The sequence below is a fragment of the Tachypleus tridentatus genome, chromosome 10 (assembly GCF_004210375.1).
Source record: "Tachypleus tridentatus isolate NWPU-2018 chromosome 10, ASM421037v1, whole genome shotgun sequence".
Classification (NCBI taxonomy): domain Eukaryota; kingdom Metazoa; phylum Arthropoda; class Merostomata; order Xiphosura; family Limulidae; genus Tachypleus; species Tachypleus tridentatus.
The window spans coordinates 35,086,130-35,158,218 of record NC_134834.1 but is presented as its reverse complement, the minus strand read 5'-3'; the positions used below and the strand labels follow the sequence as shown (position 1 = coordinate 35,158,218).

General features: G+C 33.5%; 2 protein-coding genes across 15 annotated transcripts; both read left to right on the top strand.

Moving 5' to 3' along the window:
- Positions 1-24,942: 24,942 nt before the first annotated feature.
- Positions 24,943-48,767, top strand: LOC143229045 (sodium- and chloride-dependent GABA transporter 1-like). 14 transcript variants are annotated; one of them, XM_076460750.1, is made up of 15 exons: positions 24,943-25,016; positions 25,660-25,711; positions 33,178-33,408; positions 33,515-33,646; positions 33,770-33,995; positions 34,727-34,859; positions 35,135-35,269; positions 37,753-37,856; positions 38,058-38,188; positions 38,474-38,586; positions 40,749-40,880; positions 45,755-45,857; positions 46,415-46,515; positions 46,845-47,015; positions 47,320-48,767. In XM_076460750.1, exons 3-15 carry the CDS (start codon positions 33,180-33,182, stop codon positions 47,470-47,472), a joined length of 1,863 nt encoding a protein of 620 aa, XP_076316865.1. In that variant the 5' UTR covers positions 24,943-25,016; positions 25,660-25,711; positions 33,178-33,179; the 3' UTR covers positions 47,473-48,767. The 14 variants fall into 14 exon arrangements, with proteins under 14 accessions (XP_076316865.1, XP_076316864.1, XP_076316861.1 ...); XM_076460749.1 differs by having other exon boundaries at positions 24,955-25,016; positions 25,663-25,711; XM_076460746.1 differs by having other exon boundaries at positions 24,975-25,315.
- A 130-nt stretch (positions 48,768-48,897) lies between these two features.
- On the top strand, positions 48,898-59,631 carry LOC143229046 (sodium- and chloride-dependent GABA transporter 1-like). Its single transcript, XM_076460751.1, has 7 exons — positions 48,898-53,482; positions 53,589-53,720; positions 53,844-54,069; positions 55,110-55,240; positions 55,526-55,638; positions 58,656-58,786; positions 59,542-59,631. Exons 1-6 carry the CDS (start codon positions 53,239-53,241, stop codon positions 58,737-58,739), a joined length of 930 nt encoding a protein of 309 aa, XP_076316866.1. The 5' UTR covers positions 48,898-53,238; the 3' UTR covers positions 58,740-58,786; positions 59,542-59,631.
- Positions 59,632-72,089: the final 12,458 nt, after the last annotated feature.

Genomic DNA, 72,089 nt, shown 5'->3' with positions numbered 1-72,089 from the left:
TATACCCTACCATAATATGTGTGTGTGATTTTTTATCATTATCCATGACAGCTGACTGGATTAACATCACTGTTTGGATTTTGACTGATAGATGGGATATCCCATAGGCATTATCCATTATGACAATAAGTTGGTAACATGGACCAATAAAATCAATGTGATACTGATATATATAAATAAATTTTGGAATTAACCGAAATTACATAGTAAAGCACATACATACGGAAATAGAAGTTGTACAAAAACAAACAAAACCAATATGTAAGTGGTACGCAAACACTAACCATGCTCTTACTAACACCATGTTAAACATAATAATGGATATTTTAATTCTTTTTATGTATATGTGGAGACATTATTAAATCCTGCTTAACTCCAATGTAAAAAGGTAACACACTGGCTATGTCGGTACATTTGATATAGTAGAGACATATTCACCACTAGTTGTAAATTTTTCAATTTTTTATTTATATGTGGGGACATTATTAAATCCTGGGTGACTCCACTGTAAGAGGTAAAATTTAACACTGGTCGTTGTTCCAGCAGAGTAGGTATATTTGATACAGTAAAGACATGGTCACCACTATCTGTATATATTTACAATTTTTTCACAAGCTTCTTCATAATTTTTCTAATTATTTGAAAAATCAAAAGAATAAGTTTTTATGTGCTTTTTCTCAACATACCATAAAGGAATAAAAACGTTTCATACTTTAAATTACACGTCAGAAATATATTTCCATACATTAGCATGAAAATTACGTGACTATATGTTTATACTTTTATATCATCAGAGAACCAGTTTTATGCTTATAATTTAATGTGCTGTAGTATTTACTTACAGTCCAATTATGTTTTAATCATAATATATATATGTAATTATCATCATAGTTTGAACTTTCTTTGTTAATTTGTATAAAAACAAATAACATTATTTATGGCATTGTCAGATCATCACTAGATTGATTTATAACGTCTACAAACCAAAAGGTAAAAGAATGTATCTATTATTCGCTCTGCTCCCAGACGGTACAGAGGCGAGCTTACAGATTTACAACGCTAAAATCACAGGTTTGATTCCACTTGGTGGACAGTGTCGATCGCCTGATGCGGCTTTGCTATAAGAAAATACATTACTATTCACTTACAAAATCTTTTTCAATTGTATAGATAGCTTTTCTCCAGAATTACACTATTCACTTCCAATATTCACAAATCTTGTTGAAACAATAAATTTCTTAATCCTACAAAATTTGGTTAAAAGAATAGATAAGCAAACAACTAACTGCAAGCATAAAAATGGCTTTATTCATGGTGGAACATATTACATGTTTCAAGAATACATTGGTCTATCTTATTAAAAAACAGAAAACATATGTTCACCATTTATTACCATCAGTAAAACACTTCTTTAGGTTTATAAATCATTGTTTGTCTACTTACTGTTATAATTACATGATGTTCTTCACAATTAATGTATTTAGTTAAAATGTTATTGATCAACTTAAGGTATTATTCAATATTTTCTACCAGTAGTCATATCCAGTTACAGTTTTAACGTCTTTACTTAAACCTAGTGTTTATTAAGTTTTTGTTCCACATTTTCAAGTCTTTCTCTTCATCAATCACAGTATACCGTTGTTGTACATTTAACTTTTCAAACAGCACTCGAACTACAAGTGTAGAAGTTTTATCTCTTTTTTTCCTTTCCTTAAGTTTCTGATAAAACATGTAAATAAGTTAAAAATGTATTATATCGTAATAAAAATAAATGAATTAATGGGGGGACTGTAAAATATTTTAAATGGAGATTTCATTATATCATACCTTTGCTATTGAAGTTAAATACTTCTAAGTTTATATTATAAATTCATAATAATATAAACATTTAAAATTAAAAAAATATAAGCAGGTAAGAGTAATAATCAGAGACTCAAAACTTGTAAAACTATTCACAAACCAAAAGAAGGAACTGTGTCGATAGAAATGTTTATCAGATTAGGATAAACTTCAATTTTGTTCTTTATTCATTGTCTTCATCAGATTTAGTAGTTTTGGTTTCTTCAAACACTAGAACATTTTTCCAGAGACTCTGTGCACCCAATGTAGCTAGGTAATTACCTTGTGGTACAAGAACTATTTTGATTATAGCTCTTTTAGATCTTCAAGAAACTGATCAGTTCTTTTCCTGTGGTCAGAGATGTATGATGGGAGGTGACTGGTTGCTTTTATTGTTCATCCATTGTCACCAAGAATAAAAATTGACAATTTGGTAAAATGTACACTTTTATCGATTGGTGTAGCAAGAGCGACTCTTTAGAGGGGTCACATAAAGATATTCTATGTTGGATGAGAAGCTTTAGAAGTATTGCGTTGTTTGTGAGAAACATCTTTGTTATAACTTCTAACTGATAAGTTTCAGACATTTTCACATTGTAATTATAGACAGTGGTTGAGATACTAACTCGTCAACAATGGAAGATGAACCACGAGTGCGTCAATCTTAATTTTTACTTGCTTTCAGCGACCCTTTCTTATTGGTGAAATATAGATAGTTTATACTGTCTCGTACACTCAGGCGATAGTTCAACAGAAGTGGCCGACATGTTGAGGAACTAGTTTCAAAGCTGCATCAAGTTATGTATGGAGAGAGTCGATAACTGGTGTGTCCCTTTAGCAGAAATTGGCATCAGCTTGGAGTATTGTAGTTGTCTGTTGATGTGTGCTTCCCAGTGTGCATGTCGCAGCAGAAATTTAGATTCTTCAGACCAAGAGACATTTTTCAAATCTTCAGCCATCCAGTTTTGGTGATTCCTTGCCCACTGTAGCTTCATCTTTCTGTTCTTAGCTAACAGGAGTGAAATCCAGTGTGGTTTCTGCTGATGTAGCCCAATATGCTTCTGCACATTATTGCTGTAAAGAGTGGTTATTGTGTATTTGTGGTCTTCCTGTCAGCTTGAACGAGTCTGGCCACAAAGTGTTTTTTCCACAAAACTCACTCACTGGATTTTTTTTATCACAATTCCCTGTAAACTCTGGAGACTGTAATGAGTTAAAATCCCATACTTTTTCATATGAAATTAAAATCAACGCTCTGAAACAATAATACACATAGTATAAACCAAAAACATTACAATATTATTGAAATTCAAAAACATGCCTCTACTACCATTCCTTATTGTCGTCCTTTGGAATGGTAGTGGAGGGTGTTCTTGAAGTTTATATAGATCTCGCTTTTTTTTCCTTCTTATATGTACACTACATTGGCAATAGAATGGGTCATAGTTACTTTCAACGTGGCGCTGTTATAGGACGCCACCTTTTCAACAAGTCAGTTCGTCAAATTTCTACCCTGCTTGAGCTGCCCTTGTCAACTGTAAGTGCTGTTATTGTGAAGTGGAAACGTCTAGGAGCAACAACAGCTCAGCCACGAAGCAGTAGGCCACACAAGCTCACAGAACGGGACCGCCGGGTGTTGAAGTGCGTAGCGCGTAAAATCATCTGTCCGCAGTTGCAACACTCACTACCGAGTTCCAAACTGCCTCTGGAAGCAACGTCAGCACAAAAACTGTTCGTTGGGAGCTTAATAAAATGGGTTTCCATGGCTGAGCAGCCACACGCAAATCTAATATCGCCATGCACAATGCCAAGTGTTGGCTGGAGTGGTATAAAGCATACCATTGGACTCTGAAGAAGTGGAAAAGCGTTCTTTGGAGAGATGAATCATACCTCTCTATCTGGCAGTCTGACGAACGAATCTGGGTTTGGCGGATGCCAGGAGAACGCTACCTTCCTGAATGCATAGTGCCAACTGTAAAGTTTTACGAAGGAGGAGTCTGGTAACACTACTTATTAACTGTCGTTTTGTCAGCAATTCAGATAATTTAAAAATGTATTTGAATTTCTGAAGAAAAAAATTGTAACCAGTTATTTAATTTGTTAATTGGTTGATCCATTAACGTTTTTAATAAAACTTTGATGTTTCAGATGACTTTATTACAACATAAACTAATTTTAATTCGGTGATTTGTTGTACGCCTACATTATATTGTGAATAAACTGTTAGGGCCATCTGATCAATGCTTTGAGTATTACTTAGAAACACAATTTGATTTGCTGCATATGTCCAAACTTTTATATATATAAGTATGACAGAGAGATGAATTTATTGGTAATAGTAAATTTGAAAAATATTTTCACAAAAGTGGCTTTTGTATTTTGAAATAAACTTAATATTAAAGGAAAAATATTTATTAATATTAAGTCTTAGCATATACTAGGGCCGGGCATGGCCAGTTGGTTAAGGCGCTCGACTCGTAAACATGCCTCTCTTTCAGCCGTGGGGGCGTTATTATATGATAGTTACTCACTCTAGTTACTCACCAAGGAGATGGCGGTGGGTGGTAATGACTAGTTGCCTTCCCTGTAGCCTTACACTGCTAAATTAAGTACGGCTAACGCAGATAGCCCTTTTGTAGTTTTGCTCGAAAATCCAAAAAACAAACAAACCATATATTAGAGATTAAAATATTGTGTAAGTTTTAAGTCACACTATTACTACTTCTTGTAAGAATTATTTTTATTAAACTTGTATAGTTTATATGGCATTTGAATTATTATTGTCAATAACAACTCGGTGAAAATGAATTGAACTAACTATTTATGATAAATATGTAAAAGGCCCCCATTGGCACAGCGGTATGTCTGCAGACGTATATTGCTAAAAACCGTGTTTCGATAGTCGTGATGGGTAGAGCACAAATATCCCTTTGTTTTCTTCCCCCACCAGTGCGGCGGTAAGTCTATGGATTCACAATGCCAAAATCAGGGGTTCGATTCCCCTCGGTGGGCTCAACAGATAGCCAGATGTGGCTTTACTATAAAAAACACACACACTTTTTGTTCCAGCATGGCCAAGTGTGTTAAGGCATTCGACTCGTAATCCGAGGGTCGCGGATTCGAATCCCAGTCGTACCAAACACACTCGCCCTTTCAACTGTGGAAGCATTATAATGTGACGGTCAATCCCACTATTCGTTAGTAAAAGAGTAGCCCAAAAGTTGGCGGTGGGTGGTGATGACTAGCTACCTTCCCTCTTGTCTTACACTACTAAATTAGGGACGACTAGCGCAGACAGCCTTCGCATAGCTTTGCGCGAGATTCAAAACAAACAAACAAAATTCCTTTATTTCATCCGTGTAGTTTAAATTGCACGTGTCACGACGTTTGGAGCGTTATTTTCAAATTTTATGAACTGATATTTTTAACCACTTACGTCAATGAGATTAGCATCAAAACGTAGTTCATAATCTAAATTTTAAAATTATATATGTTTTAATTTCCTAATTTATTGGAAATGTAAAGAAAAAAGTTAAGTATCTGTTATTGTATGTCACATAATACGTCCAGCTGTCTTGTTACTCAGTTTCTATTTCAACACGCCCGCTATTTAAAATGTACAAATACTTAAAGAATTAGAAACTCAAATTTGAGATATAGACATGGTAAATATAAAATAAGAACCTCTCTCTTCTATGATTTGTCGAGATAACAATACATTTAGCAAATCAACATGAGTAACTTCGCCCTTCAAACCAATCATTTGAAAGTTCTTAAGTAGTACCATCGACTACTATGATCAATAGAAAGAGTATTTTACCGGGTACGTAATTCTGACAATTATTTGTAAATATGTGATCAATAAGACGTTGCTCTGGAAAGGTTTGTTTTTGTTTGTTTTGGAATTTCGCATAAAGCTACTCGAGGGCTATCTGTGCTAGCCGTCCCTAATTTAGCAGTGTAATACTAGAGGGAAGGAGCTCTTGAGATACTCTTTTACCGACGAATAGTGGGATTGACAGTAACATTATAACGCCCCCACGGCTGGGAGGGCGAGCATGTTTGGCGCGACTAAGGCGCGAACCCGCGACCCTCAGATTGCGAAGCGCACGCCTTAACGCGCTCGGCCATGCCGGGCCTCCTGGAAAGGAATGGGATTTGTTCAACCCACATATATTTCATGATTGATCATGTTAAAATGGTTTCAAAATACAGACGAAGTTTCTACTTCTGCTACCATTACGAACAAAAATAAATAAGATCATAGATGTTTTTTAAGAACGACTCCACTGACACAATTTCATGAACATATAATTTTGTGTATGTTTTCCTTCTATCTATTGCAAAGTCGATTTTCGCCTATAAGTGATATTGAGGTGTACCGTAAGAATTCCATTACTATTTGACTTTCCTTCAAGCCTTCTTTTGGGTCATGTCTGATTCTTTTATATATTATTAATAATTTCATCTGTGATTCTAAAAAAAACTATAGTAACAATTATTTTGTGCTTTTTTAAAAGCAAAATTATCTTATAATCCATTACACAGATATTTGTGTGTTCAACTTGTTTTATACGTTTTTACAGCAGTTTCGTAACTTCACATATGTGATTAAGATGCAAAAAACAAAAGGATTTGTACAGTTTTCCATGTTGATGATAGCCTCCAGCAGGGAAACTGTTGGTGTGACTTCTAAAATTAACAAATTTTTTCAGTTTAAAAATAACTGTTTGGTTATCCTACACGTTTTTAAGGTGCTTTTGTTTCTATTTCTTCTTTGTGTGGGCCTGGCATGGCCTAGCGCGTTAAGGCGTGCGCTTCGTAATCTGAGGGTCGCGCGTTCGCGCCCGAGTCGCGCAAAATATGCTCGCCCTCCCAGCCGTGGGAGCGTTATAATGTGACGATCAATCCCACTATTAGTTGGTAAAAGAGTAGCCCAAGAGTTGGCGGTGGGTGGTGATGACTAGCTGCCTTCCCTCTAGTCTTACACTGCTAAATTAGGGACGGCTAGCACAGATAGCCCTCGAGTAGCTTTGTGCGAAATTCCAAAACAAACAAACAAACAATTCTTCTTTGTGAATATACACTATACTTAAAGCAAACACGCATCTATACAATTTGAATATAAGTATCTTCCAAGTAATGTTAAAAAATCTAGTATTCTTCAGTCATCTGAGAGACTTGAACCACAAGAATGAAAGGACCAGCGCAAAATAAAACACCAGTTTTTACAAATCAAATTATAATTAAAAGTTTTAATTCAAAACTCTTTCTACCACTAAAGTTCTTTTGCCGCATTTAGTCCAATTCAGACATTAAACCTTAGGGCGTGTTAAACCATTTTGAAAGGAATATGGCCAAAGAATATCTTCGCTTGAAGTAATTCTTCAAATTTTTTGTTAGCCGAAAAGCTTTTTGCTTCACCATCTCAATCATTTAATTCCCATGTTATAAATATATTTTACGATGCATAAAGTAAAATGTATTTTCCGTTTTTATAGTCATGCTTCACTTAAACTTGAAGATAACGTAGACCTGAAACAAATTTTTGCACACCAGTTGCCAAAGATCGACCTAAAGTGGGCTGTATAAGTAAAATATCCTGTACATTTACGTTTACAAATTTTTAGCGAAAACTTTGGATTTCTGAGGTTGATCCGTCAGAGAATATCTTGTGTAATTTTAACCTTGTTAACAGTTAAACCTTATAACAGAAAAGCCAGTAATTCCATAACACTAACTGACGGATGCACATTAGTTTAGACACAAATATCGCAAACATATGGTTAAATTGATAAAATATTTGTTATCAAATTTTTGACGGCAGTAAAAGTATATTTCAAATACTTTTCAAACAATAAATAACACGTAATTTCTCTTCTTTTTTCTTTGTATGTACGTCTGGCTTGGTTGTTTGTAAAAGTTTAAAGTTATAAGTGTTACTATTGTTATCATATTCATAATCTTACGTATACATAGGCGATATAAATTATTATTTAATCAACACATACGGTGGGTGAAATATCAAAGTCAAAAGAAAACTGAATGGCTGTAATACATTTAAAAGAGAGATGGGTGATTTCGATTTAGGTGGTCTTGCTGAAAATTAATATAGTGTAATAAATGAAAATAAGGCCTAAAATCAAAAACTTTGAAATAATCTGTAATATCACGTTTGTAATGGTCTTCACTATATCTACATTTTTATATTCCTGCGTCTTCCAATTGTACGTCAGTCAACACTAACTCGCTGCTATCTAGAAAAACTAAGATGCAAACAACAGAAAAGACATAAACATGACAAACCGTTGACTAACCTCATAATTAACAGATCCGACCGACAATTAAACACAGACGAGATACATCTACTTAACAAAGGACTCAACTTCGCAACAGCACCGAGGTACATTCCAACCTTAGAAATCAAAACATGTTTAGAAGATCTAGCCAGGAGACTTGTGATACTTTCCACAGAAAACAACAAAAGCAACCAACAGAAAGAAGACAACTTCGACAATTTTATTGACATCCAACAGCCAAACGTTCCAGGTAAAATTAAAAATTTATATTTTCCTTCTACACCTAAAAACAACATCTTAAACGACTTTTTCAAAGAATTTTCTCATAAAACCATCAACATAATTTCACAAAACAGAAAGTTAAAAAAATAATCTTGCAAAAAGAGATATTAATTCCATTAAAAACCTAAAACAAGACAAAAACATTAAAATTCTAAAAGCAGATAAAGGAAACGCTATAGTCATAATGAATATGAATGAATACATCCAAAAAATGAAGAATATCCTATCAGACACTAAAAAATTTAAACCAATACACAAAAATCTAACAAAGGCACACGAAACGCAACTAAACAAAATACTACTAAAAATGAAAAAAGCCAACACAATTTCACAAACACTTTATTCTTACCTACGTAAAACCGACTCACGCACACCACAAATGTACGGCATTCCCAAACCTCACAAACCAGATTGTCCATTACGACCAATAATGTCCACATATGAATCGTTTAATTACAATCTTGGTAAATACATAGCATGGGCATTCTCCAAATATCTAACATCAGCCAGCTCATTCATCAAAGACTCTTTTACTTTCAAGTCTAATCTTAATCCACTTAATCATAAAGCCTTAATGGCCAGTTTCGATGTTATATCCCTCTTTACAGAAGTTCCAACCGCTGAAGCCTGCAAGATAGCCTTAGAACTCTATATCCGAGACCCTAACCCATTTATAGACATTCCCAGTAACCAACCCTCATAGAATTCACCACGATGAAGACAAACTTCATGTTCAACAACCACAACTATATACAAACAAATGACCTAAGCATGGGCAATCCAGTACCACCAGTTCTAGCCAATATTTTTATGGCACAAGTTGAAACACAAGCAATTAACACAGCATTACATCCACCACTATACTGGTACAGATATGTAGATGACACGATTGCGGGATTCACATCTACAGAATACACACTTAATTTTTTCAATCACATTAACGCTATACATCCCAACATCAACTTCACATGTGAACAAGAAGGAAGCAATCAAATATCATTTCTTAACCTCAAAATTACAAGAACCGATACACAATTTAAAACAGAAATCCACCGAAAAATCACCCATACTGGACTATACATTCCTTGGGACTCAGCACATGAAACGAAACAAAAACTCAACATACTAAGAAACCAAATAAACACAGCCATAAAACTATGCTCACCAGATAAAATTAACGATGAATTAGACAAAATAAAACAATACTTCATCAACATAAATAAGTTTCCTCTATAAACCGTAGAAAACATTATACGCACACACCTAGACATAAAGCAAAATCAACCAACAAAAGTAAATATATCTAACGAATCAAAAAATCACGAAACCATATACTGCTGCATACCATATATTCCCGACATCAGCAGAAAAATAACCAACATTTGGCAAGAACTAGTAACAAAATATGACACTCCAGTTAATACCAAATTTATTCAAAAACAGGCATAAAACTGAGGTCTATACTATGTAAAAACTACACTGACAAATATCACACCACATTATTTATAAAATACAATGTGATAACTGCCACGACTTCTATATTGGAGAAACAGGTAGAAAAATGGAAACCAGATTCAAAGAACATAAAAAGTCACCTTCACACGTTTTCGAACACTGCAAGTCAAAGAAACACAACATAACCATAGAAAACACTCAAATACTAAATAAAGAAACAAACATAAACAAACGCAAAATTAAAGAAGCCTTACTTATACAACAACTTAATCCCAATAAACCAATACAAAGGAACACCTTTATATCTATATTAAAAAATAATATAATAAATAATAATAATAAAATAAATTATATAAAATTATATATTCAAACATCTAAGCCCGCCCTCTACATTCCGACACTCAGTTACACAACCTCTTTCAAACATGTGGTCAGCTTCCGGTCAGTTACCTCTCTCTTTCTTTGTGAACCTGACGATAACCGAGGAAGGTCGAAACATTGTTCACTTCTCTATGTAAAATATTTTCCCAGCCCAAACGAGCCGTTTTTACATATATATTTCTCTACAAGTGGGTTTTCTCGACATCACTGATATCTTTCCTTCGTATTCTATCGCTACTAGTCACTACTTCATTGAGAGGCGTGTATTAAGTAATTGGTTTTTCTCCTTCAGTAGTACGGGCTTCTTTTGTACAAACTAATAAGAGTGGAACCACGTTCAATTTCGTGGACTACTTTAGAACCTGCAGCAATCAGTAAACTAACGTAAATATAGGTTAATTGACTTGAACTAGCCATAGATAATTATTTCTCTCTGCTCTGTACGCTTTATATGTAGCTTTGTTTTCTGTTTCTGAGTGAAATAACACTGTTACTATGGGCACAAAGTATACTTATCTGAGTGATGTCATGAACTGATGTAACATTGTTTGGTGAAAAAGCTTTCTGTAAGAATAGTGATATTGAATGTAATTGTTTTCTCAGTGTGTAAGATGCCTGAACTGGGAAATTATAACGATTTTATATTAAGCAATACCAAATCAAGTAAATTAGCCGTAATAAACAACTAAGAAAACTTACTTAAGATTTAGCGTGAAATTTAGGTACAATCAAATATAATATATTCGAAGTTTCTCTTTGCAATTTCTTTCTTAAATCTGTCTTATTAGGTAATGTATGATATTAAACAAAATAAGACCGATAATAAACATATTATAATACACTAGTATTTGCGATGAAGAAGCCGTATAGTTCATGCGTGCCATATTTCCGCTGAAACGCGGATTTCCGCGGTTTTCAAACGGCCAACGATCACCCACGAGATTCGTGTAAATTCGAGGAGAAAATATGAGCGATTTGGGGGCCGGGTAGGTGGTTTTTGAGGAGAAATCGTATTTTTTCAATATTTATTGCAGAAAAAAAAAATCTGACCGCCATCTTGAAGGCAGTCTCGTTTCGTCTCGTTGCAGGTCTCGTGGTTTGGTATCGTGTACATACCAGACGATAAAATATTCTCTACGCTCCAAAGAAACAACAGCGATTGAAATGTTTAAAAGGAAAGATGTTCATTTTGATCCTGTAGACAAGAGAATGTGTAAGGACATTAGATCAGCAGCTACAAAGTATACCTCAAAGCTGAGGGAGAATCAGAAGAAAAGGGCAGAAAGGCTTGAGGCCTATGGTTCTGTGAAATCTGGCCCAGCCACCTTGGCTAAAAAAAAAAGTCCAGAAAGCCGCAGAGGCACAGAGAGCTGCCCATTCAGAGAAGGAGAGAAAAAAAGCTCGAAAGAGAGCACTGGAAACCCTTGTCTCGAAAAAGAGGAAAGTAGCCAAGATTTATTAAAGGAAATTAAGTGATTTGAAATTTGACTGTAATTTATGCAGCAGAGCAGAAGTTGATATCAGTGACTGAAAAACATTTTATTATTATCTGCAGCATACAGTGTCAGTGGTTTATTTTAAAGCATATCATTAATTTTATTTTGAAGCAATGTCAAAGCTTTCCTTGATTTGCTGTTTCAGTTTGTATTGTGAAAGAATGAAAATATACTAATATTGAGGTTCCAGTAATTTACTGACAAGATTGTATAGATGAACAAGTTTTACTGTAGGTAGTCATGCAGAGTAATTTTAAGTAATTTGAAATTTTAATGGAATACATGCAGCAGAGCAGTAGTTGTTGATGTCAGTGACTGTACAAAATTTAATTTCTGAGGCATATCACTGATATCAGTAGTTTAATATTCAACCATATCAGTAGTTGAATTTTTAAGCAATGTCATAGCTTTCCTTCATATGCTGTTTTAGTTTGTATTGTCAATTTGTGAAAGAATGGAAAATTCACTGACATTAAGGTACCAGTAGTATAATGACAAGATTGCATAGATGAACAATTTGAACTGTAGGTAGTCATGATTAGTCAAAAGAGTAATTTTATGTGATTTGAAAATTGTGTGGAATATATGCAGCAGAGAAGTAGTTATTGGCAATGACTGTAAAACATTTAATTGGCAGCATACCAGTAGTTGTTGATGATGATGTTATTGATGACAAAAAGGATAACAATGAAATGATTTGTATTTGAAATATTTACTGAGTTATTTTGGCTTTATTAACTCATATTACTAATATATTTTGATTTAGAAAAAAATTAAACTGAATAAATAGCAAAGAAACAATCTTAAATTTCATTTATTTACTTTTTATTTTATTTGTTAATTTTAGATATTTTGATATATCTTCTAAAAAATGAATGCAAATTAAAAGAATAAATCAATCTGCTAAAAACTGTAAATGAAAGTTATAGTTTTATTAGTTTGATTTACTCTTTTAATTTCCTTTGTTATTTTATATGATATATATTGTGTACTTTTCCAACATTGCAATGTCAAAAAACATAAAGAAATTATGTCCCAGATTGCACCAAATCACGCCAAATAGCATCCATTTTTTTTTAATTTCCCGGGGGGGGGGCATGGCCCCGCGCTGTGGCGCCAGGCTATATACCTTTTCCTCTTTTTTTCATAAATGTCATTGGCATTCCATATAGATACGGATACGTTTATTCTTCGCATTTCATAAGCCATAATCTTATTTTTTATTTGCGTGTGTGGGGTATTTCTCCCAGTGTTCCAGGGCCTTAAATATACGCCACATGTTATATTATATACGTAAATACATATATATATATAGTGGTACCTCGGTCCTCGAACGACTCCCTTCTCGAACAATTCAGTTTTCAAACATTGTTTGAGAAAAAATGTCTCAGTTGTCGAACATAAATTAGGTTCCCGAACCAAGCTTGGCGTGGGCCGAAAACGGTCGAAGGGTCGTTCGGGTCATCAGACGGGTTATTTCGGGGGTTCGGGCTAAAATCTGCTGTCAACGTTCTCGTTTTTCTTTTTGTTTTGTTTTTACAAATATTCTGATTAAATAAGCCATCATGGGGTCAAAGAAGGATAATGAAAGCAGTAAACCAAAAAGAAAAGTTAGAGGCACAACAGAGGTGAAAAAGATCTCATAGCGAAGTATGAGAGTGGTGTTCATGTGTTTAACCTTGCTACACAGTTTGGTATGGCAAAGTCTACAGTCTGCACCATACTGAAAAATAAAGAGGTCATTAAAGGAGCTGATATTGCAAAAGGAGTGACAGTGCTTACGAAACATAGATCACAAACAATGGAAGAGGGAGAAAAACTGTTGTTGATTTGGGTAAACGAAATTCAGTAAGCTGGTGATAGCATTTCTGAGACCATCATTTGTGAGAGTATAAAGCAGTTGCATGCTGATCTCCTGAAAAACATCCCTGGAACGAGTGCTAATACAAGTGATGCCTTTAAGGCTAGTAGGGTGTGGTTTGAAAAATTTAGGAAGAGAAGTGGCATACATAGTGCGATGAGACATGGGGAAGATGCCAGGCAGAAACAAACCTCATTAGACAAGTTTTTAATGAGAAATAGGTCCAGTGAGTCTCAAGCAGGTTGTAGCGGTGCAAAGAGACAGAAAAGAGAAAGAACCCCAGAAGGAGAGTTACCTGGCGTTTTTATGGAAGGTGACTCCCCTTCCAAACAATAACCCTTCTACTCTCCACGTTCCTCACCACCTTTCACTTACGCCATCAGCTTTCCTCAGCACAGGTAAAGTGCAGTTAAATATTCATTTATTGTTTTTTATTGTGTTTATACTTTTCGTGGTTGACTTTATGCATGTAAGTATTATTATACAGGTATAAATAAGCAATATTTTTACTTAAAATGCTTCATAATGCGTAATTTTTGGAGGTCTGTAACGGATTAATTTACTTTCCAGTATTTCTTACGGGAGGCCCGGCATGGCCAAGCGTGTTAAGGCGTGCGCCTCGTAATCTGAGGGTCGCGGCCCTGCGTCGCGCCAAACATCCTTACCCTCCCAGCGGAGGGGGCGTTATAATGTGACGGTCAATCCCACTATTCGTTGGTAAAAGAGTAGCCCAAGAGTTGGCGGTGGGTGGTGATGACTAGCTGCCTTCCCTCTAGTCTTACACTGCAAAATTAGGGACAGCTAGCGCAGAGAGCCCTCGAATAGCTTTGTGCGAAATTCAAAAACATACAAACAAACAAAATGGCAGAAAGCTTTTGGAGCTTTGTTGTAAATATATATTCCCTAATGCATTTTACGCGAAAATTCTGCAATGGGTAAATCACGATTGTATTCATGCGAGCAAAAATACGCTAAATCCAATATTATAACTCATTACTGATTAATTATTTTGCATAACTTATGTAATTTGTATTAAGTAATGTTAAGCGTTTAATTTATTAAATTAAATATAACATAACGTAACTCTACTACAAATACCTAACACACTATTCAAGTAACAAAAGTTCATTTTTCAATCTACAATTACTTGCTAATCCTGTTAAAGACGTGTTTCAAACTTAAAAGTAATTATTTTTTATCGCTTAAACAAAAATGTGCACATGAACTCACGACTAATAACGGTGTTTACATTAACTTCTATAAAATATTGTGTTTAATATATAGATACGTAATACTGATATCGTGCCCGGCATGGTCGAGCGCGTTAGGCGTGCGACTCGTAATCCGAGGGTCGAAGCTTCGCATCCCAGTCGCGCTAAACATGCTCGCCCTTTCAGCCGTGGGGGGCGTTATAATGTGACGATCAATCCCACTATTCGTTGGCAAAAGAGTAGCCCAAGAGTTGACGGTGGGTGGTAATGACTAGCTGCCTTCCCCCTAGTCTCACACTGCAAAATTAGGGACGGCTCAGGTTTCTCCTCCTGGTTGGGGGTTGTGCAACAGGCTAACAATTTACTCACTTAAAAAACCATCTTGTTAATGAATCCGCAAGCGATTGCGGCCCTATGTTCTTTCATGGAATCGAGAGGCATAATAATAATAATAATGCTGATATCGCGTTTTGAATTTTATAAGCCAACGATATTCTGATTTTTAAACATAACTAAATCTTTCTGGCACATACTAGAAGAGCAGTCAAGTTTCAATTAAACTGAAACTGTTTCTGTCGAAACTAGTTTTAATAGCTTGATGAAACCTTTAACTTTAGGATTAATTTGTTAATTAATTCCATGTTGTGTTCATCACAACATATATAATATAAGGAATATATAAGGGAGTGAAAAATAGAAAAACGTCATTTCTTATTGCTCCGGTTCTTGTGTTTCACTCTTCAGCCTCATGGTCGTAGCTAAAATCAGTTAAAAAACTGAATTCCGATGTTCATTTGTTTGTTTTACAGAAAAACCACATTGGGCTATTTAATGTGTCCACCACTGGGTATCAAACCCCGGATTTTAGCGTTGAAAGTCCATAAACTTACCGCCATCATACATGAGGGATAAATTCTAACGTAGATGAGATAGACAACCCCAAATATTAAACACTATGTTATAATATATATGCTGTACCAAAGATCCTCAAAGAATCTAAAGGCCCAGATGAGATATAGAGAGTGAAAACATTAAGGCCTAGTTTTAATATCATTGCTAAAGTTGTACATTTCAAATATTACATTAAAAAGCACATGATTCAGTAAAGAATATAATTTTAAAACTTACTACGGCAAAAACAGTTAAAAAACGTGTATATATGCCTGTGTTTTCTTATAGCAAGGCCACGTCTAGCGAGCCCATCGCGGGAAATCGAACGCCTAATTTTAACGTTATAAATGGGTAGATTTACCGCTGTACAAGTGGGGGTCATACGTATGTACATAGAACTGTAAAATAATTTAACAAGCTGATAGAAACAATAGAAACTGTACATACAGAACTGTAAAATATATGAATGTACCCGATTTTAAAATAATATTAAAACCTACACATACGATACTGTAAAGCTAAAAAAGACCTGTAAATAACGTCAGTGTTGGACTTTAAAGTAATAAATTATGCACATCACAAAAAATAAATTCACTCATCAAGCTTTCGAAATTCACTTCATTTATTCTTTCATGCGAATATTTATAAAGCTAAAAAAGTTGTCAATTTTGTCTCTTTCTCGTATTAGTTGAATCTTTAATATCGGATTAATATTTTTACGTATTATTCTTTTATCCCGTAATGAAAAGAGATAGTATTTCTCCCAGTATGGGAGAAAGGCACTATTTGAGAGCATAGAAAAAAGAACTATATCAGCACGATGGGACGCTTCTTATACAACATGTTTGATAGCGGAAATTATCATTAGACTGAAAAAATGTAAAGTAATACTTCACATGTTAAATGTGTGTTATAGTGAACGTATAAATATTGGTCACAAACTCACAGGTTCGGTAGTGACGTAAATAAAATCGATAATAATTACAATTCACTCACTTAATCTAATTCTCTCGATAGCAGTCGTTGTTCTTGAAATGCAATGATAAAAAAAAAATAAAAGCTTTCAGACTACTACTACATCTCTCGTTGGCCTGATAATATGTTTGTTTGTAGTTAAACACAAAGTTACACAAAGAGCTCTGCCCACCACGAGGTTTCACTCTACTTTCTTTAAATTTTCAAGAAATTCCCACAGTAAATACAAAACTATAGTTAGAAATAGTAACCTTAACGTCAATTAGTAGTTTACTTACTGTGATAATAATTTGTAAGGGTAAATATCGAGATTCAAAGGATGGAAAAGACTATACAAATCATCAAACAAACTCGAAAGTTAATAAGTAAATGCATTTATATTGCTTCTTGGCTTCTATTTTTCAAAGTCCTTGAATAGTAGGCTGGTACCAGAGGATTGGAAGTCACCTAATGTAACTCCTCTTTTCTAGGGAAAGGATAAACTTTGTCAGTGTAATTATAAGCCCATTCATTAATCTTAACGTCAGTTGTGGGAAACGTTTTGGAAAGTCTGATGGGAAATGATTTACGAAGTGTAAAATGTTATTCGATAGTTAGTTATTGTTTCACTAGGTAAAAATATTACTTTACAAATCTTACGACACTCTTTGAAGAGGTTAATGCTTATGTGGAAAAGGAAACAGGTGTGGATTTGATGAATTTAGATTTTAAGATTTTTAAAAAGCCTTTGACATGGTGCCAAATAAAAATCTTTCTTGTACAAATTATTTCTGTGTGTGTTGGAGGAAATATATTGTGTCACTAGGTAGAAAACTGGTTAGATGGTAGAAAGCAGAGGTGTAATAAATTAATTCAGTCAAACTGGGTTAATGTTACAAGCTCGGTGATGGGTCTTTTCCTATTTTGATTTACATCAATGGCGTAGCTACTAGACGACCCTGTTAAAAGGGCATTCATTGTGACATTCTTTAAATTCTGACATCCACACACACATACAAATTAAACAGTATCGCATTTGGATAACGTGTGTCTGTACCTGTACTCATTTCTCAGCAATATTATCCATGGATAATTTGAGTGAAATAAGATATACATTCCTTCTTTCTGTTGTACTAGTTATTTTAGATCGCGCAGTTAATGTGTTGGGCTGCATATTGGTAGGTGCAAGGTTACACTTATAACTCGACCAAACAATACGCTCCTTATTTTCAGTTGTGATCAGTTATAAGAGTACCAGTTTGTTAGATATATGCCACTGTGTCGTTTTAAGTTTAACTTGAAAATGTTATTTAATTTACATTGTGTGAACGTTAAAGTAAGCAATAGTTATGGCAAGTTTGATTAAGTAATGGTTTATTAGTCATTTGTCGTGTAGCTCAATTGTTGTGAACTGAGATCAGGTTACTCAAATATTCTGAATTCTTCTCATTAATGTAATCGATTATTGATGAACCATATATTATCTGGTTGAGTGTTAAAGGTTCTAGGCCTCACTTGGCCTATTGATAAGTATGTGTACAAAATGTGATAAGAAGTTAATAAAAAACAAAGGTAGATATTGATGGTGAGTTCAGCCAGAAAGTGTGTATAGTGGTGACTTTTAAAGTGTAATAACCGCAGGTTCTATTGTAATAACTACTATTTTAAAACAAATGTACCGTGCGTTGTATATTTATTATTAAACATTTACGACCAACAAGTCACAGTCATCTGTCACAAAAACTCCTGTCCACATATATATCCGCCTACACATCTTACTTGCTCTTAGGAGACTCTAGTAGCTTTGGCTATCCTTGCTTTGTTGTTGTTGCTAGAAAAAAATATAAGACCAAAACTATAACTTAACGTAGCAATTTTGTTTCAGATAATAGTCAAGTACTAATTCAGAGCGTTTTCTCACGCATTTTTTACGCGCAATATTTACATGGAGTAGACTTTGACTTCATGGCTTTTAACATAAGGATAAAATATGTAATACATCAGAATTAATCTCACAGAAACAAATAAACTAACAAAGAAAAAGACTGGATGGTATAAAACACAGTTTCTAATTGTCTGTCAAGAAGTTTAGGTAATTTAGTAAAGCAACTGGAAAGTATATCTCACATAGTCACCAAGCGGGGTAATAGTCGAAGGAATATTTCACATATAAACACAACAATACACATCCTATTCAGTAGAGTCACCACGTGGGGTAATAGTCGAAGGAATATTTCACAAGTAAACACAACAATACAGAACCTATTCGGTAGTCATGAGGGGGATAATAGTTAAAGCAGTATTACACATAAACAAACACGTACAATCAAAGAGGAAACACTGGTCATTGAAGATAATCTTGTAGTTTAAGGATAAATCCCTCTTTAATCTCCTTTCTTCAACTCTCAGTACAGCTTTTCTTTTGATAGTAGTTATCAAACACTGTTCGTTGTCAAGTGTAGATAAGTATTTTTAAGTGTTCTGACGTCTGTTCGTTTACAATAACGTAACAGAAGAAAAATGTGCGTCAAACTGGCCGTCATGTCTTTAGATATCTTCTAAAAGATATTTAAAACTCAAGGTTAGCTTTCTACAGATTAAAACAAACGCTTGGGGGTCTCATGCTACCCTGAAGGTAACCTAAGAAGTTGAAACGTTGTTCTGGACTTTAATTTATACCTATATTAATTAATAACAGAACATCTAACTACAACGCCCCTACAGTCTAGTACCCGTTTACACTCTCGTCCCTAAGACATGTGCCCAATAACGGTCAGTTGCAAACTCTCATTATTAGCCTGAAGATAACCTAAGAAAGTCGAAACGTTGTTCTGTACTTTATTTATATTAAAGTTTTAATACCCATACCAACCGTCTTTAGGTTACATAGAACGTTGTATAAGCAAAAATATATACATAGTAGCCTCTGGTATAGGCAAATATGTATATATATAGTAAAATTAAATAATTTATTTATAAATGAAGTTAAATGAATAAACAGATCATGAGAAAGGACTGCGTTAAAAACAGCACGCCCCAGCTTCCGATTAATTTATATGATAACCATAAAATATTCAAGCCATAAACCAAAACGCATTAACATGAAAGTATCCTAAGGTAGGCCCGGCATGGCCAAGCGCGTTAAGGCGTGCGACTCGTAATCCGAGGGTCGCGGGTTCGCATTCCCGTCGTGCCAGACATGCTCGCCCTTTCAGCCGTGGGGGCGTTATAATGTGACGGTCAATCCCACTATTCGTTGGTAAAAGAGTAGCCCAAGAGTTGGCGGTGGGTGGTGATGACTAGCTGCCTTTCCTCTAGTCTTACACTGCAAAATTAGGGACGGCTAGCACAGATAGCCCTCGAGTAGCTTTGTGCGAAATTCAAAAACAAACAAACAAACAAACAATCCTAAGGTATGGTTTTTCAAACTATGCTCCACGGAGCCCTTGGGCACCGCCATAGTTATCTGATGTTTCGCGAGGAAATTTTATAATGTTAAAATTTGTTCCTAAAACTATAAAATTGAATCAGAATACGTTGTACAAAAAAGTAAACTATTTCTTTAATACAACACGTGTATCGCGTATTGGGCCTTTTAATATCTTATTTTGCCTAACGCCAGACAATTTTATTTAGCTTAAGGGAAGTTCTCGAGGTGAAAGTGTTAATACAATTTCAATTAACTTCGAAATATTGGTTGCTAGTGGATGTGGCACCATCTCAAAATCGCATGCGTCATTGAAGATGCAAGATAGTCTAGTAATTTTCGTATGAAACATCGGTCAGCCCTGAGGAGTGATGCCAACTGTCTTTTAAAAGCCAGATCTGGATTAGCGGCTAAATGTCGAACAAAGTGAAACATGATGTCATAGCTGAAACTTGTCCAAATTTGAAACATTGTGGTACAATTAGATGCAATATCAATTGTTTCAATTTCAAAGTATATTTGTATGAAGTATAATTATATTTATGACAATTATAATTGGTATTTATTAGGTTAGGTTAGATTCGTTGTTGTTTAATTAGACAAACTTGGTACCAATAAGCTCCATTATGTCATACGTACGCATGACGTCATGTTTTGTTTTGTTTAATTTCGTTCTGGCTTAATAATTTGTTATTTGGTTTAAAAACGTCTGTTAAAAATTGTAAAAATAATAGGTTATACTTTTCCTTCAGAAAAATATATTATTCTAGTGGCCTAGCCTTTTTCCACAAATCTTTATTTCTGACTTCGTTATGGCAGCACCGATCCTAGGTCAGCATGTCATTGTATGATGATGAAACATAAGTGCTTGAACGAGTTTTCATTAAGAAGCCATTTAATGTTTGTGAAAATACGTTTGTTTGAAGTGCCAAATATATAAGATATAATTAATGATTAGTTGTCACCCTTATAATGGATATGTGGCTCAATATCAGTAATAAATCTTATACTAGTAAAAATCTTTCTAGGTTTAGGCCTAATAATAATTCATCGGCGTTATAGTCGTGTGCATGCATTTCAATACAGGACGATGCATGAAGTACTGAAACAAGAAAGAAATGAAAGTATGGTGAAAGTTTTGTTCAATATGGTTTTACATGAACAGGTAATGAAGATGGACCTAATGGGTTGTGTGTTGAATATGGAACAGTGTTGAGTAACAGTAGTTTGCATCCAGCTAAGTTAAAACGGCATCTAGAAACCAAACACTTCCAATTAAAAAATTCAACTTCCTAGTATTTCAAAAGAAAGTGTTTGCAATTAAATACAAGTAAAGCTACATTTCGTTCGTTTGTCCATCAGGACAACAGAGTTGCTCTTATTGCTTCATATCTTGTTAGTAACCGTATTGAAAAAGTAAATGAAACTCATACAATTGCAGAAGATTCGATAAAATCATGTGCAAAAGATTTGGTAGAGTGTACGATTAATGAGAAATTTATTAAAACATTCTTCTGACAACTCGTTTTCTCGAAAAATCAAAGATATGTCAGCAAATTACTTAACGGAGTTAATAAGCCGAGTAAAAGCGAGACCAGCTTTTTCGCTTCAGATGGATGAATCAACAAATGTCGCAGGTTATGCGATGTTGCTTGTGTTTGTTCGATATATTCACAAAGCTAATTTTGAAAAAAAAACATGCTAATTTGCAAACCTTTGCCTACTCAAACAACAGGCGAAGAAATATTTAAACTGATCGATCTATTTATGGAAGAACATGATATCCAATGGCAGCTCTGATCAAGTATTTGCACTAATGGGGCTGCAGCTATGATTGGAAATTTTTCATGCACAGTGGCACACATAAAAAAGAAAAACGCTGACATCCAGAGTATCCATTGCTGTCTTCATCGTCATGTACTTGCAACGAAACGAATGCCAGAAGACTTAAAAGAGGTATTGGAGATGTCCTAAAAATAGTTAATTTTATAAAATGAAGACCGTTCAATGTGAGGATCTTCAGTTTAGTCTGTAAGGATATGGGAAGTTTGTATAAAAATTTGCTGTTTCATACTGAAGTCCGATGGCTTTGTCGGAGAAAAGTGCTTGCTCTGTTTTGCGAATTGCGCGAGGAGATAGATTTCTTTTTATCTGAATGCCATTTTGAACTTGCATACAAATTGAGAGACAAATGCTGGGTGCAGAAAGTGGCTTACCTTTAGGATGTATTTGCCTGTCTAAATGAAATGAATGTTACAATGCATGGTACTAGGGTAACGTACTTCAAAGTTCAGAGTAAAATGGAAGTGCTTCAACGTAAGCTAAACTTTGGGGTGAATGTATACTTATGGAAGAACTTGATTGCTTCTGAAATCTCAGTTGGTTTTTTTAAAATTATGAATGAAATTTCCTTAAATGAAGATACAAAAGTTTCAGTTTTGCAGCACGTATCTGATTTGTGTACAACTGTTGAGGAGTACTTCCCCTCTTATTTAGAAACATTATTGTGAATTCAAAATCCCTTTGTTGACTCTGCAAATACCAACGATTTGCCTTTAAAAGAGAAAAAAACAGTTTTTAGAAATTTCAACTGCGTGTGTATGTTTTTTCTTATAGCAAAGCCATATCGGGCTATCTACTGAGCCCACCGAGGGGAATCGAACCCCTGATTTTAGCGTTGTAAATCCATAGACTTACCGTTGTACTAGCGGGGGACGAAATTTCAACTCATTACACCCTAAACTCAAAATTTCAGCAGAAAGAAATTACACAATTTTGGATTCAAATGGCCATGGAATACATTGAAATAAGTAACAGAGCTTTGAAAATTTTAACGCATTTTCCAACAACATATCTTTGAGAGCAAATATCTTCACTGTATACAGCTACAAAGACCAAATTTAAAAACAGACTAAATACTGAAGATGATCTGCGCTTACAGGCAACAGCCATAACACCAAATATTGAACTACTTTGTGAACAAAATCGAGCCAGTCGGAGCCACTAATAAATAAATAAGTACACTGTACTTTTACTGATATAAAATTTGCAAGCAAAAAATTTTAAACAAGTAAGTAGAAGTAAAATATTTTATTTAAATAGTGATATTTTGAATAAATTTATATTCTAAAAGCTAGTGACCTGTTGTTTCTATTTTTAGTGTATTTTTTATTAATGCTCCGAAATGTTTTTTCTTTCTGATGTGAAACTCCGCAGGTCTAAACGTTTGGGAAACCCTGTCCTAAGATGTAAGTAAATATATATATATATAAAAGATTTTGGTACAAGCAATAACATATACAGCATACAAAATTATTACGTAAGTTTTGTTTTTACAAATATTTCAAAAAGTATAGTTTGATTTAGATGAAATGTGTACATATAAACTATCATACAAAAGTTGTGCATTTGTCATCATATTCTACTGACAAATAAGAAAGTTATAAGAGCTTCCTAAAATGTCATGAATTATACAGTGCCAAATTATTAAGCAAGCCCCTAACAAATGAGTCTACATAACAAAAATATATCTGTGGTATAGGAAAATATCTGTAAATATCTGGAAATAGGAATAATAGAAAGAGAGCTTCTGGTATCCTCACCGTCACACCAAACATACTCGCTCTTTCAGCCGTGTGGGCGTTATAATGTGAAGGTCAATCCCACTGTTCGTTGATAAAATAGTAGCCCAAGAGTTGGCGGTGGGTGGTGATGACTAGCTGCCTTCCCTTAAAGCCTTACACCGCTAAATTATGGATGGATATCGTAGATAGCCCTCGAGTAGCTTTACGCGAAATTCTAAAAAAACAAACTACAGACCAAAAAGTTTATGGTATAGACAAAAACATATGTATGCAGCCTTTTGTATAAACAATTATATATATATATATATATATTATGACCATAAATGTTTAAGCCATAAACATCTATATATATATATATATACACACACACACACATAATAGTCTCTGGTAAATAGAATTATATACATATTACCCTCTAGTGGTATAGGGAAGAACACATGTATATATATATACTAGCCACTGATGAATGTGTGTGTGTTTTAACATTCATCCCCAGCGTATGTTAACTGCAATTCGCCCGACAGTATACATGGTTTGTATCAAAAACAACAGCCCTGAAACAGGACACACTTTCAAATTCATATGAATTTTTCGTTTAATAAGTTAAATGGGTCAGTTATTACCTTCTACAAAGCATAATATTGAATTATCATCTAATGAAGTGATTAGAGATTAAATAACAAAAGATGAAAGAGGCACGTTACCTTGTATTTTCTTTTTATACGATTAACAGTTTTCGTTCCTCAACAGCTAGTACTGAATAGCAAAGAGTCATACCTGAGTAATAACAAATGGTCATTTTAATTTAAGTAATAACAGTCACCTCCTAATATTAGTAATAACAAAGTCACTTTCTAATATTAGTAATAACAAATTTTCGTGTCTTAATATAAGTAAAGCAAACTGTCATCTCCTAATGTTAAGGTCTGTGAATAGTAAGCTTGCCAAGAATTCTGTTTATTTTTCTTGGAAGTTAAGGTTTGTGAAAAAGTGTATTTAGTGGTTGTGTTGGTTTAATCAAGCTACTGATAGAACGTGATCATTCTGGTTGTGAAATATAGTTATGATTTTGTTTTGCTTTTTTATTTCTGTCGCTGCGAGTGCTCGACGTTGAATCATACGATTGTGCTACTTTACATTACAGGTCACGTACAACCACGTGGTAACATGTACATCTTTCGCGCCTTCACTCACATCCTCAATGGAAATTTCCACGCTTATCTGTAGCAACCAATGAGAAACTCCGTCGTTACTCCACTAGCGATCCCAGACAGCAAAATGGGAACTATCGTTAAACAGAGAGTAAATGAAAACCTTGAAGTTGTAGAACGCGCCGGTGAGAAAAACTTACCAAGTTTATATGAGTAGACACTCTGAGGACACGTTTTGTTTTGCTCGTTGTAGGCAACTTATATTCAACAGTTGATAAAATCGGAGAGACTTCACTCATTTCTTTTTTTTTTATGTGTACAGTTACTTTGTTTTAGTAAATACAACTGTCTTTCAAAATTTTATCACGTGCTTTATATTGATCGCTGGGCATCAGTCGTTTCGCTCCTGTACAAGTCATAATACTGAACTCGATTTTCAGCACTTTCACAAAATATTTGAGTTTATTCTCAAAAGAACTAAGAAGTGTTTATACCAGTTTGTTCCATTATTAATTGTATAAGAACTAAGAAGTGTTTATACCAGTTTGTTTCATTATTAGCAGTATAAGAACTAAGTGTTTATACCAGTTTGTTTCGTTATTAGCTGTATAAGAACTAAGTGTTTATACCAATTTGTTTCATTATTAGCAGTATAAAAACAAGAAGTGTTTATACCAGTTTGTTTCATTATTAGCAGTATAAAAACGAGAAGTGTTTATACCAGTTTGTTTCATTATTAGCAGTATAAGAACTAAGTGTTTATACCAGTTTGTTTCATTATTAGCAGCATAAGAACTAAGTGTTTATACCAGTTTGTTTCATTATTAGCAGTATCATCGGCTTCTGAATTTAGTTATTTTTGAAGAGTAACATTAAAGAGGTGAGTGACTTTAAGTATTTTGTTTTAACATGTTTTTATATTTTAAATCATAAGTAAACGATTCTCTCTTATCTAATTATCAAAACGTTGGTACTAAATAATTTAACATTTTTTTTCTTTAAAACAAGACGTTTAATAACCATTATTCCATCTTAGAATATTTTAAGTGTCTTGAAATCGATAAATTAGAATATAACTGAAACATCCATGTACCATAGTTAATTTTAAAATATTTCTTGATGTGATAATTCTTAAATACTTAACCAGGGGACTGCTTTTTTTTAAATAAAAACGCTTGAATGATATCTTCTCATCACAAGACTATTTTGAACCTGAAATAAAAATAAAGTAAAAAATAGTAACTGTGATCTATTTCAATACGTAAATTTTGTAACAGTTTGGATTTTTGGAACGTTACTTTGCTATAGTTCAGAATGTACTTGTTTGTTTTTTTTTGTTGGAATTGTACGTTAGACCATATATCTAGAGTTTGTGTTATACCTGAGATAATATAGCTAGAGTTACATTGTGATTCTTTCCACAAGAAATACCTTATTTTCCCTGTCTATACAGCTTGCTCTTTCAAATGCTTACCTTTTATTGATTTATATAAATGTTTTAGATCGCGCTAGTATCTATAGCGTAGATTAGATCCTGAACAACTATTTAATAATTAGCACCCTTTATGGTTGTTTATTTCGTAGTGAACGAGTTTTGTTTTCCTATTTATTTATTTGCCTTATGAGCAAGAAATAGATATCTCAAGGAAACTGTCATAGTATATGCAATTTCAAACTGTTACTTACAATTTTAAATTGTTTATAGCACGAAACATACCAAAATATTCTTCAATAGTGTTTTTTTACGTGACCATCCGCGAATAAAAATTAATTATTTTGATTTGTTTGATAATACGTTTTTTTTATTGATACGTTTTTCACCTCTTCTGATTCGTTAGTCGGCCCGACATAGCCAGATGGTTAAGGCACTCGACTCGTAATCTGAGGGTCGCGAATTCGAATCCCGGTCGCACCAAACATGCTCGCCCTTTCAGCTGCGGATACGTTATAATGTTACGGTCAATCCCACTATTCATTGTTAAAAGAGTAGCCCAAGAGTTGGCGGTGGGTGGTGATGACTAGTTGCTTTCCCTCTAGCCTTACACTGCTAAATTAGAAACGGCTAGCACAGATAGCTCTCGAGTAGTTTTGTGCAAAATTAAAAACAAACAAACAAACAAACGAACGAACAGTTCTTTAGTATCAATAGAGTGTGATGCCAAGGTTCTCGTGCATATCAGATATCATTATTGCTGTAAGTATAATACTATCACGTGCTTCTAATTCTACAATAAATTTGTTTTTTTTTTCCATTCCACTTATCACATTGGTTTTCTTAGAAATTATTTCGGAAGTTGCTCCACACGTATTCCAATTTCCAATTTCCGGTTTTTAAGTACTTGTGCTCTGAAGATTTAACCCCTGTAAGATAGCTTACTCCTCTTTATTACGTCTCTACAGAGAAAGTTTCCAACAGGGATATTACTAAGTTCGCCGATAGATTGTTTATACACAAACGTAAGTCTACTTTAGCAGATGCAATAGCTCTTTGATAAAGAATAAAAATATAGACAGACATCGCAGGGAATTAGGTAACTGTGTCATGACGCACGTGAAATACATGTAACGACCTGCAGATAGCTAAATTCTAAATCTACAAGTAATTATATTTGTTTGCTATTAAGCATACAAAACTACACAGTGGCCAAGCGGATATCGAACTTCGGTTTTCTACGTTATAAGCTACCAGACATACCGCAGAGTCACGTGGGGAAAGACAACAGTTAGAACTAATGCATTAATAGACATTTAAAGGTACATGAGAATGTATTTTTGTAAACTAAATTAAAATGTGTGTTTTTATAGCAAAACCACATCGGGCTATCTGCTGAGCCCACCGACGGGAATCGAACCATTTCAAACTGTTACTTACAATTTTAAATTGTTTATAGCACGAAACATACCAAAATATTCTTCAATAGTGTTTTTTTACGTGACCATCCGCGAATAAAAATTAATTATTTTGATTTGTTTGATAATACGTTTTTTTTATTGATACGTTTTTCACCTCTTCTGATTCGTTAGTCGGCCCGACATAGCCAGATGGTTAAGGCACTCGACTCGTAATCTGAGGGTCGCGAATTCGAATCCCGGTCGCACCAAACATGCTCGCCCTTTCAGCTGCGGATACGTTATAATGTTACGGTCAATCCCACTATTCATTGTTAAAAGAGTAGCCCAAGAGTTGGCGGTGGGTGGTGATGACTAGTTGCTTTCCCTCTAGCCTTACACTGCTAAATTAGAAACGGCTAGCACAGATAGCTCTCGAGTAGTTTTGTGCAAAATTAAAAAACAAACAAACAAACAAACGAACGAACAGTTCTTTAGTATCAATAGAGTGTGATGCCAAGGTTCTCGTGCATATCAGATATCATTATTGCTGTAAGTATAATACTATCACGTGCTTCTAATTCTACAATAAATTTGTTGTTTTTTTTTCCATTCCACTTATCACATTGGTTTTCTTAGAAATTATTTCGGAAGTTGCTCCACACGTATTCCAATTTCCAATTTCCGGTTTTTAAGTACTTGTGCTCTGAAGATTTAACCCCTGTAAGATAGCTTACTCCTCTTTATTACGTCTCTACAGAGAAAGTTTCCAACAGGGATATTACTAAGTTCGCCGATAGATTGTTTATACACAAACGTAAGTCTACTTTAGCAGATGCAATAGCTCTTTGATAAAGAATAAAAATATAGACAGACATCGCAGGGAATTAGGTAACTGTGTCATGACGCACGTGAAATACATGTAACGACCTGCAGATAGCTAAATTCTAAATCTACAAGTAATTATATTTGTTTGCTATTAAGCATACAAAACTACACAGTGGCCAAGCGGATATCGAACTTCGGTTTTCTACGTTATAAGCTACCAGACATACCGCAGAGTCACGTGGGGGAAAGACAACAGTTAGAACTAATGCATTAATAGACATTTAAAGGTACATGAGAATGTATTTTTGTAAACTAAATTAAAATGTGTGTTTTTTATAGCAAAACCACATCGGGCTATCTGCTGAGCCCACCGACGGGAATCGAACCCCTGATTTTAGCGTTGTAAAACCGGAGACATACCGTTGTACTAGCGTAGAGCCTAAATTAAAATAATAGCAATTAAAGAAATTACAACCCCCCGCCCCTTTCCGGGATTTTGAAAACTCAGAAAATCCTTCTAAGATCCATAATCGTGGATCACTTCTTGTAGTGTGATGACGATTCTCAGCCATAATGTACTGATGAAATTTGATACAAATTCGATCACACTTTACAAAGTTATTAACCCCAAATTGCAAAAATACTCTGTCTTCCAATTATTAAAAAAAACAAAACAAAACTTCGAAGTTATCAAGAATATGAATCCGGATTTTTATGTGATCAAATTTAAGAGGGACTGTCCCAAATTTATTTGTCAGCTTGTTTTATCTTTCTATTAGTTTTCGAGAAATACAGATACACACACACAGACCCGATTGTAATACCTTCGCCCCAGAAAGAGAAGGGTCAAGGATAACGATCTATAATTATGATATTAATAACATTATTCCTCACTTAATATCGTTAGGATATAATATTTCTATCTTTCTCTAATAATTTTTGAATCAAAAAGCACTTTTACAAACCTCTTTAAAATCACTTATGAAAATCATGCGAATTAAACGAGTTTTGGTCATAGACAAAAAAACTATTAAACCCTGTAGTCAATGGCCTTAAGACACTGAGTACCAAGGGAAAAAAATCGATAGATTAATCTTGGCCAGCAGTCCTTGGCATTTGACCAGAAATAACTATACAGTCAGACTCTACTAAAATAAACTGGATTAAACTTTTTTACGCCTGCTTTATATTGCTCTTGACGACTTCCATGTTTGGTTTTATTCATAGCTTCTGTAGTCAAATTTATACTTTTGTTATTGACAGTACTGCTTACAAATTAATAAACTATCACAGATTTAAGTCGTGTATTTTTATAACTTAATTAATATTTCTGTTTATAGGTTAGATTGCACATTTTAGCAGCATCTATTTCTATATATTAATAAGATTTATAGCATGTTTCACAAGAATAGTGGGCATGTAACACAGTGTTAACACGATGTATTATTAAATATTAATAGGTTTATAGTATTTTTTACAAGATTACTTAACACAGCACATTGTTAACAGCGTGTATTATTAGATATGAATAAGGTTTATACTTTGAGAAAAATAATTGACACATAATACACTTTTAACACCATGTATTATTTGATACTAATAAGGCTTACAGTATGTTGCACACAATTACTTAATATACAATACACTGTTTACGCAATGAATTGTTAAATATTAATAATAGTGATGTCCATTCTTGACTTCCAACTCTAAGTGTGAGGATGATTCATTCTACTATAAAATAAACATTTTTATTTTGTATCTGACTTATATTTGTATCTGAATAATGTGTGTATAATCCCCCCCTCTGGGACAGCGGTAAGTCTTTAGACTTACAACGCTAAAATAAGAGGTTCGATTCCACTCGGTGGACACAGCTGATAGCACGATGTAGCTTTGCTATAGGAAAACACATAAACACTCCTGTATTGTAAAAGACCAATTTACAACAAAGTAAAAAAAAATTATTTTATTGACATAGACGGACTGTCATAGTTTTTATAATTATTATCGCACTGTACTCTGTTGAAATACGTGAATACCTTAAAGCAGTTATATAAACTAACCATTATAAATGCAACTTCACGAAATGTGCATAGATAAGTATTTACAGAAAATCGGACTTATCACTAGAAGGCACTAATGGTTATCTGAATGATTCGCCGTTAGTTTCGCTCACATTGTTGAGTTCAAACTATTTGTGTTGCTTCGAGCAGTTGGTCGATGTTTAGTTCTATCTTGAACTCTACTCGTGCACTTGTTTGTTTTTGTTTATTGTTTCCACCATCAGACGATTTACCTCGAGCATAAAAGTTAACTATTAGGCTTAAAACGCTTTCTTTGGCCTTCCTCAGCGTTATCCGTCGGTCTATCTGATTACACATGTGTGAACAGTAAATTGTGAACTAGCTGAGTCAGTTTCCACGTGAAACTGATGCCACGTGAAAGAAAGTTCAATGCCACACGTGGCATGAGAACCTTTGTGACGTGAATATCGTTCGTGTGCTGTAGCTCAAAGTAGTAAAAATGTCTTACGTCTTCACTTTGAAACCTGAATTCTTTACTAGTATTCTGTACGTTTTTGTTTTAAGTGTCTCAGTTTCTAAAGCTTCTAGTTGTACCATCAGCACCTAAAGAATCATCTTATCTCTTAGTAAAATTGTTAAGCGACATCTTATACAAATTAAAAATGAGTTCCATTTTTTATAAACTTTCAAACTCAACCTCTTAGTATGTTACAAACCAATCTTATCACTATTAACACTAAATATCAGTTTTCTCCAAGTCTTCATCAAGGATCAGATTAACTCCAAAAATTCGCTAGCCTCTTCATTAATAAGTTTAAATTCAGAATTATCTTTATCGACCCTAAACGTAGCTTTCCATTTATGAGTTACCTTTACCTTGTCTCAAAAGCAGTGACACTGAGGTATAATATCACGAGAGCATAAACGTTTTCATCGAATCAAAAGTCGTTTGTATTTTATTAATTCATTCCAAATTAGATCTCTGATTTGATATCGTTAGTTTGTACTTCGCAGGTTTCTTTCTTACCTCACAACGTTTGGTCTTTCCTACGAAGTACTTGCTTATTTTCCATACATTTATAAGACTTCTGTTTCGTCATAAAAATAGTTTCATTTGTCTCTGTCGTTAGATTTCGAATAAAAGTTGTTACGACTCGAGTATTTTAGTCGACCCAGAACGATAAGGTACTATCAAGGTTGACAGTAGTAGTTACACAAGCAACATTTTTTATAGGTATAGATTGATGTCTTATCTCAAGAGATTTGTGTTTGTTCTTTTCACATAGAGAGGTCAAAGTGACTTTTGCTTGTTTTTAAAAACGTGGGCGCTAGAGTAAAATCTACGATGTAATTTTATTGAAACGTACACGGATTGTGTTGCTGACAGATTCAACAAGTGGAAGTTCACGTGCTTACTATATGTTGTTTTTTCAATACAATTCTCAAAAAGTCAACAAAATATAACTTTCTACCGAGCAGATATATCTTCCCTTTGATAACTGAATTTCGTTGTCTGGAGTTATTATATTAACTGATCAGACTCAATAATGAATTAGGTTGCGACTATTATATTAACTAATCAGACTAACTAATGGATAGACTGGACAGGTGTCACTTGGTGTCTAGAAGATTCCTAGAATGGACCCATATGTATCTTCAGAAATTTTTGACGTTTCAATTTGTCGATTATGATTTTCAATTTTTATTTTTCAAGACGCCAACTAGGAATTATGGGCACTGTCGAATAGAATCTGGGAACGTGCCCATTTCTAGCGATGCCTCTGCTTCGACACCTCACTATGAAAGGAAAAAAAAATGATCATTATCAATTTAAACAACCGACCTCTCTATATCTGCTGATATAGAGGTATATACATCAGTAGCGCATTTACCAGAGATAAACTAGTCTTCAGTGAATCTTAAAAAATAGTGTTGTATCCAGTTTACAAGTGTTTGAATCTCATCAATTACAAATATATAATTACTGCTATTTTAAAAACGCAGTGACAGAAGATGTCATTTACGTAAGATACAGCTATGACTGACCACAGTGACTGTGTCAATACTGATTGGTGCGACAAAGCCAGTACGACCTATTAGCGTACGTTAAACATCTTGGAAGTATACCGCTTATAATTGCGATGCAAAGTAGGGTAGTAAATTCCAGAGGGTGTTAATTTAGTGTTAGCTATTAGGCTAAATGTTACTTTTAGTTACATTACACATTTTTTGTGATTTTTGGATATTTTTATGTTTTGATAAATATTACACAATGTATATCAGTGGTATATCTTGGCCGATGGCTGTGAATTATTGCATTATTATAGGCATTAGTTAGGTATATCGATAATAATATATAATTCTGCATAAGTAATATTTTTGATATAAATATAGATACCTCTTATGATATTAAGTAATGCCTCCATCAGTATAGTTGTACGTAATATCTCTGATGATATATATATACATATTTAATATCACCAATACTATGTTAGCATTCTTAAGTAATAACTGTAATACAAATAAAACCCATTAATTAATTATTTCTCATAATAATTACGTTTATCTTCATGTAATATTTTTTTAGTAAATACATTATTATGCTCTTGTTTTTTTACAGTTTCAATTTTTATTAAAGTGTAGAAAATTTGTGACTTTATTCAAGAAATGTCTCCCAAAAATGAAAAATCAGAAATCGTCAGTGTAGAAAAAGGAGTGAAAATGATCACAACACCTAATGAAATGAACCAGTCGGTAAGAAAGTCAGATAAGGAGAAGGAACCAGAACGTGGGGAATGGGGAGGAAAACTGGACTTTATTTTCAGCTGCATAAGCTACGCTGTCGGTCTTGGCAACGTATGGCGATTTCCATACTTGTGTTATGAAAATGGTGGAGGTATGTGTCTCGTGGTTTAGTCTAACATAATATACATTAAAGCTTTACCTTACTAAATGGTAAATCGGTGGTTCTAATGGATTATACGTTGTTGTTTGTTATTTAGGGGCATTTTTGTTTCCGTACCTCATCTGTTTAGTCTTGTGTGCTGTTCCTCTATTCTTCCTGGAAGTGGCCATTGGTCAGTACCTCAGCACTGGTGGTATCGGGGTCTGGAATATGATTCCTATTTTTAAAGGTAGCTATTGTTATTTAATTCTAGTGTTTTAGCATTTTTCACCTTCTCCGGATATATATTACCCTTACCTGTGTCTCAAATATGTCAATAGTTCTTATATTATGTAATCTATACTTTCACTAGGAATTGGCTTTGCTTCAATGACCATCGTTTGTCTCTATAATATCTACTACGTGGTGATAATAGCTTGGACATTACTCTACCTCGTGTCCTCAATGACGACACAACTGCCTTGGGAATCGTGTGGTAATTGGTGGAACACAAAATATTGTGTGAAAGAGGGAACCAACATTACGAGTCTCAATATTACAGCCACCGAAGCAGAATCACCTATAACCGAATTCTGGGAGTAGGTTTAATTTCTTATTTTTCAGACAAATCCATTATTTTCAACTCCTTATATAGGTCGATCAAGGTTTTTAACGAACTGATGTAGAGAAAACAGATATATTTTGTTGAGTTTCAATAGAAATATAAAATCATAATTCAAAATCATTATATAGTAAAGAGTATTTGTTCCAGGGGAAGTATACTTTCACGTGAGGTACATATGTTTTAATTATGAAAGTTTAGAAATAGTGTTTCAAATTTATATTGTATGTAGTACCTAACTCTCTATTCTCACAAACTACCATTGCCTTTATTTCTCTTCTTTTTCACAATATGAGATTAGTGATTGCAGTATAATATGTGTCAGTGTGTAAAATTCTGTCCAAAACATATGATGCTATTAGTAGTTCCATCCAGGAATAGACTTAATATGTTAACCAACAATGATGATAACCATGATGGACACCTTCTGTTCAATTTTTCAAAGTTTTTGTACCCTGTATATTTCGAGAAATGTACTCATCCCAGGACAAGTACTTTCTCAGATATAGCTATTTTAGATACGGAAATTATTAATTATAAAAAAAATGTTTCTGTTATTGAATATATAAAATATATAAAGAATATATAAATAATTTTGTGGTTAAATACTCAAAAATCGAATATGATGAAACGTTAATTTAAAATGATTCAGTGAAGCCACTATAGATACTATATTTCAATAATACAATATTTATTGTTCTTTTGTAGGCGTCGAACCTTACAAATTACCTCAGGAATACATGACTTGGGAGGTATGAACATGGAACTAAGTTTGTATTTGTTACTTGCCTGGTTTCTGGTTTATTTGGTCATCTGGAAAGGACTACATAGTAGTGGCAAGGTGAGAGTTAAACTAAAATTAAACTTGGAAACAAAAGGAAAAGGAAAGATTGCATGAAACAGTGTTACAGTAATCACAAGGAAACATCACTTAATGACATAGAACACCATTATAGTAATTACAAGAACAGATCACATAGTGACATAAAACATTACAGTAATCACAAGTAAAGATCATCTAGTGACATATTGTTTTCCAGTACATCTGATGTCCTTTGTTTTATCTAATAATATCTAATATTTCTAGCTTTACTTGATTATTTACGTTGTTTACAGATTATTTGGGTTTCAGCAACGTTTCCGTACGTCATCCTCATCATTCTTTTTTTTCGTGGAGTGACGTTAGAAGGCGCTGGAGACGGACTACTTTTTTACATTACTCCACAATTCGACAAACTTTTGGATCCCAAGGTTAGTTTATGTTAAATGTATTTCTCTGATCCTGGTCAACTGTTTTAATTACTCATTTTTTTAGGATTAACTGTTATAAGCCACCAGACACTGGGGGACACTGAATTAAATTAAGAACAATTTAATCTGATAGTACTTTACATATGGCCGAAAGTGGCCTTGTGGTTAATGTGCCCTTAGTACTTTACATATGCCCGAGAGTGGCCTTGAGGTTAACGTGCCCTTAGTACTTTACATATGGCCGAAAGTGGCCTTGCGGTTAATGTGCCCTTAGTACTTTACATATGGCCGAGAGTGGCCTTGTGGTTAATGTGCCCTTAGTACTTTACATATGGCCGAGAGTGGCCTTGTGGTTAATGTGCCCATAGTACTTTACATATGGCCGAGAGTGGCCTTGTGGTTAATGTGCCCATAGTACTTTACATTTGGCCGAGAGTGGCCTTATGGTTAATGTGCCCTTAGTATTTTACATATGGCCGAGAGTGGCCTTGTGGTTAATGTGCCCATAGTACTTTACATATGGCCGAGAGTGGCCTTGTGGTTAATGTGCCCTTAGTACTTTACATATGGCCGAGAGTGGCCTTGTGGTTAATGTGCCCATAGTACTTTACATATGGCCGAGAGTGGCCTTGTGGTTAATGTGCCCATAGTACTTTACATTTGGCCGAGAGTGGCCTTATGGTTAATGTGCCCTTAGTATTTTACATATGGCCGAGAGTGGCCTTGTGGTTAATGTGCCCATAGTACTTTACATATGGCCGAGAGTGGCCTTGTGGTTAATGTGTCCATAGTACTTTACATTTGGCCGAGAGTGGCCTTGTGGTTAATGTGCCCATAGTACTTTACATATGGCCGAGAGTGGCCTTGTGGTTAATGTGTCCATAGTACTTTACATTTGGCCGAGAGTGGCCTTGTGGTTAAAGTGCCCTTAGTACTTTACATATGGCCGAGAGTGGCTTTGTGCTTAATGTGCCCTTATTACTTTACATATAGCCGAGAGTGGCCTTGTGGTTAATGTGCCCATAGTACTTTACATATGGCCAAGAGTAACCTTGTGGTTAAAGTGCCTTTAGTACTTTACATATGGCCGAGAGTGGCCTTGTGGTTAATGTGCCCATAGTACTTTACATATGGCCGAGAGTGGCCTTGTGGTTAATGTGCCCTTAGTACTTTACATATGGCCGAGAGTGGCCTTGTGGTTAATGTGCCCATAGTACTTTACATATGGCCGAGAGTGGCGTTGTGGTTAGTGTGCTGTTAGTACTTTACATATGGCCGAGAGTGGCTTTGTGGTTAATGTGCCCTAACTGCGAGACTCTTGAGTCACGCAAAGTTATCATAAATCGCATTATACGCTTTTGTACCGTGTGTGTGTTATTACAGTGACAGTCAGATCCCACTTTTAGAACAAGAATGATGTTTCGAGAATTGTCAGTAGATGATACTACTACTACTTTTCCTCAATTATGTTATTTAAAAAAGCCTTTTTATTACTTTGGGTGCAGTACTGAAGCAAAATACACTACATTTCGATTTAATAGCACACTACACTATAATAATGAACATTTCTACTTGATAGATCCGGTTATTACATAATTACTAATTATGCATTACACTATACTACAGCAATGTTTTGATAACTTTGAACACAATAATTATGTTTCTAAGCAAAGCCTATCCTGAATACTTTTCTCATGTCTTCAGTTTTTCCTGACCTTTCTCCGCGTGAGGTAAACAACTGATTTTGTTTGTATATATCCATGGTAAGTGATTTTAAACTGTTGAAAAGACAGAAGGTGGTCTTTGGACAAAACCCATCACATATTCTTTTACCAAAGAATATATATAAATGTTATTGTTATTACATTCATATATAAATGTTATTGTTATTACATTCATATATAAATGTTATTGTCATTATATTTATATATAAATGTTATTGTTATTACATTCATATATAAATGTTATTGTCATTATATTTATATATAAATGTTATTGTTATTACATTTATATATAAATGTTATTGTCACTATATTCAGATTTAAATGTTATTATTATTATATTAATATACTAATTTTATTATTATTGCATTCATATACGATATAAACACTAGTAAATATTAATTTTGGTGTTAAAGGTTGTTGGACAGAACCCATCGCATATTCTTTTACCAACGAATAGTGGGATTAACCGTACATTTTAATGCCCCTGACGCGGAAGACAAATACTAACAACAAGGCTGGGCAACAAATAAAACTTCCCATCTAATGAAGTTATAGTTTACGTCTGTAGTGAAAATAGTGTCATTGTTAATCAGTAACTGTCAAGCGACTTTTTTTTTTCGTTTATTTGCTATCAAGCTTTAATACCAGTTAATAATTCTTTAATCAAAACGTAACAAAACTAAATTAGTGTGAAATTTAAATTTTCTCAGAGCTGATCTCTGTGTAATCAGTATTAATTTATTATATTAATGTTATTAGGTCTGGGTGACAGCAGGAACACAAGTATTTTTCACCTTTGGTATTGGTTTCGGTTCCGTCGTAACTCTTGGAAGCTACAACAAGTTTAGCCACAACTTCTTCCGGTAACAAAATACAAACAAACAGACTCTTAAGAAATATTTTCTTATTTTTTAATTTAATTATTTAACAATGATTTGCACAAAAATGTTCAATGTAATAATTCTCTGTACTCTGTATTCGTTATTCTTTCAGTGTTTCTGTTTCCATGGATATTATTGTACACTTTGCACACATTCATTATTGTTTCTATATCTTGTTTCTAGAGACGGATATATCCTATGTATTGTTAACCCTGCTACCAGTATATTTGCTGGTACTGTGATATTTTCCGTCCTCGGTCACATGGCCTACTTGAAAGGCGACGGGACTGAAGTTGCTGACGTTGTGAAGTCCGGTAAGATATTTCAGTCTTCTAGTGCTTCAGTTGTTTATATAAACACTAAAAGTTCTGTTTCTGTACTAAATCAACGTGTAACAGAATATTTCAGAACAAACTTTATTAATATTTTCTTGAATCTTGTTTCTAAAACATTTAAAATGAAACGTCTATTGGTAAGTTACAGTGTATCAACATCTTTATACACACTAAGTATTATCCGACAGTGACCTGTTGTGTTATTTTCAGAGTACAAACACGGTCTTTGTTTAGATATAATTTAACATTGTGTATTTTCTTCAGGTCCAGGGTTAGCTTTCCTTGTTTATCCAGAAGTTGTTCTACAGTTGCCACCTCCCCCTTTATGGTCAATTGTGTTCTTCCTCATGCTGTTAATTCTTGGAATTGACAGCCAGGTGAGCATATAATATGCTGATGTGTGTTATTTGACAGCCAGGTGAGCATATAATATGTTGATATGTGTTATTTGATAGTCAGGTGAGCATATAATATGTTGATGTGTGTTATTTGATAGCCAGGTGAGCATATAATATATTAATGTGTGTTGTTTGATAGCCAGGTGAACATGTAATATGTTGATGTGTGTTAATTGATAGCCAGGTGGGCATATATGTTGATGTGTGTTATTTGACAGCCAGGTGAGCATATAATATGTTGATGTGTGTTAACTGACAGCCAGGTGAGCATATAATATGTTGATGTGTGTTATTTGATAGCCAGGTGAGCATATAATATGTTGATGTGTGTTATGTATTTGACAGCCAGGTACATACTTTATATTCTCATTTTCATTTAATGACATAAATATTATTTTAAAAATGGGAAAATTTTCAGAGCTCAAAATACTTTTGTAGACTATTTTTTTTTTTTATTTACGCGTTTGTGTTATTGTTTGTCTGGAGGGAGTTTTCACGTTTTAACTGTTTCAACAATTGAATATTTAATAAGTCTGTGACGTTTGCACTTAATTACTGAGTTAGTGAGTTTATTAGTTTGAGAAACAATGTAACTATGAGAAAAAGATTAGCAAGTAACTAACAGTTCAGTGTTATTGGAAATTAGAGCTGTCTTTGGTATATATAAGGTTAGTACATGAAATCTGTGGAACTAGTAATGGAAGAAATAATACGGTTCCATTGATATTAAATGTGTTGACCTTCTATGTTTTACCAAACGAAACCTGCGCAGTGGCAGAGGCTTATGAAACAATACTGTTAACATTGTCAGAAGCTGAGGAAAATTCTGATCTAAGAATCGTATGTACATGATCATGTGACGTGCAGTTAGTGGTTAATTTCTTATTCAGTTAACCTCAAAATGTGTGGTGTTAACTAATCTCAACAGAATACAACCTTCTGATATGTTATTATTATCAGAGATTCTATTTCCACTTCCGCCTTATTATCTGTTAGGACACAAGCCACGTGTCGCATGGCAACATGGTTCTTGACACGCGTGCATGTTTTTTCACAGTAAAAGACTATTCGGGACTCTTGCATGCTTTCTGCACGTCGTAGTAGTGCTATACTTGCATGCTGCCTATCTCGGCAACCAGCTACTTTGTTGCTCTCTGCTACTTTTCTCCGATATCTGTTACATACATCAGTAATACGCAACGTGATTGCTACCTACTACATTCTTTTATAATCTTTTACATTTGCGTCACCTGTTACTCATGGCAATAACCAATTAACTAGTTAACAGATGCTGTCGTTGTTTGTAATGTACTACATTTGTTTGTCATAAGTTACTAATGAATTATATGGTTGATACCTGCTACGTATGTTTGCCACATGAATGTAGTACTAGCTTCAAATTGTTATATCCTTCAACCGTTACTTGATACATGTGTTTATATGCTACAAGTGTTCCATGTGTCACCTGAGCTTACATTATTATGTTCTATTTTATATCTAACAAATCAAAGAATGGATGCGTAACCACATATTGTTTAACTGTTTATCGCTGGTTAAGTATTTTAATATGTAAGAAATTTCCACAGGGCCCGGCATGGCCAAGCGTGTAAAGGCGTTCGACTCGTAATCCGAGGGTCGCGGGTTCGCATCCTCGTCGCGTCAAATATGCTCGCCCTTTCAGCCGTGGGAGCGTTATAATGTTACGGTCAATCCCACTATTCGTTGGTAAAAGAGTAGCCTAAGAGTTGGCGGTGGGTGGTGATGACTAGCTGCCTTCTCTCTAGTCTTACACTACTAAATTAGGGACGGCTAGCACAAATAGCCCTCGAGTAGCTTTGTGCGAAATTCAAAAACAAACAAACAAGAAATTTCAAAGTACCATTCTTAAGTGATTCACAGAGATAAACTTCTATATCAGAAACTCATAACTTAAAACGTTCTCTCACGCAAGAATAAGTATTAGGTTATCAAACTAGATAATAACACGTATGTTTGAAACTTTATTATATAAAACATTAATTCACTAAATATATATACGTACACAATTTATATAGATCTGTCTAACTACGTTATTATGTTACTTTGATCTGTATGTTATGACAACATGTGTACTGATATTGGTCTGTTTTTGTTTTTCATAGTTCTGCACCGTGGAAGCTCTGATAACAGGAATTGTGGACGAATGGGCGTCTGTATTGAGACCACGAAGGAAATTATTTATTATAGGAATGGTTATCGTATTGTACCTGTTAGGTCTACCAATGGTCACTGAGGTATGTTCCATAATATTAAAAAATCAATAAACGAGTAAAACGAAAAACCACAGTTGTCAGTGTGGTTGTTATAGTAAGAAGTTAGTAATAACAATTGTAACAGCATGGTTGTTATAATGAGAAGTTAACATAAGTTTCAGGGACAACAAGGGATATATTGGTCCATCTCAGCTGTCCCACCCTCTAAGCCAAACTAATACTATTAAAAACAATTAGTCATCACTTGTCATTCATATATGTATCAAGTTTCTTTTAAACTCACTCAAATTTACTAGCATATCTTCATATGCACTGGAAAATAAAGTTGTCATCTTTTATATTTCCTAAATCTATATTTGTGTCACCAAGTTCTATAATTCTCACTATTAAGTATGAAAAATGTTGATGCATCAACATTATAAATCCTTTTACAATTTTAAACATTTGAATCAGATTGCCTCTAACTCTTGAGACTTTTAAGGATCTTAATCTCTCCTCAAATGACAATCCCTCCATCCCAGGCACCATTTTAGTTACCCTCTTCCAAATCATTTCCAACAATTCCATGGCTTTCCTAGGGTAAGGAGCCCAAGACTGAACACAATACTCCTAATGCAGTCTAACCAGTGACCTACACAATGAAATTATAACATATTTATACTTGTATTCAATATTTTTGTAAATACAAATTAAAATCCTATTTACCCTACCAATATTAGCAACAGCACACTGCTTGGATTGTTTAAGAGACTGATCAGCCATTACAACAAGATCATTTTCTTTCATGACATTGTTAAAATTATTCCCATCCAAATTATTCTTATAATTCAAATTATTATCACCCACATACAATATTTTGCATTTATCATAATTAAAACCCGCCTGCCATTTATTCACCCAACTCATTATGTGAGCTAAATATTTTTATAAAGTAGCAGCATCCTCTTCACAGCCAGTAACACCCAAAACCTTGGTGTCATCTGCAAACATAAGTAATTTATTGACTTTCTTCATCAATGTTATTAACGTAAGTCAAAAAGAGTAAAGGTCTTAAGACTGATCCCTGAGGTACACCTCTTGCAACATTAATCTAGTTTAACTGAACTTCATTTATATCAAACCTCTGCTTTTGAATCCAGCCACTGTTCTATACAGTTACTTAACTTATCCTAAGCTCCTGCAGAGATAAGTTTCTTTACAAACCTTTTATGTGGCACTTTGTTTGTTTAGAATTAAGCACAAAGCTACACAATGGGCTATCTGTGCTCTGCCCACCACAGGCATTGAAACCCAGTTTATAGTGGTGTGAGACAAGAGACATGCTGCTTTGCCACTGTGGGGCATGGCACTTTGTAAAATGCTTTCTGAAAATCCATATATACCACAGCTACACCCTTACCCTTATCTACATGTGCAGTAACATTTTTAAAACATGCAAAAAGATTTGTAAGGCAATATTTTTCCTCAGTGAAACTATGTTACTATCCAATAAAATTCTAAACTTGTTAAATGACTTTGCAAAGTATCTTTTATCAGACATTCCAAATCTTTTCTCACAAATGAGGTAAGACTGACAGGCCTTTAATTACTGGGACAACTTCTATTACCTCTCTTGAGGATAGGAGTCAGATTAACCAATTTCCAATCAGTTGGTACTTGTACATTATTCAAGGGCTTAAAACTTTGTTGCAAGTGATTATATGACCTTGTTTAAAACCCTTGGTGAAGTATCATCTATTACAGGAGTCTTAGCATTTTTTAAATATCCCATTTTTTTAACCAGCTTAGAATTAAGGCAGCCATCTTCTTTGATCTCGTTTCCATTTATCAACTGTTCAAGATGTGAAATACAGCTTAAGTCTTCATTAGTAAAAACTGAAGCAAAATCAGAATCTAATAATCTAGGCATTTCATGATCATCAGATACAAGCCTTCCTTCATCATTCCTCATGGGTCCTATCTCCATCCTCACATTTTGTTTACCCATAATGTACTTTAAAAAGTTCTCACTGTTAATTTTTATGTTTTAAGCCAAATTTATGTTATAGACATCTTTTTGGATATCATAATTTCTTCTTTGACCAACTTTCTTGATTTTCTATAATCTTCTACAATACCAGTTAATTTAAATCTCTTAAGTGTGTGGTACTTTTATTTGATTCTATCTCTTATTCCCTTTGTGAACCAACCTGGTTTTTTTTACTTCTAGATCCCATTTTGTTTCTATAAGGAATATGTTTATCTTGAATCTTTAAAAAAATATCTTTAAACATTTTCCACAACTGATTAGTGCCTCAAAATAACTCAGCTGTCCAATTCAGAACACATCTCTTTTAAATTTGCTTTTTTTTAAAATTTGGAATCAAAATATCATTATTTCCAATTTCCAAATGCAGCTAAATATCAAACATAATACAGCAATGATTACTTGTACCTAGGTGCTTTCTAGTTTACACCCTCTTAACCATTTCTATATTAGAATTTAACAATAAATCTAAGATAGCATTATTTACAGTAGGTTCCTTGACCAATTATTAAGAAATCCATCTTGAAAAGTTTTCAGAAACCTTTCTCCCTCGTGGTTTGAGGGATTTTGATTTCCCAATCATTATATCTGCACTTAAAATTATCCTTAATTATGATTTCATTAACAACTGAGATCTTCATCTTATTACAAAGTTTCTTCCTGATTTCATCAGTTCCATCTGGTGATTTGTAACACATTCTTACTAAAAGCTTTACCCCTTGCTATCCACTAACAGAAACCCAATCTCCTTGCTATTATCCTTAATATTCTCAACATCAACAATATGTAACTCACACTTTACATATACAGCCACTCCTTCCCCTTTCTTTAATACTCTGTCCCTATTAAATAACCTATAATCATGTATTTCAAAATCATCTACATTTAACCATGTTTCAGTTATTCTAAATCTTTTATTTCTACCAGTGCCCTAAAGTCATCTATTTTATTTCTTATACTTCTAGCATTACTATAATAACAATTAAGCCTACTCTTGTAATTTGTACTGATTTCCGATGTTAAATTTTCCCGTACATCTTGGTTTTGATTTATTAAGTTTATCTTTACCCTTCATTAAATAGTCCTTGTTTAAAACTTCCCTTACAGCTGAGTTAATAGCTTATAGACGTGTATTAAAATGCTAATTCGATTTGTCAACAGATACCGCCAAAATTAATTTGAGAAATTCTCAACTTCCTCGTACATGAAAAGCACGTACGCCACTTGTTTCCAAAATATTTATTTTTCGGAACAAGTTAAACGTACGTACATCAAATTCTTCACATTATATGGATATTATAAACACTACACACACACACACACACACACACACACACAAATATATATATATATATATAGTTATCTTCCTCTTGTCAAAAGTCCACTTAGGCCTATTCAGTTACTTTAAAATATGCTTCACTTACTTTATCATTGACTTGGGCCCGGCATGGCCAAGCGTGTTAAGGCGTGCGACTCGTAATCCGAGGGTCGCGGGTTCGCATCCCCGTCGCGCCAAACATGCTCGCCCTTTCAGCCGTGGGGGCGTTATAATGTAACGATCAATCCCACTATTCGTTGGTAAAAGAGTAGCCCAAGAGTTGGCGGTGGGTGGTGATGACTAGCTTCCTTCTCTCTTGTCTTACCCTACTAAATTAGGGACGGCTAGCATAGATAGCCCTCGAATAGCTTTGTGCGAAATTTAAAAAAAAAAGTTATCATTGACTTACCACGGTTGTATCCTATATGTTTAAACTTTTTTACTGTCGCTTCTTCCTTCGTATTTCCCAAGAATCGTTTGTTTAGATGTCAGAGTCAACTGGTGCCAGTTCATTCACTTTAGAACTCTCTTTAATGAAATAAACTATTATTTTTATCTTTCTTCTACTATTATTTTCCCTCTAACACATTAATAGTTACGCCTATAGCAACCGTTCGGCCTTTCCCCTCTTACAACAGACAACTTCTCTTTCTCCTCTTGTCTGTCTAATGTTCTCACTCATCTCACACTATTTGTATATTTATTCCCAAATCGTCTGTTCATTATATTCTCTGCATCAATGATTTATAAACACAACACCCAATACACGTCTGTTTTTAAATCTCATATAAAATAATTAAAAGTAAACAACTAAACAAATATAAAACATTCTTTCGAAAACTAAACAAATTTACTATTATCGAAACTAGACAGTCTTTTATATCATGGCAATTAAATGAACTAGGATACGAATGTGAATACTTGAAAACAGCAATGTTTAACCAAGTAAGTGTCAATTACCAATATACTGATTTTAATTAGTAAAATACCCAATATCAGGACAATAACAGTTTCTTTGTTGTGGTCAGTGTTCATGATTCCACTGATGACAGAACTGTCCAATAATATTTCAGTTGTTCATAACCTGAATTTGTTTGATTTTTCCCTTAGTTTTATTGTTAAAACTAATTACCTTTATTGTTTTCTTTTGTTTCTTATTTTGGGGTCTTATATTCATTTCAGTTGATGAATTATTTTTACCAGTACCGTAATAATTTTATTTTATTACACGTTTCAGCTTTTACAGTAAGTAAGATTTGTTTTCAAAACATACTTAAAATCAAATCTTATTTACTGTAAAAATGACGTAATAAATAAAACTTATCATAAGCACAACTCCCAATACTATTATATTTATTCAGTAACGTTCCACTTCTAATATATCTGTTCATTTCTGTAGCTTTACCATGGTGTTATCTTGTATCTAGAATATGGAAACTGTAACTTGTAATAAAATATATTTAATCAAAACGAAACTGTTAAGTAATAATTCTGACTGGATTTCTTTAAACTGATTGTATTAGTCACTAAAATAATCTTTTTACTTTTCAGGGGGGCATGTACATATTTCAACTGATGGATTATTATTCTGCCAGTGGAATGACTCTACTGTTCACTGTTTTCTTTCAAACTATAGCTATTACATGGGTTTATGGTAAGTTTCAAATGGCATGTCCTTCATTGGTAAAATAGACCATTGTTTTATACATCACTTCCAACTTCTAATACATCTGTTTATTTCTATGGTGTTAGATTTTTCTGTAAAATGTGGTGATGTGTTATACGTACGTTAATCCTTGGAGAATCTGTTGTACTCAAGCTAGCCCTGAAAGATAGTATATGCCAGTTAACTCAATAATGTGCTGTTATACTATATGCAAGTTATCCCTAAAATGGGCTGTATTATTCTCAGGTTAACTCTAGAAGGTGGTGTTATATTGTTTTCTTTGGAGGTGTTAATTAATTATATATTACCTTTAATCCGTGTATTATTGTACTCAATAGCCAATACTTTTGACAATTTAATTTCTTTTCATTTATTACGGGATTTTCAAATGTTTTCAGTGTAAGTCAGTATTATTAATTAACAATTGGACATTTAATTTGTAGATTTGTTTGTCTTTTGAATTCAGGTTTTATGTCAAGTGTTTTTTCACATGAAAATTCTAGTTTGTAAACCAACAAATTTATAAAACTAGTAAATTATTACAGGTGTAAAAAAGTTTTCTAGCAACATTGAAGAGATGACAGGACATCGGCCCAACTGGTACTTCCTTGCCACCTGGGTCTTTGTCTCTCCAGCCGTTTGTTTGGTAAGTTTAATGCTGTGTTTAAAGAAAGAATATTCAACAGTTTAGTTAAATAAATAATTGAGTGTAATGAAGAACATGAATCTGTACATTGGTTCTCTGCAAGTCATGAAGTGACCTTCAAACCTGCAGCACGTGAGAATATTATACGTTAACTGTAAGAACAGATCATTTATCCTACTTACTCAGTTACGTTTCTCACAGTATCAAAATAATATAAATAAATATCTTATCTTTAGTTCCTTATATATATATGTATAAATAATGTTCAATTTTATTTCAGTTTCTTTCAGAGAATGTTTTTTCTCATTCTAAATACATATTCCCTTTAGGGAATATTTCTGTTTTCAGTTATGAGATACAAACCTCTGGTGTATGCAGAGACTTACGTTTATCCTTGGTGGGGAGAACTCTTAGGCTGGGGGATAGCCTTGGCTTCCATGGTGTGGATTCCGTCTTATGCTGTTTATTTCATGCTAGTCACACCAGGTTCTCTGAAGGACGTGAGTAGCTTTTAGTCTTTATCAAAAGTAAAATTTTAAAGATTATTGACAAGTTATTCAGACTGAAACCTATTGAAACTCTACACTAGGTTATTGTTACATCTGTAGTAGATTTTCAATACTTGTATTAACTATAGAGACAGTTTTAAAATTGGCAAACAAGATATTAGTAAAGTATCCAGTTTTTTTTACATATAATATTATGTATGTTATTCTTTCCATATATGATATATACGATGATAAATGAAGTTAACAATCAGATTTGAAATTTATACCTGAACTGTTGGTTCCGTTTTTATTTCAGCGGTTGATTGCTGGCATAACTCCGAAACTTCAACCTTCTCAGAAATTAACCAAGACACTTGGTCAAGATTTCGAGCTTCCCAGAAGTAAAAACAATAAACTGTCAGACTCTGGAGATTATACGTCGACAGCCCAAGACATACTTCATATTTAACTGTTAAAAAGTCTATGTGATCATATTACTAACACTAGATTTTCCTTTAGTATGTGATGAAATTACTAACACTAGGTTTTGCTTTAGTACATGATCATATTACTAACACTAGATCCTTCTTTAGGCACAGCAGAATATAATAACAACAGTTAAAAACAGAGCTTAAAAGATGTACATAAAAACTTTATTCATAAAGAGCCAATACCAAGTTACTTTAAGAAATCTGATAACAATTTGTGATGTAAGCCAAAGAAAAAAAAAAAAAAAGAGTTAAATTATAAAACTAATTATATTTAGTTCTCACAAACTGAAATAATCAAACTTCTGTATAAACCTCACCAAAACTGTTTTTATTGTGCACTTAATATTGGTGACAATGAAATTAGAAAAGCAAGTTTTAGATTATATTATAGAGGAGACTAGACTCTAATACACTCACACCATGTAAAGATGAACTAGATTATAATTATGATAGTTATGATACAATACTTTTGGCCATAGGTGTATTAAACCTCACTCAAGCTGCATCCAATTGCTTATGCTCAGTTTTTGTTTTTGTTTCTAGTTTACCATAAACAACAAATGATGTAACGTATATCATTTTACCCATTTTTCTAGCACATTTGTAAATATTATGTCGTTATGATTGATAGTTAGTATCTATCAGTAAACTAACTATCAATTAAAGTATTTAATTGATAAACTAACAATTAAAGTAGGTAAAATAAAAGTGAATTATTTGAAACTCCCTTCAAAATGTCGTAAATAATTTATTCGTTATATTAATTTCACACTCTAATGTACTTGATTGTATATTTTATATAAATGGTTCTGTACTTTGAGTTTAATTAAGACGTTAGGTGATAATTAGAAAAGAAAATATTGAAATATTGAAAATAACACGATTTGTTTTGTGTAAATATGTCTATTATCAACATACACTTGTAATTTAGTGTTCAGTGAATATTTTTTTTGACATTTTCAAACCTTATAAATAGTATGTAAATACACATTTTTTTCCCTTTATTATATTAGTAATTACTGAACGCTTCACGTTTATGAAGATCTTTGATAAATTTAATAATTTTCTGATATTGCAATTTACCCTTACACGGACAATAAATAAATAGTTTATTTACGTTTAAAAGCCGAGATGTGTAATAAAAGATGTTATGTTTTATTTACATTTCAAGAGTGTAGTTCCCTAACACAAAATATGAAAGTACTAACCTCATATTTCTGAGCATACGTCTATGCATATTAATAAACAATAGAATGATTTATTTCTAAATTAATATTTGTAGCTACTGTGTGTTTGTGTATTTCATCCTCCGTATATGTAATGCAAAGACTACCATGCAGATTCCATATACAGATAGAATTGGCGGTGAGTGATTTGACTTCGTACACGTGCAAGTAATAATCACAATAAATTTAATTTCACGATGAGTCTATAATGTAGATTTCTGGTCCAGTGTCCTCCGGAGGGTCTGCGGTAAGTCTACGAACTTATGGAGCTAAAATTCGGGTTTTGATTTCCCACGGTGAACACAGTCTGATTTTCCTCTATCACAAACAGAAATCAGTCCCTATACTAAAAACTACCAGTAGTAAGAACAATACTGTATTAAAACATAGATTGTCGAATGAACCAAGGAGGCCTTCAGAGTAAATATAATAAATAACTATCAGTAATAACAACAATATTATATTAGAACATAGATTGTCGAGTGAACCAAGGAGGCCTTCAGAGTAAATATAATAAATAACTCTCAGTATTGACAACAATATCAGAATAAAATACAGATTGTCCAGTGATCTACAAAGGCCTACGGAGTAAATGGTATAAATAATTACTTCAATTAAAAGATCAGTTTCCAGGTTTTATTATCAATTAATAGCACTATAATATAGAAAAATATAAATCACGAAATAATATCAAATGGATATACAATTCAATATTAATAACTTAGAAAATAAACAATGTTCTGTCAGCATCCTTTAGAATATTATATAATACACGAGTATTAAGTCAGTGTTGTCTTGTGTTATACACAACAGAAAATTTAAATCTTTATCTTCTATTTATAAACAGCACACGAGTGTTATATCGGTGTTCTATACTATTATACACGATATGTAAGTGTTAACACTGTGTTCTCTACTATTGGCCAGGTGGTTAAGGCGCTCGACTGGTAATCCGAGCGTCGCGGATTCGAATCCCTGTCGCACCAAATATGCCCTTTCAGCCGTGGGAGAGATATAAAGTGACGGTCAATCCCGCTATTTGTTGGTAAAACAGTAGTCTAAGAGTTGGTGGTGGGTGGTTATGATTAACTGTTTTCCCTCTAGTGTTACACTGCTAAATTAGGGCGGCTAGCGCTAATAGCTTTGCGTGAAATTCAAAACAAACAAATCAAACTGTATTTCGTTTGTCTCTTCACAACTAGTCTTTCCATTTACATCTTACTATGAAATCTCTATGTAATTCTTACCTTAAATGCTATTATACAACTTAAGATGGAAGTGGAAACGTTATGTAATTTTATTTGAGATAAACAGATATCGATACAGATATTTGATTTGATTTGCGTTAAGAAGTGTTAGGCCTTTCGTTTGGCTCCTAGTTATGGCTGGGGACTTAAAACGCTAGAAACCGCTAACCTGATACGTATCTTCAAAGTTAACTATAAACAAACATTTCCTTCCTGCTTGTGCCAAATTTTGTTTTATAGATATCTTGTCGTTTAACATTTTCGAAGTTTATTCTCTACATTATATAGGAATAATTTTAATGAACCAGCTTTTTGTTTTGTTGGGAAATAGCTCAGTGAGTCGTTGTTGTTTTGGAATGTTGAAAATTGTCGGAGATCGTTTTTTGTCCTGTGATGAATTAAGTGCATATTTTTCATTTGTAATTTGTTTCCATAGCTTTGTTGTGATTTTTTTTTTATGTTGAACTTTTGGGTTTAGTTTCATTTTCAGAAAGGTTGATATCAGTTATGCATGTTTCTTTACGGGGTAAACCCAGAAATGGAATTACGTATTTCAATTTCAGTTGATTTTCTTTTATTGTTTTTATAATGAAATTAAATCTGTTCTTTCCAACCTCACGCTATCACGGGCATTTATTTTTCAGCGAAGCCTATGTCAATGAATTTCAACATTAGGCTTATTTAGATTTGTAGGATTCGTACTACAATACGTTAAACGGTAAACTTTTATTACCAAAAGGTTTGAAAATCTATATGTACATACATTTCTTTCCTTAACGCTTTCCTATATGGTTTCTTGTATCATTAGCTTGTTGCTGAAATGCTGTTTCTTGTTATTAAGGGATAATGTTAAGCCTATAAATGTAGTGACGCAACTCTCATATGACAGGGAAACGAAAAATAAAAGTTAAACACAACGCAGTTTGTTCGTTTTGTTTTCGTAGTTCTGGAAAAAGTTGTAAAACAAAACTTAAGGTAATAAAAACAGATCTTGGCTATAGTTGTAAGGGTATTTTTATTTATTTCAGCAGCCTTCATAGTTGTTTGTGTTTTTCTCGTAAGTGTTTTATAATAGAGGCAATATTTTACTCTTAAAGTATAATAACAAACTGGCAAAGATAGTATAGTAAACATCACCTACAATACGAGAATAAACCATAGAAAAAGCAGTTGGGTAATTTTATTTAAACGAGAAGAGTGTGTTTTGTGTTGTTTTTTTTATAGCAAAGCCACATCGGGCTATCTGCTCAGCCCACCGAGGGGAATCGAACCCCTAATTTTAGCGTTGTAAATCCGGAGACATACTGCTGTACTAGCGGGGGGCATAAACGAGAAGAAAGAGAACGCAACATTCGGTGTCTTCTCTAACGTTTTTTTTTTCTCGTATTTTCATATCATAAGAAACAACTATAGCATTATTTTAGCATTAGTTTATATGAAACATTAAACTAACTATGCTAAAGGAAATGGTATTAATTACATCAGCTGGCGAAGAATGACATTTTAGTATTAATGTATGTCTAACAGTAAGACACACCATTCTTCTTGTCCACCAGATTTTTATTTCAGACCATGTATTAGATGACCTGATAGGTTTTGTTATGAAGCGAAAGACGTGTTTATTTTATATTTCTCTGTTAATCAAAGACGATTCACATTTAATATCGAAAGGAAGCCGGCTATGTTTTAACCTTAACCTAAAACACACAGAACAGTAAAAGAGGTACATGTACTTACTTTAAGTGTCCCAATTTATTTTATAACCACTATTTCAAGTTTCATAACTGTAAACACATTTGCAAATGTCGTAGTGCTAGACTTGACTAACAATTGTTCAAATTGTAATACTCAAAGAAATCAGGACAAATCGTCGCATTTTTTATAAACAAATCACTACACGTCATTCATTATTCGCACTTGTTGATAAACTCAACAACACTGGATGAATATTTTATCTCCACACATAGCCAGTATCACTTCTCAGATTACTGTTTTTTGTTCTCCGAACAACTGGAGGTCAACATTACACCTTAAGCGACTGCCTATTGATATTCTAACATATGGAAGGTACTATCAAATCATAAGTAAATGTTTTTTGTTGTTGTTATAACAGTTGGAGGTGAACATTACATCTTAGGCGACTGTCTATTATTATTTTAAAATGAGGAAGCCACCATCACATCATAAGTAACTAATTTTTTCATTTAAAACTAAGAGGTTTTTAAGTGACTGATATTTATAAAAATAAGGAAACTGGAGTGAGATTTGTGATGTACGTTTTATTGAGACACAAACAGAACTGGCCGACAAAACGACCTTCAGGTTTTTGGTATTCGAACTTTTCTTTAACAGACCTGTCATGACGTCAAGGAAATAAAAATTTCTACGGGGCAGAGTTTTTTCACTGTCAAAACCCACTTAAGGATATATTAGGACTACTGTATTAATTAACTTAGGAAAAGAGTGGACGTTTGAAGCACGGGACACGAACTTCACACAGCAACCGAACAACAAACAACAGAAAACACCTTTCTACTCTACTGTTCATGGTTTTTACTTACTGCTTGAGGCAGCAAGTCAACAACCAACCATTCAGTAGGAAGCGCCCCTAGCATAATTTTATTAAATCAAACGGTGAACAGAAAATCAACCAATAAAGTGCAGAACGAAGAGAAATCCTAATTTCTGACCAATCCTGGCTTTAATAAATGTACATAAGGATAACAACGACTCAGCAATGTTGGAATTATTGTGTTAAATATATTGTCAGTTTTAATATTATCTTTCTGAATTTCATTTTTAGGTTTTTTATGCTTGAAAACTTGTTTAAGAAATTTAGAAAACTATATAAACAAAGAAGAAATTGTAGCAGTTTAAAATATAAAAATTTTAACATACGAAACTTAAAAATGGATCTACTTGAATAAAACATAAATACACATAAGTGACATCTCTTGGAACGTACAGTTACATAATGTATTTGATTGTACGGAATTAATGTTTCCCTAGATAAATTTCTGTGTATATGTGCACATGAAAATGGTTTTAAATGATACAATTAAGGGTATGGGTGCACATAGAAGTTGTGTCTAATGGATTAAATGAAACAGAACATTTAAACAAATTTATTTTACTGGTTTTCTGAGGTGTATTTATTTCTTCATCGCTTCAACTGTACATGTATATAACTGTATGCTTTTTCAACTGTATATATACATATATATCTTGACAGTGTATTTTGTTTTCTACAGCACTTGTTTGTGTTAAAGTTATGTCCTTGAATAAAGTATCTCCTGAAAATGAAACATCAGAAACCGTCAGTGTAGAAAATGGAGTGGAAATGATCACAATACCTGATGAAATGAACCAGTCGGTAACAAATCCAGATAAGGAGAAAGAACCAGAACGTGGGGAATGGGAAGGAAAACTGGACTTTGTTTTAAGTTCTATAAACTACGCTGTCGGTCTTGGCAACGTATGGCGATTTCCATACTTGTGTTATGAAAATGGTGGAGGTACGTGTCTCGTGGTTTAGTCCAACATAATATACATTAAAGCTTTACCTTACTAAATGGTAAATCGGTGGTTCTAATGGATTATATGTTGTTGTTTGTTATTTAGGGGCATTTTTGTTTCCCTACCTCATCTGTTTAGTCTTGTGTGCTGTTCCTCTATTCTTCCTGGAAGTGGCCATTGGTCAGTACCTCAGCATTGGTGGTATCGAGGTCTGGAATTTAGTTCCTATCTTTAAAGGTAGCTATTGTTGTTTACTTCTAGTGCCTTAGTATGTTTCACCTTTTCCGGATATACATAACTCATGCTTGTGTCTCAAATATGTCAACAGTTCTTATATTATGTAATCTATACTTTCACTAGGAATTGACTTTGCTTCAATGACCATCGTTTGTCTCTATAATATCTACTACGTGGTGATAATAGCTTGGACTTTATTCTACTTCGTGTTCTCAATGACGTCACAACTGCCTTGTGAATCGTGTGGTAATTGGTGGAACACAAAATACTGTATGAAAGAGGGAACCAACATTACAAATCTCAATATTACAGTCACCGAAGCAAAATCACCTATAACCGAATTCTGGGAGTAGGTTTAATTTTTTATTTTTCAGATGAATCTATTATTTTCCATGAATAAATATAAGTCGTATTTGGATCTAATGTTCTCAAATTATTGTTTTCTATGTATATATATACATATATATATTACAATGGGAGTACAATTAAATAACTATTTTCTATCAACATAATTTTGTTATTTATTCATTTTCTACATTTGTACACTGGTTTTTAGCCCAGTTAACTGTTTACCAGTAATTTACATTTTATACTTTAAGTTATGAAAAATATATTGTCGATAGTCCAAGATGTTTAACTTGTCCAGCCACAATGGATTTTCAACATTTATTTTAAGATATACCACTATGTAAAATGATAATATAATTTATTTATTAACTTATAATATATGTGGTTTAAGTATGTAGAACAAACAACTAATCCTTTACATTTAAGTTTCAATCTAGGTAGATCTCAGAGTAATAAAGATCTTCCCATTTCTATTGAAATAGATCCCATTAACAAATATTCATTTACTGATGTCAAAATAACTATCTTGGAAAATTATACAACGTAAATCTACTAATAAAAAGAGGAAAATATTTTGAAGAAAAAATTCCTTATTATTATGAATTATACAATAATTTTCAAAACAAAGCTGCTGAATCTTTAAATAAAATTATTTGTATTTGAATTTCAATTGAAATAAATACTTGTAATAGTAGAAAAAAAAGTAAAGGTGGCTTCCTAGTGGCATAACGGTATGTCTGCAGACTTATTATGCAAGAAACAGATATCTCAGTGTGTAACTTTGTGCTTAATAGCTACTAACAATGACAAAGTTAAAGGTAAAAATATAAAAAAATTGATTACTTTTGATAATTACAAACAAACTCTTAAGAAATATTTTCTTATTTTTTAATTTAATTATTTAACAATGATTTGCACAAAAATGTTCAATGTAATAATTCTCTGTACTCTGTATTCGTTATTCTTTCAGTGTTTCTGTTTCCATGGATATTATTGTACACTTTGCACACATTCATTATTGTTTCTATATCTTGTTTCTAGAGACGGATATATTCTATGTATTGTTAACCCTGCTACCAGTATATTTGCTGGTACTGTGATATTTTCCGTCCTCGGTCACATGGCCTACTTGAAAGGCGACGGGACTGAAGTTGCTGACGTTGTGAAGTCCGGTAAGATAATTCAGTCTTCTAGTGCTTCAGTTGTTTATATAAACACTAAAAGTTCTGTTTCTGTACTAAATCAACGTGTAACAGAATATTTCAGAACAAACTTTATTAATATTTTCTTGAATCTTGGTTCTAAAACATTTAAAATGAAACGTCTATTGGTAAGTTACAGTGTATCAACATCTTTATACACACTAAGTATTATCCGACAGTGACCTGTTGTGTTATTTTCAGAGTACAAACACGGTCTTTGTTTAGATATAATCTAACATGGTGTATTTTCTTCAGGTCCAGGGTTAGCATTTCTCATCTACCCTGAAGTTGTTTTACAGTTGCCACCTCTACTTTTATGGGCAACTGTATTCTTCTTCATGCTACTAATTCTCGGCATAAACAGTCAGGTGAGCAGATAATATGTTGATGTGTCTTAATGTACGTCAACATTGTGAAATATTCAGAGACTAAACACTGTCTTTTCGTTTTGTTTCAAATTTATACGTTTCTGTTATCGTTTGCTTGGTGGGAGTTTTAACGTCTTGTGCGTGGCTCGACGTATGGAATCTTTTTGGAAGTGAAATAAACAATTTTAGCAGTATAAAAACGTGAGTAACGTTAACGTGGGGGTGTTATTTAGTAAGTCCGTTACATTTTACCCTAATACACATTTCAACGAAGAACAAGAGATATATGAGAGAACCGATAGGTATGGGGAAAACAATTAGCAAGTTGCGACTGTTTTTTGGGATTTAGAAATTCTGCCAATCCCTCAATAAACGTAAGGCTAATACGTGAAATTTGTAAACCTTGTAGTTGATGAAATGAAAGGATATCATTGACAATAATTGCACTGACAGTCTGAGTAGCAACAGGAGCTAACGGTAGAAGCTACGAACTGTTTTACTCCATGACTCCCATATATTCTTCCCTGGTGTGCGTGTAACATATAATTTTTCAGTTTAACAAAACTAGCCCTCCGGTGTGTTGCTAATATCAAATATTTTATTTCCTCCTCTGCCCTATCAAATATTTGGTCGCAAGTCACGTGTCGAGTGACAATACAATTGTTAATACGTGTGTATGCTACATCCTACAATTGTGTGTGACTTGTTACATATAACAGGTATCATCTACACGATGGATACCTCCTAAGTTTTCCTGTCGTGTTACATATATTAGTAACAAGTTACATGGCTGTTACGTGTTACATTTGTTAGTTATGTGCCACATATAATAGTAATGAACTATATCAGCTACATGGTTAATACCTCTTGCAGTTGCTACATATGTTTGTAAGTTGTTACTTATGTCACTAATGAGTTACGTGGTTGATACCTGCAACAAATCTTACCACGTTATTCTTGTCCTAGTTTCAGATTGTTGTATGTTTCAACTGCTACCTCTAACACATGTTTGTTGTGTGGTACATATACTTGTTGCTACACATGTCACCTGAGTTTACATTATTATGTTCTCTTTTATATCTAACAAATCAAACAATGGATGCGTAACCACATATTGTTTAACTGTTTATCACTGTTTAAGTATTTCAATATGTAAGAAATTTCAAAGTACCATTCTTCAGTGATCCATGGAGATAAACTTCTATATTAGAAACTTATAACTTAAAACGTCCTCTCACGCAAAATGAAGTATTACGTTATCAAACTAAATAATAACACGTATGTTTGAAACTTTATTATATAAAACACTAATCCACTAAATATATATATACTGCTGGCCAAAATCTTAAATGCCAGTGAACATAAAGAAAAAATATGCATTTTGCGTTGTTAGACTCAACCACTTATTTGAGTAGAGCTTCGAAAAATGAAAATAAGAAAATGGAAAATAAAAATAAAAAACTTTTTTAGCATTTAATAGGGAAAATGTGAACACTATGAAATTAGTGTAAATACTAGCTGGTCAAAAGTTTAAGACCATACCAAAAGAAGTCCTAAACAGGGTAGGAAATGCCCAACAAGTGGTCTCAGTAGTGAGTTGTACGGCCGTCATTGCGAATAACTGCAAACATTCGCTTTGGCATGGTCGATATAAAATTTCGCAGAAGGCTGGCTGGTACATTATTCCAAGTGGTGAAGATGGCTTTACGAATATCATGCACTGTTTGAAAATGACGTCCATTTCTATAGACTTTCTTTGCCATCTATCCCCAAACATTTTCAATGGGGTCCAGTTCGGGCGAACACGCTGGATGGTTCCAAAGAATTACGTTATTTGCCATGAAAAAGTCCTTTGTCCTGCGGGCATTGTGGATTGCAGCGTTGTTCTGCTGAAAGATCCAGTTATTTCCATACAAGCGAGGGCCTTCAGTCAATAAGGATGCTCTCGCCAACATGCCAATGTAGCCAGTTGCTGTTTGATGCCCCTTTATAACCTGAAGCTTCATTGTTCCATGGAAGGAGAAAGTGCCCCAGATCATGATGGAATCTTCTCCACTGTGTCGTGTAGAAAATTTCTCCGGTGGGATATCCTTATCGTGCCAGTAACGTTGGAAGCCATCTGGACCGTCCAGGTTAACTTTTTTCTCATTGGAAAACAAAACTTTCTTCCACTTTTCTACGTCTCGTGTTTGGTGCTTCTCAGCAAAGTTTAACCGAGCTGTTTTGTGGTGTGGAAGGAGGCGTGACCTTTGAAGGCGTTTACGATTTTTAAAGCCTTTCTCTCGTAGATGCCGTCTTATTGTCCTTGAGCTGTATTCTGTGTCCGTAAGGGCCTTAATCTGGTTCGACGATCGGCTGTTGTCTTGCCGGACAACCCGTCGAATCCTCCTGCTCAACGCCGGCGAAATGTCCTTGGGCCGACCACTTGAAATTATCGTTCCGTATTCCTCATGATCTTTTAAGAAATTTGCAACAGCAGTTTTACTACGCCCAGTGTCACCAGTGATGGCATGTTGAGAGATACCTTAATTTTGCACCTCGACAATGCTGCCACGTTCAAACTCTGTCAACTTTTTCGCCTTTGCCATGTTTTTACCCAATGTAACACAGGAGATACCAGTGGAAGATGTTGACAATGCTAATGCTTGAACACAAATGACTAAATTTCGTTACGTGTTTATTGATTAACGCTTCGTTTCAGCATGGTCTTAAACTTTTGACCAACTAGTATGTAGGCTAATTTCATAGTGTTCACATTTTCTCTATTAAGTGATAAAAAGGTTTTTTATTTTTATTTTCCCTTTTCTTATTTGCATCTTTCGAAGCTCGACTCAAATAAGTGGTTGAGTCTAACAAAGCAAAATACATATTTTCTTTTTTTTTCATTGGCCTTAAGATTTTGGCCAGCAGTGTACATATACAATTTATATAAATCTGTCTAACTATGTTATTAAGTTACTTTGATCTGTATGTTATGACAACATGTGCACTGATATTGGTCAGTTTTTGTTTTTCAGTTCTGCACCATGGAATCTTGTATTACAGGAATCGTGGACGAATGGGCGTCTCTTTTGAGATGGCGAAAGAAGTATTTACCATAGGAATTGCCATCATCTTATACGTGTTAGGCCTACCAATGGTCACTAAGGTATGTTCCATAATATTAAAAAAAATCAATAAACGAGTAAAAGGAAGATATCATTATGGTAGATGTTTCATTTGTCCGTCAAAAAAAAATTGTTCCTCAAGCCGTCATCTTATCCAAGATGTCTTCAGTAATGACGTCATAATTAATGGTGTCAATGATGATAACAGTTAGGTACTGCTGTAGAGTGAGATGTTAGTTCCTGTAGAAAGATATCTATAACTATCTCAGTTTGTTATGTAATGATGCGTCTGTAGTACATGACGTCTAATGATGATGTGTAGCACATGATGCATGATGTCTAATGTTGGGTGTGTAGTACGTGATCTAATGATGATGTGTAGTGCATGATGTCTAATGATGTGTAGTGCATGAAGACTAATGTTGGGTGTGTAGTCCGTGATGTCTCATGATAATGTGTAGTGCATGAAGACTTATGTTGGGTGTGTAGTGCATGATGTCTAATATTGGGTGGGTAGTACTAAATAAAATCTTATTTACTGTAAAAATAACGTAATAAATAAAACTTATCATAAGCACAACTCCCAATACTATTATATTTATTCAGTAACGTTCCACTTCTAATATATCTGTTTATTTCTGTGGCTTTACCATGGTGTTATCTTGTATCTAGAATATGGAAACTGTAACTTGTAATAAAATATATTTAATCAAAACGAAACTGTTAAGTAATAATTCTGACTGGATTTCTTTAAACTGATTGTATTAGTCACTAAAATAATCTTTTTACTTTTCAGGGGGGCATGTACATATTTCAACTGATGGATTATTATTCTGCCAGTGGAATGACTCTACTGTTCACTGTTTTCTTTCAAACTATAGCTATTACATGGGTTTATGGTAAGTTTCAAATGGCATGTCCTGCATTATTTCTTACGTCACTTCCAACTTCTTATATATCTGTTTATTTATATGTTGTTATTCTGTTCCGTAGAATGTGATGATGTGTTTTACGTATGTTAATCCTAGGAGGAGCTGTTGTACAATAAACAAGTTAATCTTAAAGGGTGGTATCTTATTATATGCAGGTTAACCCTAGAACATGCTGTTGTACTATATGCAAGTTACTTCTAAAATATGTTGTTGTATTATTCTCAAGTTAACCCTAGAACGTACTGATGTGCTATATCCAAATTACCCCTAAAAGATGATATATTATTCTGAAATTAACTGTAGAACGCGCTGTTGTGCTATATGCAAGTTGCCCCTCAAAGGTGGTGTTGCATTATTCTGAAGTTAACCCTAGAATGTGCTGTTGTACTATGTGCAAGCTCTCCCTATAGATGATGATATATTGTTCTCAAGTTAACCGTAGAAGATTGTGTCTTACTTAAGTTTCTCTTTAGAGGTGATAGTTAGTTATTCATTACATTTAATCCTTGTATTATTGAACTCAAAAGCCAATAGTTTTGACAACTTAATTTTTTCTTCGCTTCACTCTTTCTAGTTTTTTTTTAACTTTATTACCAAAAAGGATCAGATTCGCTAGGCCTATTCTTCCTTTAAATCATCTTCTTACTTTTTTTTTAAATTTGCGAAAGCTACATAAGGACTGTCTGCGCTAGCATCACTAATATAGCAGTATAAGATTAGAGAGAAGGCAGCTAGGTGTCACCACTCGCCGCCAACTCTTGGGATACTCTTTTACCAACGAATGGTAGGATTAACCATTACTTTATAATGCCTTCATGGCTTAAAAAGCGAGCATGTTTCGTTTGACAGGGATTCGGATCCGCGACCCTCAGTTTACGAGTCGAGCACCTTAACCATTAGGGGCCTTTTTTGTTTTTAATCTTTTGCGGGATTTTCAGTTGTTTTCATTATAAACTTGAACTATTAATTAACAAATATACTTTTAATTTAATTCAGGTTTTATGTCAAGTGTTTTTTTTACGTGAAGGTAACAACCAGTAAAACAATAAATTTGTTAAAATATTAATAACAATAAATTATTTCAGGTATAAAAAGGTTGTCTAGCAACATTGAAGAGATGACAGGATATCGGCCTAACTGGTACTTCCTCGCTAACTGGGTCTTTGTCTCTCCAGCCGTTTGTTTGGTAAGTTTGATACTCCTATGTTACCAATAACAGTATAACATTGGAATTAGTGGATTATATCAGCTCGCGATTATCGGTATTTTAATGGTGAGTTCGGGTTTGGTCCCAAAAAACGTCCTCATCTAAATGCCACAGACTCCTTTCCAAGAAGAATAGGACGAAATTCGCCCGATAATCCAACTGGAGTAATGGAAATTTAAGGATAGATTTTTATGATCGTTGAATCCAAGTCTGATATCGGAGTTTGTTTGTGGCACCTTTCAGGATTCAAAAGACACCATTCTTTGAAACCTCACACAACAAGCTAGCAGGATCAAAGGTACTTGTATGTTCCAGCTACACACGACCAAAGGAATGAACACCTCATGGGAAATGTGTTCGGATTGTGTAATTTAGTAATGTTGCATCAAAATGATTCAAAGTACAGAACTCAAACCATTCATATATGTTTCTGATATAAACATTAATGTTTTATGTGTTAAAGATGGCACCGTTCATTGAAAATTAAATTTAGTTTTAACAACCGCAATTTTAGTATTACATTTAAAACATTTATCAATAAGTATATAATCAGGATCTTGACATACTTAAAGTTCTGTTCCTGTTGAGCACACAGTACTTTTATTTACAATCATATTATGTGATAAAGAAATGATGGTTACACATACCACAATTATTTTTATAATTGTGTAAATCTTGAATACACAAAGTGTAGGCCCGATATGGTCAGGTGGTTAAGACACTCGACTCGTAATCCGAGGGTCGCGGGTTCGAATCCCCGTCACACCAAATATGTTCGTCCTTTCAGCCGTGAGGGAATTATAATGTAACGGTCAATTCCATTATTCGTTCGTAAAAGAGAAGCTCACGAGTTGGCCGAGGGTGATGATGACTGGCTGCCTTCCCTGTAGTCTTACACTGCTAAATTAGGGACGGCTAGCGCATATACACCTCATGTAGCTTTGCACGAAACTCAAAACAAACCAAATCCAAAGTGTGAATTTTTTATTGATTTTTGTTTGAGGTGTCATTCAATAGATGACGAAACATTTCATGAGCCTCAATTTCCACTTCTGATATTGAGAACTAGTTGTATTTCAGCACAACAGATTGCATAATAGTATTAATTATTTCGGTCACTGACATTGACATAAACAGCCACGTTATATCTCAGTTACAGTAAACTGTATTCACCCTCACCTATGGTGGAGCTATAAAAGTATTTAAAGATAACGGAGGACCTGGATTTGTACATTTGTTCACTGTAAGTAACGAAATGAACTTTGAACCTTCAGCAAGTTAGAATACTATATGTTAATTGTGATAACAGATCATTTATCTCACTTACTCGATTCATACTGAAACTTATTATCATGTTTTCCTTTAGTACATAATCATATTACTAACACTAGATCCTCCTTTAGTACATGATCATACTGTAGTAGATTTTCAACACTTATATTGACTATACAGACAGTCTCAAAGTTGGCAAACAAGATATTACTAAACTACACCAGTTTCTTTAGGTATAAATATCATTTATTTTAATATTTCCAGATATAATATTTATGATGATAAATGAGGTTAATGTTCAGATTAGGAAGTTATACCTCAACTTTTGAATTCTTTTTTTTTTTTTTTCATTTAAGCGGTTGATTGCTGGCATAACTCCGAAACTTCAACCTTCTCAGAAATTAACAAAGGCACTTGGCCAAGATTTCGAGCTCAGAGTCAAACGAATCAACTGTCAGACTCTGGAAATCTTAAGTTGACAATCCAAGAAATACTTCACATTTAACTGTTAAAAAGTCTATGTGATCACATTACTAACACTAGATCCTTCTTTAGTACGTGATCTTATTACTAACACTAGATCCTTCTTTAGTACGTGATCTTATTACTAACACTAGATCTTTGTTTAGTACATGATAATATTTTTAACACTAGGTCTTCCTTTAATACATGATTATATTACTAATACTAGATCTTCCTTCAGAAAATGTCAGTATTACTAACACCAGGTCTTCTTTCAGTACATGATCATATTACTAAATCTAGATCTTCTTTTAGTACATAATCGTATTTTAACACAATGCTTCCTTTAGTACACCATCTTATTACTAACACTAGCTCTTACTTTAGTGCATCATCATATTACTAACACTAGATCATCCTTTAGTACATCATCACATTACAAATACTAGTACATCATCACATTACAAACACTAGGCCTTCCTATAGTACTTGATCATATTACTAATACTAGATCTTCCTTTAGTACATGATCAAATTACTAACACCAGATCTTCCTTTTCTACGTGATCGTATCACTAACACAAGGCATTCCTTCAGTACATGATCATATTTCTAGCACTGGGTCTTCCTTTAGTACGTGACCATATTATTAACAATAGATCTTTAGTACCTGACCAGATTACGAACACTAGATCTTACTTTAGTACATGATCATATTACTAACATTTGATCTTCTTTTAGTACATGATCGTATTACTAACACTAGGTCTTTCTTTACTACATGATCATATTACTAACACTAAATGTTCAGTAGGTGATCATATTTTTAAAACCAAATCTTCCTTTAGTACTTTATCACATTATTAAAACTAGGTCTTCCTTTAGTACATGGTCATATTACAAAGAATAAATCTTCCTTTACTACGTGATCATATTACTAACAGTAGGCCTTCATTTAGTACATGTACATATTTTTAACACTAGGTCCTCTATTTGTGCATGATAATATTCCTTACTATACATCTTTAGTACGTTATCATATTACTAAAACTAAATCTTACTTTAGTACATGATCATAATACTTACACCAGATCTTACTTTAGTACATGATCATATTTCTAGCACCAGATCTTACTTTAGTACACGATCATATTACTAACTACAGATCTTTAGTACGTGGTCATATTTTTAACACTAGATCTTCTTTTAGTACGTGATCATATTACTAACACTAGATTTTCCTTATGTACTTGATCATGCTACTAACACTAGTTCTTACTCTTGTACATGATCACATTACTAATACTATATCTTCCTTTAGTATATGAACATATTACTAATACCAGGTCTTCCTTTCTGATAGTAGATCTCACTTAATTAAATGATCATATTACTAACACTAGATCTTAATTTAGTATTTGATCATATAACTAACACTAAATCGTATTTTAATGCATGATCATATTACTAATACTAGATCTTCCTTTAGTACATTACCATATCACTAACAATGGATCTTTCTTTATCACAAGATCATATTATTACACTCAGTTGTTCTTTGGTATATATATGATCATATTACAAACACTCGGTCTTTATTTACTACATGGTCATTTTACTAACACTAGAACTTACCTTAATTCATTATCATATTACTGAAACAAGATCTTTTTTTAGTACAGGATCATATTACTTCATCAGGTCTTCTTTAGTTCATGATCATACTACTACCACCATATCTTCCTTTATTTAATGATCATATTACTTACAGAAGGTCTCCTTTAGTACGTGATCATATTACTAACAGAAGGTCTCCTTTAGTACGTGATCATATTACTAACACTGTGTCTCACTTTAGTACATGATCATCTTATTAACACTAGGTCTTTCTTTAGTACATGATCATATCAGTAACACTAGATTTTACTCTAGTACATTATCATATTACTCACACTTGGTCTTCCTTTAGTACTTGATGATATTACTAACTCTAGTTCTTCCTTTAATGCATGACCATATTACTAATTATAGGTCTTCCTTTATTACATGATGATATTACTAACACAAGGTCTTTCTTTAGTTCATGATGATATTATCAACACTAGATCTTACTTTACTTCATGATCATTTTACTAATACTGGATCTTTCTTTAGTACATGATCATATTACTAACACCAGATGTTCCTTTTGTACGTTATGATGTTACTAGCACTAGATCTTTAGAACAAGATTATATTATTAACTCTGGATATTCCTTTAGTACATTATCATATTTTAACTCTAGGTCTTCCTATACTACATGATCGTATCACTAACACTAGATCATCCTTTAACAGATGATCATATCACTAACACTAGGTCTTCCTTTAACACATGATCATATCACTAACACTAGGTCTTACTTTAGTATATGATGGTATTACTAACACTAAATCTTACTTTACTGCATGATCATATAAATAAATCTATCTTTGTTACGTACATCATTACATTTCTAACACTAGATCTTCCTTAAGTATATAAGTATATGATGATATTACTAACACCAGACCTTCCTTCTGTACCTCATCATATTACTAAGAGAGGGTCTTCCTTTTGATTATGATGATGTAGGTTCCACTAGATCTTTCTCACGTATGTGATGATATTTATACAACTAGATCTTTAGTACTTGATTATATTTTTAACACTAAATCTTCGTTTAGTACATGATCATATTACTAACACCATATCTTACTTTAGTACATGATTATATTACTAACACTAGACCTTTCTTTGGTACATGATCACATTACTTACACCATTACTTACTTTAGTACGTGACCTTACTACTAATATCATTATTTACTAAAGGAAGACCTAGAGACAGCAATATGATTATTTACTAAAGGAATTTCTGGTGTTAGTACTATGATCATGTACTAAAGAAGTCCTGATATTAGTAATATGATCATGTACTAAAGTAACATCTAGAATTACTAATATGATCATTTACTGGAGTAAGATCTAGTGTTAGTAATATTATCATGTATTAAAGTAAGACATAGCGTTAATAATATGATCACGTACTAAAGTGAGATCTAGTGTTAGTAATATGATCACGTACAAAAAGAAGATTTAATGTTAGTAATATAATCATGTAGTAAAGAAATATTTAGTCTTAGTAATACGATAATGTACTGAAGGAAGATTTAGTATTAGCAATATGATCATATACTTAAAAAAGGTCAAGTGATAGTAATATGATCATGAACTAAAGATCTAGTGGTACTAATATGATTATAAACAAAAGAAAGACCTAGTTTTAGTAATGTCATCATGTACATGAAAAAGGTTCGGTGTTAGTAATATGATCATATACTTAAAGAAGACCTAGTTTTACAAAAATGGTCATGTACTTAACAAAGATATAGTATTAGTAATATGACCATGTACTAAAGTAACATCTAGTGTTAGTAATATTATCATATACTAAAGTAAGTCCTAGTGTTAGTAATACGATCATGTAATAAATGAAGACCTAGGATTAAAAATATGATCATGTACTAAAGGAATATATGGTGTTAGTAATACGATCTTGTTGTAAGGGAAGGCCTTGGGTTAGCAATATGATCATGTACTAAAGTAAGATCTAGTGTTATTAATATGATCCTTGACTAGTTCTTACTCTAGTGTTAGTAATATAATCATTGAGATTTTACTGTAGTACATGATCACATTACTAACACTAGATCTTACTTTAGTATATGATCTATATTATAGATCTATATTATCCTTTATTACATGATCATATTACTATCATTAGATCTATCCTTAGTTCATGATCATATTACTAAAACTAGATCTACCTTTATTATATGATCATATTTTTAACAGTAGGTCTTTTTTAGTACATGATCATATTTCTGACTCTGAACGTCTTACGGTCTGATAGAGCAAGTAACTTCAATTTGAGATCGATTTCTGAAGTTCCTTTCTCGAAAATTAAAAATTCTTTGATCCTAAGCTCACAAAGTATTTATTTATTATATACGTCTAACTTCTAGATATAAATCTCAAATTTCAGTAGGAAAATAATGTAGAATTATTTAATTTTCTTTTAGCCTAATTAATCATGTTAAATAATGTTATTTTGAAAGATTGCATGAAGAAATTCCAAGGGTAACTCTATCCTTCAAAATTTCATTATGTGTATACCTGAATAGATTGAGAAAGTCGTAATAAATCACTTGCTGTATTAAGAGTATTAAATTTTGCTATGACTTCAGGTCAATTTTTGTAATATTTATTTGTAATTCTCCTGATTAAATTATGTTATACAAAACATGTGAATTATATATATGTATATATATATATATATTTTTTTTTTTTTTGAAATTATGTGTCATTCCTGAAACTGTAGGCCAATCCTTTGGCCGTAAGTACGTTAAACCTAACACAAGCTTTTGTCCATGTTTATGATCAGTTTGTGTTTTCTTTATTTATAGTTGACCATAAATAACAACAGATGTAACATAGTTCATTTTACCTTTTGTCCTGACACATTTGTGAGTATCATGAAATTATACATGTGTGAACGACATCTGACATAGACAGTGTACAAGACAACTGACATACAAACCATATGTAAGCGACATCTAACGTGTAAATAATGCCCTATGAATTAGAACGTACAATTTGTACCTTTTAGGTGGTTTGCTTGTTTTGTTTTTATTTGAAGTGAAACTATTAAGCCAGACAACGACAACAAAACCTGCTAAATCTATGTCATTTGAAGAACGGTTCCTTCAAAAAAAAGATAAAATATGGTTCTCACATGGAGTTCACATATCAGCCCATACTGCCACCTAGGGAAGAGAGGGGTGACAGTGCGCTGGTAAAAAGTGTAAAACAAAGAAACCTCCAATAACTCATTAACGTCAAAACTCAGTGTGATATGTTGTTCGATGACTGTACACAACTCCTAAATACAAAAAAAGAAGAACCAGTTAACACATTGCTAGACATAACTTACCTACTGTAAGAGAAAACATAAATAACAACCGAAACAGTAAAGCAAATTTAAATCAGTGTAGTCTGTTTCATCGTGACAATAAACGTTATCATATTCAAGCCAAGATCAAAGGTCATAGAGGGATGAGATCACATAATATGTTGGTACTGTTGATGTCAAAGAAATGTAAGTAAATCATAACACACTGCTTTTGTTTTCAAACACCAACCTCATTAGTTTTACTCCTTCTATCATGCGATTTATTGTGTTGAACGTTGAACTTAAACAATTCATAATCTATTATAGAAAAAACCACCTACAAATATCATATTAACTTACAATTTGGTTTGAAAAATGTACACTTTGTTAGAATCTTGTTGAGCTTTATACAAACATGTACACACTAGGATAAGGCTCTCAGAAAAAGCAACAAACTAGAATGTAACTAACAGAAACAGTTACAAACTAGGATGTAACTAACAGAAATAGTTACAAATTGTGATGTAATTAGAAGAAATAGTAACAAACTAGGATGTAACTAGAAGAAAGAGGTACAAACTAAGATGTAACTAGCAGACAAAAATAAAACCTAGGATGTAACTAACAGAAATAGCTATAAAATAGGATGTAACTAGCAGAAACTGGTACAAATTAGGATGCAACTAGAATAAACTGATACAAACTAGGATGTAACTAGAAGAAACTGGTACAAACTAGGATGTGACTAACAGAAACTGGTACATACAAGGATGTAAGATTTATATATAAGAATCATATTTTTTGTTTTGACGATATTCTTAAAGCAATTTCTAATCCCAAACTATTTTCTAACTGTCGTTTTAATCTTCCATTAAGAAATCCGGTCTGAAGAACAAACGTGAGATATGTAAAACGTATTTTGGTTTCAAAGTTTTTAATTGAAAGGATGATTTTAAACTCTATGAAAGTATACATATCACACAGTAATAGAAGTACAAACCTAAAGAATAGATATTTTATAAACTTTGACCCTCTGCTTTCAGCTGTGGCTACTCCAAACTAAAATTCAGATATTGTTATTAAGAACATGATTTATAGAGGGCAGTAGTATCAACTTACTACATGTAGTATATTTTCAGCCATTGTTATGGTTTTTGATAATCATGAGATATTGTACGGCAAAGAGGTAATTATTGATAGAAGGTTTATACTGTTAATACGACGTAACGACGACCCTGAGAAATAAAGAGTTTGTATTAAACTGTCGTCTTTTACTAGGAATTTGTATATTTGGAAAAAAAATCAGACTCGAGTCTTAAAACTTTGGATCTGAAGATGTCCATTGTCATTTACTTGAAATTTGTAATTTTTGAAAGAACTGGGACTTGAGCCTTTAAAGTTAGGATCTGAATACTCCATTTTGCTTCTATGTTACGTTTATCTGTTTTGAGCCTACAGTTATACTATGAGCTGTCTTCGCTCTATTACTAGAGGGTAAACTGTTGCGTTATAAATCCTGAATTTACCTATGTATTTTACTTACGCGCATCATATTTATCGTGCTAAAAGTGAAAAAGTAGTGACATAGTTACTTGAAAACTGTCATTCTTAATTTGATATTTGCATTACCTGTGTTAAGATTATAGTACCATACTAGCTGAAATACCTTGTTTCCTGGACGTAAGTTATGTAAATTCATGGTTATTCGAGGACATGAAAAGTTGCTTCCCTTATATGTAATTGTATAAAACGCCCATAAAAACTGCAAAACACAAAATGTGAAACCGAAAGTTTGAACGTATCCCCACATCGACTCAACAAACCTTCGTAGACAAATTCAGTGTTGATCGGTCAATAAGGGGCGAAGTAGTTGTAAAAGAAACGCTCATAAAAACCGTAAGCCTCAAAAAGGTCTATGTGTTTCCCCCCATGGACCCAATGAACCACCATACCGAGTTTGGTGAAGATCCATCTACCAGCGGTTAATGGTAAAAAAACGCTCATAAAACTGCAAAATACAGAAGTGAAATATTCTATGTGTCTCTTCATTGACCCGATGAACCTCTGTATTGCTGTTTAAGCTGAAATTCCGAAACCCTTACGGCTATAAAAAACTGCTAAAAATTAAATGAACAAGTACGTTTTCTTATATAATTTATCTCAGTGTTCCAAATATGACAATATTTTTATTTTTTAGATAATTTGTCTTATTTCAGTTCCATCTGTATCCATTTTTTAATGTGTGATGAACTGTAAAACATGGAGAAATAAAATTTTTAAAAAATGACCAATATCACCAAAACTGATATCCCATACGAAACAATACTTTAAGCAGTTCACATGCGTTTAACTGGATGTTTAGTTTTATTACTAAACTAGTTGATGTTTAAAAACATAGAAATGTAAACCCTCAGTTTACTAAATATTTTCCTAGCGTGACAAATTAATATAAACTGGGGTATGGTAAAAAATATTTATACACAACAATCCTTTAACTATTATATTTCATGTTATATAAACTAGGTTTTCAGTAACACGTGTCTTTAAGGTCAGAATAGATTTTCACAAAATTCTTTAACTTGCGCATGCTCACTGAGTGTGAGTTTATGAACGATTGTTTGAAATCGTAAATGTTGCAGAAACTTTAGTAAAAAGGGCTATATGGGTTATGTTTATAGTTTTATAAATTTAAATACTGAAACACTTGGGGTCAAAACAAAATTAAATGTTATTTCAACAATTTCCACCAGGCGTCACTTTGACTAAGATTTGTTTTTAAAAGAATTTAAATTTCTCTCCATCTTTGCGAGTTCAAGATAACAGGTTACAACTAATATCGAAATCACTAAATCATTCAGCGTGAACCTGCAGTGCCTCTACCGACTGGAGGCAGTAATTACCTTAAGCTTACTACTCCTCCCCTGCAAAAAAACACACAAAAATCACCTATTTGGCAGAAGGCCAAAAGTAACGTGTTTAAATTGGGTCACATGCTCTCGGAATCATGGATAGAATAGCATGTAAACTGACAGAAACAATAAATAATTATATACTGATGGAAAAAAGTGAAAGCAAAACGACCAGTTGGTTTTAATTTGGTTTGCTTTGAATTTCGTGCAAAGCTACACGAGGGCTATCTGCGCTAGTCGTCCCTGATTTAGAACTGTAGGAAAGCAACTAGTCATCACTACCCATCCCAACACTTTGTCTACTCTTTTACCCACAAGTACTGGAAGTGATCGTTACATTATAACTCCCCCGCAGCTAAAAGGCCGAGCTTGTTTGCTATTCAAAACCGGGACCCTCAGATTACGAGTCGCGTGCCTTAACCACCAGGCCATGCCGGGGCTCAGTTGGTTTTAATCGAAGAAAACTGAGTTTTTGATCTGAAAGTGCAAAAATATCAAATATTCAACTTCTGAGCATAAAATTTAAAAATATTAAATCTTGTATTGCTTTGATTTATAAAAAGTTTAGTAGAACAACTATCAATTATGTAAGGACAAGTAGGGAGCTATAGTAATATAAAAAGTTCTTATGCTACAAAAGTACTTTTGTCCGGCATGACCAGGTGGTTTGGGCATTCGACTCGTTATCTGAAGGTCGCGAGTTCGAATCCCCATCACACTAAACATGCTCACCCTTTCAGCCGCGGGGGCATTATAATGTATGGCCACTCTCACTAATCGTTGGTAAAAGAGTAGCGTAAGAGTTGGCGGTCTGTGGTGATAACTACCTGTCTTCTTACACTGCTAAATTAGGGATGACGATTGCAGATAGCCCTCGTGCAGTTTTGCACGAAATTCAAAAACAAAGAAAGTCACAACTACAGAAACTGGGCTACTTACGATTTAAAATTTGTATCCCTACTTTGGCAAATCACTGTAATTGTTTTAGTGTGAGCCATAAAACTAAACAATTTTTATCATACTTGTTTGTTTCCTTTTTATTAGCTATATTTTTGTGTACCAGCACTACCAAGCGTGGCGCGCGCTTCTATCCGAATATTTTTATTACTCATCAGGATTTTCACCAATCTGCCCTCCAATCTAATTATATGGTTAAGGTAATGCAGCGTCCGTTTTATATCTTTGGTACAAAAAAGGAATGATTGGCCCCTAGATGATAGAGATTTGTGGAAAAATTAGAGCGAGAAGGTTCGTTATTTTTTCTGCATGCTTCTCTGGAAAAGTTACTTACGTACTGATTTATTGTTATTTTTTCTCTGAATATACAAACCAAAGTTTCTGTATATTGAGCTTGTTTTGTAACTTTAATGAAGTAAAAGTTGTATCTTAATGGAATTATTTCAGGTTACAAACATGGACAAATATTAATTATTAAATAAAACTTCGTTGAAACAGTGAGATTATTCACTCCATAAACACGTATTTAGCGATTTAGGTGGCTTTATAAGTACAATATCCTTTAATTTAGTTCACCCAATACTGTGAAATAGTCATTGTTAATATTCAGACATTTTAAAAGTGGTTTTAAA

Excerpts from the sequence above, each read along its gene's own strand:
- LOC143229045 (XM_076460750.1), top strand. The coding sequence starts at position 33,180 with ATGTCTCCCAAAAATGAAAAATCAGAAATCGTCAGTGTAGAAAAAGGA. Across the intron at positions 45,858-46,414 it reads AGCTATTACATGGGTTTATG|GTGTAAAAAAGTTTTCTAGC; the intron begins GTAAGTTTCAAA and ends AAATTATTACAG. Across the intron at positions 46,516-46,844 it reads TCTCTCCAGCCGTTTGTTTG|GGAATATTTCTGTTTTCAGT; the intron begins GTAAGTTTAATG and ends TATTCCCTTTAG.
- LOC143229046 (XM_076460751.1), top strand. The coding sequence starts at position 53,239 with ATGTCCTTGAATAAAGTATCTCCTGAAAATGAAACATCAGAAACCGTC. Across the intron at positions 53,483-53,588 it reads GTGTTATGAAAATGGTGGAG|GGGCATTTTTGTTTCCCTAC; the intron begins GTACGTGTCTCG and ends TTTGTTATTTAG. Across the intron at positions 55,639-58,655 it reads TTCTCGGCATAAACAGTCAG|TTCTGCACCATGGAATCTTG; the intron begins GTGAGCAGATAA and ends TTTGTTTTTCAG.